This window comes from Arachis hypogaea, chromosome 11, assembly GCF_003086295.3.
Source record: "Arachis hypogaea cultivar Tifrunner chromosome 11, arahy.Tifrunner.gnm2.J5K5, whole genome shotgun sequence".
NCBI classification, from domain to species: Eukaryota; Viridiplantae; Streptophyta; class Magnoliopsida; order Fabales; family Fabaceae; genus Arachis; species Arachis hypogaea.
Window position 1 is genome coordinate 8,886,839 of NC_092046.1, and position 72,089 is coordinate 8,958,927.

Below are 72,089 nucleotides of genomic sequence, written 5' to 3' on the forward strand. Positions count from 1 at the left end.
AACATGGCGGAGGGCCTGAGGTTGAAGGTGCAGGAGAGTTATTCGAGCTTGTTCGAGGACCTCGTGGCGGTGAAAAAGGATTTGTTGAAAGCTCGGAATGCCTATACCGAGTTTGAGGACTCTATTGCTGACGGGGCCGAGGAAGCGTGGAGGATTTTTAAGGAACAGGTCGGAGTTCTCGCTCCCGACCTGGATCTCTCTCCCTTGGATCCGGACAAGGTTGTCATTGACGGGGCTATAGTCTCTCCTCCCTCTCCCCAATATGTCACCGAGTCAGATTTAAAGACTCGGGACAGAGGATAATGGAGTCTCCTCCCCGACCAAAGGATGTTCCGAGTTCCTCGAAGGCTCCCGGAACCTCCACTCCGTCTCCTATGGAAACTTCTCTCCCTGGTCCTGATGGCGCTCCGACTACTCTTCCTGACTCTGGTGCTGCTCCGACTACTCCTCTCGGCTCTGGTGGTAATGTTTTTTGAAAAAAAAATTGATTGTGGCTATATGGGGGCTCGGCCTGTGGGTCCCCTCTTTTTTAAACTATTTATTTTTCTAGTTTTGTGGTGGTATTCTGCTGACATTTCCTCGGCCTTTTATGGCCATTAACAAAAAATACCCTTTTTTGGATAAAGGTTTAAATTAACAAAAAAATACTCTTTTTTGGATAAGGGTTTAAGTTACCTCTGTCTGTTGTGTGCATGCTTTTCTGTCTTAGGCTTCGAAAAAGAACCTTTTTTTGATCTTTGTGTTTTAAAAACCTTTTCCTTGGCTGACTGCCCCTTCTCTTAAGTTTTCCTTTGGGACAGCCTTTGCCTTAGTGCTTTCGATAGGTTTTCTGGTCTCTTTTTGGTATTCCTTACACCCAATTTTTGGATTTATTGAGCCTTTATGAATTAGGTTATTTTTGCGATGCATTTTGTTGTTTCTCGATTTTTCGACTTGTAAGTCAGATACTTTCCGAATTCACCATGATCGACTTTTATAACCTCTTTACACCGACTTGTACCTCGTCGTTTTATCCTGACAACCATCTAGGTCGGTTCATGGGATTTTCACGCTTTGTCCAGCTTAAGTCGGCGCGTTTCGTAAAAGAAAAAAAGCAGGAAGGAATTTATAAGAGATATCGCAAAAGATCTTTATTTATTTGGGAAGGTACTTTACTGTTACTAAAGGTTTTTGATAGTCTATTTTCCCTTAGTCTCTACTGTGATACCTCGTTAAAAACCCTTCTTCAGAAAAAACCCTTTGATTTTTGGGAAAAAATCATGAAGTTGGGAAAAGAGTACACCAGGGAGTAGAGTTCGCTTTTAACTATAATACCTTTTCATATTACAAGCATGCCACGACCTCGGTAACTCGGTGCCGTTTAGGTCGGTCACCCTATAATAGCCTTTTCCTAAGACTTCCCTAATTTTGTATGGTCCTTTCTAATTAGCGGCGAGTTTTCCTTCCCCGGATTTGTTGACTCCAATGTCGTTCCTGATTAACACCAAGTCGTTTGAGGTGAAACTCCTTCGAATGACTTTCTTGTTATATCTGGCAGTCATTCTTTGCTTTAATGCCGCTTCTCTTATTTGGGCTTGCTGAGCAATTCAAGTTCCTCTTTGTGCCCCTGTATGTTACCGACTTCATCATGGAAGATCACCATTGGACTTTGTTCGTCGAATTCTACTGGTATCATGGCTTCTACACCATAGACAAGTCGGAAGGGTGTTTCCCCTGTGGCAGATTGTGGCATCGTCTGGTAAGCCCATAACACTTGTGGGAGCTCCTCCGCCCAAGCTCCCTTTGCATCCTGCAGCCTTTTCTTTAAACCTGCCAGTATGACTTTGTTAGCTGCATCGGCTTGTCCTTTTGCTTGTGGATGTTCTACCGAGGTGAACTGGTGTTTGATTTTCATACTGGTTACTAGGCTTTTGAAAGTAGAGTCGGTGAATTGGGTTCCATTATCTGTGGTGATGGAATGAGGTATCCCATATCTTGTGATAATATTTTTGTAGAGGAACCTCCGACTTTTCTGAGCCGTGATGGTGGCTAATGGCTCTGCTTCTATCCACTTTGTGAAGTAGTCTATTCCCACGATTAAATATTTGACTTGTCCTGGGGCCTGGAAAAAAGGTCCTAACAGATCCATCCCCCATTTTGCGAAGGGCCATGGAGAAGTTATACTGATTAGCTCTTCGGGAGGAGCCACGTGGAAATTTGCGTGCAGCTGGCATGGTTGGCACCTTTTCACGAATTCTGTGGCATCCTTCTGCAAGGTCGGCCAATAGAACCCAGCTCGGATTATCTTTCTGGCAAGTGACCTGGCTCTGAGGTGATTTCCGTAGATCCTATCATGAACCTCCTCTAGTACTTCAGTCGTCCTTGAGGTCGGTACGCACTTCAGCAATGGTGTTGATATTCCTCTTTTATAGAGGATATTTTTCACCAGAGTATAGTATTGTGCTTCCCTCCGGATTTTCTTGGCCTCTTTTTCCTCTTTAGGGAGGATGTCGAATTTTAGGTATTCTACCAAGGGATTCATCCATCCGAGGTTTAGCCCGGTTATCTCAAGGACATCTTGTTTGTCCTCTGTTTTTACCACAGAGGGTTCTTGGGGAGTTTCCTGGATCAAGCTTCTATTATTCCCTCCTGGTTTGGTGCTTGCTAACTTGGAGAGGGCGTCCGCTCTGCTATTGAGATCCCGAGTTATATGTTTGACCTCGGTTTCCGCAAAGCGCCCGAGGTACTCCAGATTTTTTTCCAAGTATCTCTTCATGTTTGGGTCTTTGGCCTGATACTCTCCATTTATTTGGGAGGTCACCACTTGAGAGTCACTGAATATCAGCACTTTGGTTGCACCGACCTCTTCTGTCAGTTTTAGTCCTGCAATCAGGGCTTCATATTCTGCCTGATTATTAGAAGCTGGAAATTCAAATTTGAGAAAAACCTCCATCTGTGTTCCCCTTTTATTAAATAGTATTATGCCTACACCGCTTCCTGTCTTGTTTGAGGATCCATCTACGTATAGCTCCCATGTAGTTGGTCTTTCCTCTTGTTCTCCCGCGTACTCTGCTATGAAGTCGGTGAGGCATTGAGCTTTGATTGTTGTCCGAGTTTCATACTTCAGGTCAAACTCAAAGAGCTCTATTGTCCATTGAACCATTCTCCCTGAAACATCCGTCTTTTGAAGGATTTGCTTCATGGGTTGGTTCGTTCGGACTCTTATTGTATGGGCTTGGAAGTAAGGTCGCAGCCTTCGAGAGGCTATAACTAAGGAGTAGGCAAACTTCTCGAGTTTGTGGTACCTCAGCTCAGGGCCTTGTAGAACCTTACTGGTGAAGTACACGGGATGTTGCCCGACCTCGTCTTCTCGTATCAGCGCTGATGCCACAGCTTTGTCTGCTACAGACAAGTATAGAACGAGCTCTTCCCAACTAGAGGTCGGGTTAGGACTGGAGGTTGGATCAAGAACCTTTTGAACTCTTGGAATGCTTCTTCGCATTCTGGAGTCCATTCAAACTGACATCCCTTTCTCAGTAGAGAGAATAGTGGAAGGGATCTTAGTGCTGATCCTGCCAGGAACCTGGAGAGGGCTGCAAGTCGGCCATTCAATTGTTGAACCTCTCTTAAGCAAGTCGGCCTTTTCATTTCCAGGATAGCTTTGCACTTGTCGGGATTTGCTTCGATCCCCCTTTGCGTCAGCATAAACCCCAGGAATTTTCCAGCCTCAACCGCGAAGGCACACTTTGCGGGATTTAGCCTCATCCCGTGTAACCTTATGGTGTCGAAGACTTGCGAGAGGTCTGTCAAGAGGTCGGCTTCTTCCCTGGTTTTTACTAGCATCTCGTCTACGTAGACTTCTATTAAGTTCCCGAGGTGGGGAGCGAACACCTTGTTCATCAGCCTTTGGTACGTGGCCCCTGCGTTTTTTAATCCAAAAGGCATGACCACGTAGCAGTAATTGGCTCTAGGCGTGATGAATGATGTTTTCTCTTGGTCCGACTTGTACATCGGGATTTGGTTGTATCCCGAGTAGGCATCCATGAACGACAAGTATTGATATCCCGAGCTAGAGTCCACTAGAGCATCAATACTTGGGAGTGGATAAGGGTCTTTGGGACACGCCTTATTCAGGTCGGTATAGTCGACGCACATCCTCCACTTGTCGTTTTGCTTTTTGACTAGCACTACGTTTGCTAACCATGTTGGATACTCAACTTCTCTAATGAAACCGGCTTCTCGGAGTGCTTGTACCTGCTCTTCCACCGCTTGAGCTCGTTCTAGGCCGAGCTTACGCCTTCGCTGTTGTACAGGTCGTGACCCCGGATATACTGAGAGCCTGTGGGACATGAGCTTGGGATCTATCCCTGGCATGCCGGAAGCTTTCCAGGCAAAGAGGTCAGAATTGTCTCTTAAGAGCTTGGTCAACCTTTGCTTTAAGACTTCCTCTAGGTTGGCCCCTATGTTGGTGTTTTTTCCTTCCTCTTTGCCGACCTGTATTTTCTCAGTTTTTCCTCCTGGCTGTGGTCTCAGCTCTTCTCTGGCTCTCGCACCACTGAGCTCTATGGTGTGGACTTCTTTGCCTTTTTCCCTCAGGTTCAGGCTTTTATTGTAGCATTTTCTTGCCAATTTCTGATCTCCCCGTACTGTTGCTATCCCCGCAGGTTTCGGGAATTTCATGCAAAGATGAGGGGTAGACACCACCACTTCGAGTCGATTTAGGGTAGCTCTGCCGATTAGGGCATTATATGCTGACCCCACGTCGATGACTATAAAGTCTATGCTCAGAGTTTTGGATTTTTCTCCTTTTCCGAAGGTAGTGTGGAGGGGTAGAAATCCTAGTGGTTTTATCGGCGTATCGCCTAGTTCGTACAAGGTATCGGGGTAGGTTCTTAACTCCCTTTCATCCAACCCTAGTTTGTCAAATGCGGGCTTGAAAAGGATGTCTGCTGAACTCCCTTGATCTACTAGAGTTCTGTGGAGGTGGGCATTCACCAGGATCATGGTGATCACCACTGGATCATCATGCCCAGGGATTTCTCCCTGCCCATCCTCCTTTGTAAACGAGATAGTCGGGAGATTGGGGGCTTCACTCCCGACCTGGTAAACTCGCTTGAGGTGTCTCTTGCGAGAGGACTTGGTAAGTCCCCCTCCCGCGAATCCGCCTGAGATCATATGTATATGTCTCTCAGGAGTTTGCGGTGGTGGGTCTCTTCTGTCCTCGTCGTTTCGCTTTCTTTTCCCATGACTTTCCGACCTTTCCATGAGATATCTGTCAAGTCGGCCTTCTCTGGCCAACTTTTCTATCACATTTTTTAGGTCGTAACAGTCGTTTGTTGAGTGGCCATATATCTTGTGGTACTCGCAGTAGTCACCGTGACTCCCTCCCTTTTTGTTTTTGATGGGTCTGGGAGGCGGCAGTCTTTCAGTGTTGCAGATTTCTCTGTATACATCCACTAAGGAGACTTTTAGAGGAGTATAGAAGTGATATCTCCTCGACCTATCGGGACCGACCTCCTCTTTTTTCTTGGGCTCCCTCTCCCTCTCTTTTATTGAGGGAGGGTGCCCAAGTCGCCAACTTGGCTCTCGTAATATGGCATTCTCCTCCATATTGATGTACTTTTCAGCTCTCTCTTGTACATCGCTTAAGGAGGTGGGGTGTCTTTTTGATATGGACTGCGAAAAGGGGCCTTCTCTAAGCCCATTTACTAGCCCCATAATGACTGCCTCAGTGGGCAGGTCTTGAATCTCCAAGCATGCTTTGTTGAACCTTTCCATATAGTCCCGTAGAGGTTCTCCGACCTCCTGCTTTATTCCCAGGAGGCTCGGTGCATGCTTTACTTTATCCTTCTGGATGGAGAACCTCATCAAGAACTTCCTCGAGAGGTCCTTAAAGCTGGTGACCGACCTTGGAGGGAGGCTATCAAACCACTTCATCGCCGCTTTCGATAGGGTGGTCGGAAAAGCTTTGCAGCGCGTTGCATCCGAAGCATCAGCCAGATACATCCGACTTTTGAAATTACTTAAATGATGCTTCGGATCCGTGGTTCCATCATAGAGGTTCATATCAGGACTTTTGAAGTTTCTTGAAACTTTTGCCCTCATTATGTCCTCACTAAATGGGTCCTCCCCTCCTAGGGGCGACTCTTCTCGATCGCCTCGGGAGTTCCGACCTCTGAGGGAGGATTCTAGTTTTAAGAGTTTTTCCTCTAACTCTTTTCGTCGCGCCATCTCCTCCCTTAGATTCCTTTCTGCCTTCCTTTGTCGTTCCAGCTCCTGTTCCAGCTGTTCCAAGCGACCTTGGTGGCCATGGACTAATCCCATTAGTTCGGTCGCATGGGGTGGTCTATCCTTTCCTGATTTGCGCCCTTCCGAGGAGTTCATCTTTGGATTTTTTAACCCGGAGGTGCCTTCCCTATGTTGGTCGTTGGTTCCCTGGTGATGGGTTAGATCTGCGTCATTGTTTCCGGTATCTAGATTTTCTTGTTCGGAATCTGACGCTACATGACCATCTTCAGGTGACATATCCGCCATTATTGGCTGATCTCTCGGGTCCCCGGCAACCGCGCCAATGTTACGATGGGTAACCGGAGATTATTGGGTTGGATTAGTTTGGTTGGCCCAATCATCTGAAGAAGAAAGCCTTTGATCAGGTTTGCGATCCAGGGTCTCCGTCCGACTTGTGTGTGAGAGAATGGGGGGTGGTACCTGCAAGGACACTTCGATGCTTAAGTTAGCATGGGAGCAAAACAGGTCTAAAAAGTATTGGGTTTAGTGATACCTGAGGAGTGTCAGAGTATTTATAGTGGTGAACCCATAACCACCGTTGGAGTAGTTCCACCATTTAAGGGGGGAATAACCGTCCCTTTATCTTAGGGAAGTTAGGATATGCCTCCTAGAAGTGGGTGGAGAGATTTTAGGGGCAGTTACTCATTCGAGTGAGTGTTTATCTGCCAACTGATCTTCGTTCCCGACTTCTTTAGAGCAAGTCGTGGCATGAACCGACTTCGCAGGACGAAGGTCGGCGTAGGGAGAGGCTCAATCCTTTGGACTGGGCCTTTCGTTTGGACTTGGGCTTTAGCGTTGGGTCAGGGTATGAACAATACTTATAATAACGTTAGCGATAATAACTAAAATTATATTTTGATTAATTTGATAAATTATAATAAATAAATTTGGTCGCATAAATAATTATATTTTTTGTCAATATATTATTGCTAACTTTTTTTTATTTTGTTTATTCGTCATATTAATTTTAATCTGAGGTGCTCTTTATTAATTTAACATATTTTGGGATATCAAATAGTTAGAATAAGTTAATAATTTTGATTTTTTTTTTCAATTAACAAATAATTTGAGATGAAGTTTGTTAATTTGACATTAATCCAAAGAGCTATTAAGTTTAGAGTTCAATCCAGTAAAATTATTCTAAACATTCAATTTTATTACTAATTATAATATCATTTGTTATTTGACTAGTTGTTCATCTATATAAATCAGTCACTAACTTTGACAAAAGGTATTTTAGTATTTAAAAATAATTACAAAAGTATTTAAGTATTTGATATGAATATAATTGGATTGACAAAAAAATTGTCAAAAGTTTAGGGTGATCTGACCTGATTATTCTTTGGGTCCAAAACCAATATAATCATATCGGATTGGTTTTAGACGGGTAATCAGGTTACCTATACCTGTGAACACCCTTAATTAGTGAATTAGAATTAAATTTCTAACAAAAAAAAAAACATCTACAACAAAAAAAAAATAAAAAAAAATAGGTGAATGATGGTTGAAGTGAGATTAGGATTAGAAAAAAATTATATAAATTTTATATTTTTATTTTTTAATATGTGAGGTCATTAGGTTAGTTTGGGTTTGCAGAATCTTAAATTTGATATTCAAACCAATTAAGGTGGGGTATAATTAGTAAAATTTCATTTGACATGATTACTCGTTGGGTACAAAATTTAATATAATTAGGTCAGATCGATTGGATTTTAACTTTATTGAATTTGGCATAGAAAATATCTAATTACAAGATAAATTTAAAATAGTGTAAGAAATCAATTGAAAACTTTTAAACTATAAATACTTAACTACAAATTTAGTGAAATTATAAAAGCTGACAAAATAATTTAATCTTAAAATGAATACTAAATAATGTATTTGGATCTATTAAAACCAAATACAAATTTCTTCTTTTAAATTAATAAAACAACTTTAATTGTATAACTAGTATTTTTGTCATTTTAAAATGATCTAAAAGTGTATCGTAATCTTTTTAAAATTAAATTTAAATTTTAACATTATAATTTAATTAAACAACAATAATCTTAAAAGGATATTTTAGTCTTTTCAAAATTAATCTTAAATAGTATATTTTTATTTTTTTTAATATCTAGGACAAATTTCTAATTTTTAAAGCATTTGAAAAGACCATTAATACTAAATAGATATTTTAGACTTTCAAATTTTAATGTTACTCTTTAAAAAGAGTATTTTTATCTTTTTAAATTCAATATAAATTTTTAATTTTAAAATAATTAAATAACTCTAATCTTAAAAGAGTATTTTACTATTTTTGTCTTTTTAAAATTTATTACAAACTTATTTTATTTTTTTTGAAATTAAATTAAATTTTTAGTTACTTTTAAATGATATTTTAATATTTTCATATTAATTCTAAAAGAATATTTTTGTCTTTTTATTTTTTAACATTTTATTTTATTTTTATAATTTTATGATAATCTAATATCAAATCAAAATAAAGTAATGTAATTTGATTTAGTAATGGCCTAGATTTTTTTTATCGCATAAAAACATGAAAAACCTTTAGCCCAAATTGATTTGTTTTTAGTATACTAGCCCAGTAGCCCAACAAAAAAATAAATGCAAATAATAATGATAAAAACAAATAAAATACAATTTTGTTACTTACTTTATTTGTTGAGTTTCAATACTCCAAAAGTTGTAAAGAGCATTTAAATTAGTTTAAATTTGATTCATTAATAGTTCGCCATAACCTCAGATCGTAAGTTTGTGAGCCGAACTTAAACTTAAACTTGAGCTCATAAATTAAATGAGTTGAGTTTGAACTTTGATAAGCTCAACTCATTAGTTCGTAAGCTAATTCAATTATATATAATATTATATAGAGAAAAACCTAAAATAGCCCCTGACAATTACTTCAAAAGACAACGAAACCCTTGACAAAAAAAAAATACCAACCCGGCCCCCGAGACAAAAAAAAATACCAACCCGGCCCCTGAGATTTATTTTTATAGGACTGATTAGCCCCTGTGCCAAAAAAAATTAATGTTGTTTTTTTGGCACAAGGGCTAATCAGTCCTAAAAAAAAAGATCAGGGGCCGAGTTGGGTGTTTTTCTTTTTTTTGGGACCTCGTTATCCTTTCGAGATAATTGTCAGGGACCGGATGGGATATTCACTCTATTATATATATTAAATTATTAATACACATATCTTATATGTATTTAATCTATATTTTTAACAGTATTGTTTTGGTCTCTAAAGTTTAGGGTCAAAATCAAATTCGTTCCAACGTTATTTTTTTATTTAAAATTGTCCCCAAGATTTTAATTGGTATCAAAATCGTTCTTTTGACTTTTTACGGACAAAAATACCCTTTACCATCACCACGACCTCCCTTACTCCCACCAAATACTAATAATCAGATTCAAGAACACCAACAATAACACATTATTCAAATTCAAAAACTAACAACATCATTCAACAACAAAATCAACACACAACAACAATAAAATCAGAAAAATAACAAATCAAAATTAGAATCAAAAGTAGAATCAGAATCAGAAGCAAAGCAAAAGTAGACACAGATGCAGAAGCAGACTCGGAAGCAGAAGCAGAAGCTAAAGCAAAAACAAAAGTAGACACAGGCACAAAAGCAGATGTAGATGCAGATGCAGAAGTAGAAGCCAAAGCCAAAGCAGAAGCAGAAGTCGAATCGGCGAGGTACAGCGGCAAGAACACGAAGTGACAGCGAGGACGCGAAGTGGTGGCGAGGTTGGTAGCAGCGGCGGCGATAGCGGAGCGCGACTCCTTGGCTCGTGTCTCCTCTCTCCCTCGCGAGCTCTTTCTCCTTCTGGTTCTGATGGGATGGCGGCTCCAAGCTTCGCTGACACCGTCCCCCTCTCCTCCCCTCCCCCTCTTTCTTTCCCCTTTTCCTCTCCCCGACGTCTTTTCCCCTTTTCCTTCCTCCCGCACGTTCTTTTTTTTTTAATTTTATAATTTTTTTTATTAGGATAAGGGTAATTTAATAATAAAATAAAAAATTTTATTAAAAATGATGATATTAATATTAAATAAAACGTTTGGGATGATTTTAAATAAAAAATAATATTGGAAACGAATTTGATTTTGACCCTAAATCTTAAGGATCAAATTAATACTTATCTCTTTTTAATATTATATATACGTATAAAATAATAATATATAATTTTACATATATATTTTGATTTGTGCATTAGTCAATAGAAAAAAAAAAAAGTGTGTTTCCAACGTAAATTCTTGTCAAGTTTCAATCCTAATTTCTATTTTCTAGTCAATAGAAAATATAATTAATTGATGTTGTTTACTCATTTAGGTTTTTAATATATAAAGTTGATCTTTTTAATATTTTTTAATATATATAAATTATAATTTATTGATATAGAACTATAGATTATGTTCCTGTTATTTAAGTCACACGAGCTTTCGGTGAGTTTAGCTTGAACTTAAGAACTAAGCTTAATTGTTAGTGAGTTGAGCCGTAAGCCAAGATCAATTTTTATAAGTCGAGCTTGAGTTTGATCTAATTTGTCTCAACTCGACTCACTTTTAGCCTTAGTTGTAGATCTCTATCTAATTCATTGGCCACTGAGATTGGACGCCTCACGCTTAAAACTTTGGTAGTATTGTTAGACTCACATGTATTTAATAGTTAATAATTAAATTAGTTACAGTTACAATTAATTATCGTTATAGTTATGCAGTTTTTAGAATTACTTAGAACTGTGAGTCCTCTTGTAAATAAACTAGCATGTATATATCTATTTTTAGTTTTTAAATCATTCATTTTTCTTATCACCAAATTTTTGAACTAACAAGTATATATCTTATGAAATTTTTTTTAAATAGATCGTTATATCAGTATTTTAGTAATCTTAATTATATATTATATCTATTTTTTATAATTAAAATCAATAATTAAAAATTACTGAACCACTGATATATTGATACACATGAAAGTTATATGGAGCAGTCTCCTGCATTTGTCGTACGGCGAAAATGCCATGTCCGTAGAACCATGGAATACCACATCTGATGCTAGAGAGTATAGCGTACACTAGGTGCAGAACCAACAAGGTTGAGCATGTTTCCTATGATAATTAGCTTCCATGGTGATGGGGGTATATCTGTGCTAAGTCTCTTAGTTTTTTATTAAGACAGTTTTTGTTAAAACAATAAAGTACAATATCAATAATACCTACAAATAAAAGATACAAAATCTAAAAAAGATCAAACTATGAAGACAGAGTCCTAAAAGGAAGAAAAAGAAAATTAAATCCAAGGGTCCTCGTAATTATCTGCATCACTCTTTTGGTCGTGGTACCGGTGTAGATTACGATGTGCCTCCTCTAGCAGTGCTGTCATTAGTGCGAATTTGGTCGCATGCAGTGCAAATGATAACTTTGAATTATTGTTCCATAAACATCGAATAGCCTAAGCATTGAAAAAAATAATAACTTATTAACTTTTTAAGAAAATTCGGTAGAATTTCTATTAGAATTAGAGGCTAAATATAATTTTCATATTTTACAAAGTAAACAATTTCATTAATAACAAAGACATCATTCAGTCCATATTTTTAAATTTTTCACGAAACAATCAGTAAAATTTTCCTTTAAATTACAGGCTTCTATCAAATAATATTATCATTTTTCTCAAATAAAACAATTGCATTACAATTTTAAGCAATAAAATTATCAATCAAACATCCAATCCTAACTGTTTCAATATATATTTCCTTATTATTCTGCAATTTCCAACCAATAAAGTATCGACAAAAATTATTAGACATTCTTCTCTCATTTTGATCCTACAAAATATATTCTAAAAAAATCTAAATTCATTTTAAAACTTAAAAAATTTAAATGAGAAAGTATAGAGATCAACATCTAAACGAGTCAACTTAAATAACTCCATTTAATAATATTTTTAAAAAATTTTAAGAATCAAAATTTGAATAATTAGAATTAATTAGGCAAATAACCTCCACACAAATCCTAATCCCTCTCTTCCAAGCCTCACCGTTGCTCTAACCACACACCGTGCTTCCACCGCGCTAATGCAGCACCGACTTAAGTTTGCGTGCCTCCCGTCGTTGTTGCAGACCGTCGCAGCCTCTGTCATTGACGCAGAACTCCCCACCAACTAAAGAAACATGCACTACCAAAAAAACATTGAGTACCGTTAGAATTACCGTCGAATTTAGCGTCAATCTTTACTGGTGGATTAAGTGTCGGATTTTTTGACAGAAAAGAGGAGAAATTTGTCGGCAGAAAAAATTATCGTCGGAACAGCTTTTTCGTCGCTAAAGCCGACGGTAAGTGTTGGCGCAAAAACGTAACTCACTAGCGTCAATTTTATCGCCAGTATCACGGTTTAGTGAAACGTGTCGTTTCGGTAATTTACCGGCGGATTATTAATTCGATAGTAAAATTGGGATAAAATTCAAACATGAAACCCTTCTCCTCTCTCTCTCTCTCTCTCTCTCTCTCTTCCTCCCTTGCCGTCAAATTTGTCACCGTCATGACCGTTGGGAGCACGTCATTGTCGCCACATCTTGGAGCACCCGCTGTCATCGCCGTTGCACGTCATCCTCAACTCTATTGTTGCTGTTGTCCCTGCCGCATCCTCCATTGCGATTGCTGTTCACATTGTAGTCACTGCCGCTTCTGTCACCCTATGTTAAAGAGACTCTACAACCACTATGATTAGATTTATTGTTAGTATGGTTGTTTTATTTTTCTAGATTATTTTGAGAGTTTAACATTTTGTTAGAATTTTTCTTAAATCAATCGTTAAATTTGTTTAATAAAGTGTTTCATTAGGAGTTGTTATGTTAAGAGTGCTTGAGTTGTTGGAAAATTTAATTGATTTTAGTGAATGAGTTTCGTTCAATTGCATTAAACTTATATTCGTTATTTTTGTGATGCTTATTGTTAGTTTGGTGAAATTAGAATTAGGTTTTAATTAATTGGAATAATGAGCTTTACATGTTCTTTCAATTAGTTTCAATTTGTGAATTTAATAAGTTGTCCTTTTTATTAGGACGATGCTATTTTCTCTGAGATCAGTTGGAGTTTGTTTTTTTATTGTTAATAAAGTAATATTCCAAATTGGTTTCTATCTCTAAATATAATGAATTATTTAAATTTTAATTTAGACTTACTTTTTCTAGAATAGAATTTTAGGACGTAAGCGAGAGAAGGTCACGTAGTGGCTTCTTCTCGAAACCCTTGTTTGCTAAAAACTTGTGGAGTTATAAGGAGTTACGCACTAGAACGGTTATGATTTGATGTTTTATTGAATGTGTGTATGTTATAATTTATGTCTGCAGTTATTTTTTCTGTGAAAACTGTTATATTTATTTGATGGATGTCTCTGAATTAAGGAGAAGTTCTGCCAAATTATTGTTTGAATTGTTTAAAACATATTTGGTTTGTCAGAAAATATATTGTATTTGGTGGGAGATTCTAATTATTAGGCACATATATTCTGCTGAATTTTCTAAAAATTTTAATAAGTTATGTTGTTGGTTGAATTCTTGGGCGTGTGTTGCAATATGATTTCAAGTCATCATATATGGATGTATGATAGGAATAACGGTGGACGAGGGGTGTTTAAAACCTGAATTCTTTGAGAGGGTTGAGGTGTTTGTTGCACATGTCTCAACATGGAACCGTTTAGATATGAAAGGGTATCTAGGTGTCCGTGTCATAAGCATCAACTGACAAAGTGGTTAGGACCTTCATATATAACACTTCACCTCTACCATAATGGGTTCAATGATGGGTATTGGATGTAGACGAAACTCGAAGAAGTGGATGAACAGGGAATTAATCTATCTACCTCGAATTTGAATAGGTCTGATGGTCGATTAACGAGGGTTCGGGTGGTGAGAGAACTAAACATGGAAGAAATGAATTGGTAGGGTAACCAAGAGAGATATAATGAGATGGTGTTTGATGCAATAGGTGTTACAGAGTTGGAAGAGGCTGAAGAAGAGCCTAACTCGGAGGCAAAGAGATCTTATCATCTATTAGAATCTGCCACAAAACCTTTGTTCGAGGAGTTCGTTCATTCAAAGTTGTCTGTATGTGTTAGAATGATGAGTATTAAGTCGAAGTCAAATCATACCTAAGAGTCTTTTGATAAGTGAGTCACCCTTTATAACGAACTGGTACCTGTCAGGACTATTGCCATCCCTTAGAGCCACTATGAAGCAAAGAAGTTAGTTTCGAAATTGGGTCTAAATTTGGTGAAAATTGATTGTTATTTGAATGGTTGTATACTATATTACAAGAGAAATACAGACCTAACTGAATGCATATTTTGTAGATCACCGAGGTTTCAAGCCGAGAGAGAACAGATTAGTAAACGGCGGTTAAAGAGACTTCTAATGAAATGGATGCACTACTTGCCTTTAATCCCTAGGATAAAACGATTGTATACATCGAATTTGATGGGACAGAGGGACATGAACCTTACCAGATTGATGACCCAACTCCTTCGAAAATAGTGGTTGATATTGGTGATCCGATCACCCTTAGGTCGACTGTTATGGATAATGACATCATTGACCTTGGAATAGATGATGACGTATTACCACCAGAGGATGATGATCTTCAAGAAGAAGACGGAGTCGATGGCGACAAAGAAGAAGAAGACGAGTTTGATGATCGAAAACTACCTCGGAAGAAGAGGATGGTGAACCAGAGAAAGAAGATGATGAATCTCAAGAGGGTTAATGTAAATATAGTTCTATCTTATGTATTTCTTTACCAAACATTGAGAAGAATGTAATATAATTAGCACTGTTTTAATTATTAATTATCGGGGTATATTATAGATGGATGAAAAAAAATATTAAAAAAAATCTACTGTCGAAATTACCATCGGAATATACCGATGGTAACATCCCAGCTATTTTTAAAGAAAAAATTACAAAAAATATTTATGTCGGATTAATCCGCTGGTAAGGTAGTGTGAAGCCGTAAACTCTGGCATTAATGTTACCATCGAAAAATTTTCGACGATAAGTTGCAATAGATTTCATTTCTTGATATCCATGTTTCGCCGCTATATCCGATGCAAATTATAGTCAAACACAAAAATTCAACTGTAATTTGTTATCGTCGAGGTTTATTCCGTTAGATAAATTCCGACACAAAATTCGATGGTAAAAAAGTGTATCGTCAGATTTTATTCATTTTTCTGACGATAAATCCGATTGACGACACTCAACGTTTTTCTTGTAATGATGCCATCGCGCTGCCGCTTCATCGCCATTTCTGCAAGGTTCAGCATTGAATCCTCATTGCCGTGATGCGTTGCTACCTAGGCAACGTCTCCCCTTACTGCTGTTCTTCTATGTAGCCACAAAAGAAACATCCGCCAAATGCAGAAAAGAAACATCCAAATGCCTAAGAAAATCATCCGCCATTGAAAAAAAAAAACATCCAAATGAGCACAAAAGAAAAATCTACTAAAACACAAAAAAAACATTCAAATGAGTCACAAAGAATGAAGAGAAACATCCATTAAACCGTAAACTCTAAACATTTACTAACCTTTTGGAGTGCAGTGGCGACACAGTGGATGCTCCACGAGGATGAATGAGGAGGCGCGGCGCAATAGAAGAAGAGGAGGAAGTGGACATGCGACAACGTGGCGTGAGGAGATCGGGAATGTTGTGCATAGGGGAGCAAAGGTAATGTGAATGACGACTGGCTGCGGTGCTTTGTTGGATGGCGTGACATAGTGGGGAGATAGGTGGCCTTCTTCCTCGTTAGGAACGCGTGGCGTAGGTGAACAGATGTGCAGCGCAGCTACAGGGAGTAGAGGTGGTGCAACATGTTGCTCAAACAATGCGAAACAGTGAGGCGATGGGCGCAGTACGATGCTTCTTTGTCGTTGAGAACAGACAACGTAGGAAGTAGAGGTGAGAAGGGGTAGGGGTGGCGAGGCGGCTGCAATGAAAAATTGGGGGAAGTGAAAGGTGAATTAGAGTAAAAGAAGGTAAATGATCCATTGGAATATTTTTTTGTTATAGTGAACTTTGGGGTACAACTCAATAAAAATTGACTAGAGTTGGTTGACCCTTGTTAATTACTTAAAGAAATTCAATTTAAATATAATTAGAAAAATCGACTACTAAACATTCTTCTCTCGTTTTGATCCTACAAATATAATTTAAGAAAATTAAATCCAATATAAAATAAAAAAAAAAATATAGTTGGAAATTAAAGGATCAACCTCAACTCCATTTTATATATATATATAAACAGTACAATCACCGCAGATATGCACCTAATCATTGAAAGAAGTGATAAGTTAATTTTAGAACATAAAATATAAAGCAAAATACGGAAATTTAATTATATCTCCATTGCCATTAATAACATAGACATAGACATCATTAATTAAGTCCATATCTTTAAAAAATCAGCAGAACTTTTCTTTAAATTAGAGGCCTCTATCAAATAATATTTTTATTTTCTCAAATTAAAGAATTACATTACAATTTTAAACAATCAAACAATCAATCAAATATCCAATTCTAATTGTTTCAATGTATATCAGTTTATTATTTTGCAATTTCCAACATTCAAAATGTCCACAAAAAATTACTAGACATTCTTCTCTCATTTTGATCCTACAAATGTATTTTAAAAAAGTCAAATCCATCTTAAAAACTTAAATAATTTAAGGTGAGTTCTATGGTACCTTTGTTATGGTGCTTAAATTGCCTAACTTTTCTTTTAAAGTAAAAAATAAAATATTTAAAATAAAAAGTAAATCATGTAATATTTATTAAATATTATTTATTTACCTTTTCTAGTAACTTAGGTAGAAAGTGATAGGCACCATAGCATTCACCATAATTTAAATGTAGTTAGAAAGAACCAACTTCAAATTCCAAACTGACAAACTACACAAAAGAAAACAGCACCATCAAGGTAAATATGCACCTAATCATAGAAAGGAGTTGATAAATTAATCTTATAACATAAAATATAAAGCAAACCATTGCCATTAATGATTTGCGGCATTTCATACATCCAAGGCTATTCAATAGTCATCATATGGAAACATATTGCTGGAAAATTCAAAGGTTACATTACATAATTTGTTGAGTATATGTTATTCATGATGCAATTAGATCACAGAACGAGAAACCACAGGAATCAAGAACAAGTCAGATTTTTTTACAACAGATGCTCCAAATAACTCAGACATATCCAAATCCTCACTTTTAATCCCACTGGGAAGCTTCCAATCAAAGTGATACAACAGCAATGCAAGAATTAACTCAACACTTGCAACACCATAGTTCATTCCGGGGCAAATTCTTCGTCCAGCACCAAACGGAATGAACTCAAAATTGTTTCCTTTGAAATCAATTGAGCTATCAATAAACCTCTCAGGAAAAAACCTCTCCGGTTCAGTCCAGTAGTTAGGATCTGTTGCAATCGCCCATGCATTGATTACCATCTTGCTTTTGGTTGGTATGTGATATCCATTGATTTCGCAAGCTTGTCCGCATTCCCGCGGAAGCAAAAGGGGACCGGCAGGGTGTAATCTCAAAGTCTCTTTGATAACTGCTTTCAAGTATTTCATTTCTTCAATGCAAGTTTCATCAATAAACTTCGCTCCTACTCTTGTATCTAATACCTCTCTCACTTCGGATTCTGCTTTCTTCAATATTTTTGGATTCTTCATCATCTCAGCCATCGCCCAGTTAATGGTAGTTGCTGCTGTGTCACTTCCGCCGGTGAAGACATCCTAGAAGGGGAGGGAGAAACATGTCATACCATTTAGTTGATTATCTATTTGGTTAAACCACTCCAAGAATGATAATGCATCTAAATTAAATATAATTCTTTCTTAAACATAATGTGAAAAGTTTAAAAGAAAACTGAATTTATATATATATTTTTTGGTAGTTCATTTTTTTTAATAATTTAATAATATATTTTTAATTTATATTTTTAAATAATATTAATTGATTACGAATAAAAAATAATAAATTTTGCTGGCTATTTAACATTCTTCAATTATAAAAGTATTGTCTACTTTCATTAGTAATTTACTTTTATTAAACCAAATTATCTTAATATTAAAAAATCACAAAATATATATTTTTTTTCATAGTTATTAGAATAAACGACGTCTAAAGATTCAAAATTTATTTATCCAACACACTTTAAAAATTTGATTAAAAGTAATAAAGGAGTCAATTTGTTGAATGAAAATAATTTTTAAGAACTTCTAAAGAATATAAATTTATTAGAGACCAAAATATTTAGTCTGTAATTTTTTAAAGACTAATTTAAATGTTTATTCTAAGATTTAGTTAATATATATCTTAAAAATATGAATTAAAATTATTATAAATAGAATGTTTTAAATTTTTTATTTTAATAATACACAATAATTATATTGAATATTAAACTTTACATATTTTTTCTATAATATTTTTTATTAGTAAATTTAATATATCCCCTAGCTAAACGCCTAAACCTTTTATTTTAGGACAAAAATATCTACTTTGTTTTTAGTTATTTGGATAACAACATATATCTAAAACAAACACTAAGTAAAAAAAAAAAAAAAAAGAAATAAACTAAAGACATTCTCTATATGCAAGAAAGTGAATATACTTACAAAGATTATAGCCTTGATATTGTTGTTGGTTAAGGGAAGATCCACATCACTACTATTCCCCTCAAATTTCAACAGAACATCAACAAGATCCTCCACTTCTTTATCAGTTCTTGATTGTCTATGATCATCGATGATGATCTGTAGTATCCTATCAACTCTCCTATGCAAATCCTCAAGCTTAGGCCTCATCCCAGTGAGGTTCTGAATCCATTTAGCCGATGGAAACAAGTCTCCAATGTAAAAACCTCCAGCCAGCTTCAAAACCTCTCTAACAACTTTAATGAACTCTTCTTGTTCATTGTACTTCTTGCCAAACGCGGCCATGGAAGTAATAGAAAACATCAATGATATAATTTTTTGACTAAGATTGATAACGGATCCTTCCTCGGAAGCAATCCCTTTGATGAGGTTGTTGACCTCTTTCTGCTTCATTGGCAACTGTGATTGAACGCGTTTCGCGCTTAAAATTTCGGTAGTACATATCTTACGTAGCAGTCTCCAGTATTCACCATATGGCGAAAATGCTATGTCCGTGGAACCATAGAACACCACATCTGATGCTAGAGAGTACGGCCGTGATGCGAAATTCGCATCATGGGTTTTCAGTATCTCTCTAGCATACGCTGGTGAAGAAACAACAATGAAAAAGATTTCACCAAGTTGAAGATGCATTAAAGGTCCATATTTTTGTGCTAAGTCTCTTAGTTTTCTATGTGGTGCAGAACCAACAAGGTTGAGCATGTTTCCTATGATAGGTAGCTTCCATGGTGATGGGGGTATATTTGGAATTTTGTGGGTTTTCTTGGCATTGTTTTGTTTGAGTGCGGCAATGATGAAGAGGAACAAAGAGAAAAGGGCTAGCAAGTGATAAATCTGAACTTCCATGGATGGATATGAAACAAAGGAGTAAATAAGGAGTGAAAAGTTTTTGAGGTTTGCTAACGCGGCAATTCCAAATCTATGTATATATAAGAAAAATTAGGTGTACACTAAAATTAGTAATTAGGATAAAATATACTAAAATATAAATATATATTAAAAATAATTGAAGTTGATTTTAATGTTAATTTTAGTGTATAACAAATATTTTTAAAAAATGTTAATCATCTAATATTTATAAATTATTTTTAATAAAATAATAAGATAAATATTTAAATTAATTAATTTTAAAAGAATTTAGATCGAATAATTTGTTTCAAAAATATTTATTCTTTGAATTTTTTGATATTTTTTTCTAATATTAGTCTTTCTCTCATTTTGAAGAAAGACTTGTTTTAATTATATTTTTGTAAAATGTAATCATCTACTTGTAATAATAACCTAGAGATTTATATGTCTTACGAAAGTAATTTTCAAAAATGTTAAGAATAATAAAAATTTGTTATAAAATAAAGTATTTAATCTTAGACCAAATTAGATATTTACTCAAAATTATCTTGTAGGTTTTTTAAAATATTACGAAATTAATTATTTCAAATATTTTTTATTATAAAATATTTGTCTTTTTTTTGGCTTCCTACTTTTTTTTTCTTTTTTTTTTGGTCTTAATAAAATTTAGAAGATCTCTATTTTAGTGTCCACTTTAATTTGTTCTTTAAATACCGGCATAGAGTATTAATGTTGATATTACAAACTAAAATACTTTTTTTTTTGGTGACTAACTAAAATACTAATTTGTTAGATCTAATTAATTTATCATTTTTATTAATTTTTCTAATTAAGTTGGTATCAAATCGAGAATAAGAACTCAAGCTAAGAAAACCAGCCTTTGAGTGGTTTAATATTATTGGTTCAACATCCAAATTGGTTTTTTTTTGGTGACTCATCCAAATTGGTTTTAAGATCATTTTAAATTAAATAATTTATTTTTAATAAATTTTTATTCTCTTGTTGTCTTCAAAAATTATTTTAATAAAAAAGATTTATCATTTTATCGTTTTAAAGAGAAACTAATTTGTCTTATAATGATATTTCGAAACACAAACGAAGGAGGCAAGACAGCGACTAGCAGTGAAAAGCGAGAAGATACGAGCGGCGACTGGTGGTGAGCAGCAAAAAGAGGTGACGGAGACAAAGCCAATAAGTAAGATGTTACTGCTATGTGTGTCTGTTCTTATGCTTGACCACAAGAAGGGAAGCGAGCCACCGTGAAACACATACAGACCGACGAGGTGATATATATTGAGAAAACAGCGAAAGTGCAGAGACGACGGATAGTGGGTTTAGGCAAGGCAACAGCGGTAAAGGTGCATGGACGATGCGACTCTGACGGAGGAGACAGACGAAAAAGGAGCTAACGGACGTAGAATACCCGGCGACGAGATAGCGACCGTGCGATGTCAATAACAGCGGCTCTGTGAGACTGAGAAAGTTAAGTTTTATTGCCGTTTTAGAGAGAGTGCGTTGAGAGTGTGAGAGAGTGCGTTGGGGTGGGGGATTAGGGTTTAGAAGGGGGCCGGGATTTTAGATTTTTCAAGTTGGACTGAATAATTAATTAAAAATTCTACTTGAATTTTTCGGTAGCCACCTCAGGGTCTCTCTCGTTGGAAATATGCTCTGACAAGTTCAGTGGCACGCTTATCACATTCTAAACTCATATAGAGACTATTTTTTGTTAATAACAAAAGTTAAGTACTATTTTATCAGCACCAGAATCTCTCAAATACTAATTTAGTATTTATCTCAAAATTAAATAAACATCTAAATTGAACCTCCAACGATTTTCAAATCAAATACTACTTTAATTTCTAATAAATTTTTATTAATTTTAAAATTTTCAAAAATTATTTCTGTCAATTAGATCTCTATTGCTTTTAATAAAATATTTTTATTATGCTTGTTGGATAAATAAAATCTTAAAAAAATTATTATAAAACTATTAGCTTCTCACCATCTCACTTTTAAGTTCTAACCATATCTGGAATGTACGTTGGATCGATCCACAAAATAAAAAATAAATTAAAGAAAATTATATATAGTGCATGAATATGAGATGTGTGATTCCATTTTCATGGATATATGAATAATGAGATATATAATTTCATATTTTAAGATATTATTTGTCATTCGGAAACTTTCTTTGACAACTACAAAGTAATAATATTTTAAGAATTATTTTACGAGTACACTAAAATCAACTACTAAAATAAGTTATTAGTATAAAATACATATTGAAATATAAATACACATTGAAAATAAATTAAACCACACATGTATTTATACATAAATACATTAATAACTTATTTTAGTAACTAATTTTGATGTACAAATAATATTTTTAATATTTTAATTGAATAAAATAATGTTATATAATTCTAAATTTTAAACTCTAAATTAAAATGGCTTTCTACAACCACCCCCTTTACAACTAGAACCAAATCTAAAATTCAAGTCGTCAAATAATTCTATATGTGATTTTACCTAGGTCGTGTCACGAAACCTAAATAATTGTTTGAATAGAAGTGGTTTCTAATAATTGTTGAAATATTAAAACTTCAAATATAATGATCCAAGAAGAGAAAAAAGATGAAAAATCCCCTGTTGAAACAACCAATGTTCGTTATGATTCTCTTCTTATCATTCTTGACACTTTCTAATAAGATTCGATCAACTCAAAGACAAGGATCAAAATTATGTCTATATTAATTTGTATTTTCTTATTGTTACTGTTTTATTTACTTGAATATCGATGCACTATAGTGTTTGTGTTGTAATGCATCATCAACAATGTTGTTAGTGTCTTCATCCCATGCTTTTAGAAGTATAAGACAAGATGGCATTATTATTGCATTGTAACATTTGGAAAGGATTTAACTTTATATATTGAAACAAACAGCAGTTGGGGATACAATCAATGTTATTATTATTTTGGCATTTCTCTCAACTTCAAAATACCGGCGCTGGTTTTGTCTACATATATAATTTTATTGTATATAGCTGCTGCTGCTTTGCTTTTATTTTTTCTTTCAATAATTAAATTAAGACTAAATTTTCAGCATTTTATTTTTAACATAAATTATTAAATTATCTGTGAAAAAATTATTTTTTATCTTATTTTTTAATCTTGTCTTCATATTTTCATTGTTGAAAATGATCGTTATATAATAATTATAAAAATTAATATAATTAATATAATTAATATCAGACGAATCAACTTATTGATCAAGTAATACATTTTTTACTTTGTTGATTTTGCTAAAAATCTACGTGGATTCATGAATGTTCTTTAATATTGGTGAACATTAAGAATAAAATATCCATGTTAAAAAAAATTAATTAATTTTCTCTTATTCAGTAAAATTTTTGAGATAGTAATTATTAACAAAAATAGAAATTTTAGCAATGTCAAAATTTTTGTAAGCATCCATAAATTATCGCAAAACTCAAACATAGTAAATTCATTACTTGATTATTGAAATCTTGGATAAAGTATACTTTTTGTCCCTAAAGTTTGGTAAAAATTTTAAAAATATCCCTAATTTTTATTTTATTTCAATTTTGTCTCAAAAGTTTTCAATTTGCATCAAATATATCATCGACGACTAAATTTTCAAAAAATTTAAAACCAATCTAACAATAATGCATGAAAATTATGCTTGATTTACTAATGTTGAGGGTTGTTCTTATGAAATTGTTGTTGAATTGGTCTTAAATTTTTTAAAAAATTAGCCGTCAATGGTATATTTGATGCAAATCGAAAACTTATAAGACAAAATTAAAACAAAATAAAACTTAGGGGTATTTTTATAACTTTTGTCAAACTTTAGAGACAAAAAGTATACTTTATCCTTGAATCTTTTATGCAACTCTTATAATTTCTTATAATTGTGACCAAAAAAATATTTTCACTCTGAAATAATACTCAATTATGATTTGTTCCTATACCTATTTTAAATTCATCAATCTCTAAATAAATGAGCAATTTCGTGTTTTGATATAGTATAACTCATCATGTGGCTTACTAGAGTAACAAATGATATTGACAATGAAAATTAATTTTGAGAAAAAGACATCAGATATAATAAGCATAACAACAATCCTTTAAAGTTCTTTAACATATGGTTTTCATGGTGAATGGATGTACAATAAGTGGAATAACAACCTCAGAGAACATTCCGTTTTGCTCTTTTTTCAACTGTTTCACAAGTAAAGTTCATAAAAATAACAGAATATAGAGGCAAAAGTTAAAACATGATGATGTGGCATAGATATAAGTATAAAGCGGCCAAAGAGCACCCATGCACATGTTTGTAATTAACATGGTTAGAGATTCATGCACTTGACAAGTCATGTTTGATAAGAAGGGCGATATATGTATGGACCTTACTCTCTATGCAATAGCTAGGTAGGAGTACCCTATATATAAAGCAAAATGGAATATTCAATAAAGCAATATAAAGAATAAGAAAATGGTGAGGAACGTGCAATAGGGGTGGAGATCCATGCCACAATTTGAAGCAAAAATACCCCTCAATTAATCATATTTAATCATGCTGTTACATTCTCAATTGTCTTCAACTTATCTTATTGCAAAATTTCAAAGTAGATCAGAGCTTATCTGCATTAAGCTTTTAGAGTTTTAAAGTTGATGAAATTGAATACATGCACTCTTCTGAATTAGCGCAACAATTATTTATCTATTTTTTTTTTAGGAGAAATTGGACGATCACAATTTTGGATCAGCCCCGTTTTTTGTGGTAACAAGAGCATCTGTGTTGTGAAATATCGGCTTTGTTGCTGAATTCAAAGCCCATATATGTTAGTTGGTTTATCTCCTTTTGTTGCACATTTCTTGGGCAGGCTGTTTATTCCTAATACATATCATGGATTTGGGTCTCTCGTTATTAGGGCTGTGCCAAAAATATTAAAATTTTGGATTTTAAACCTAATCTAAATTAGACGATTTTTAATAAAAATAATTCAAATCAAATTATATCTTTTAATTTTTTAATTTAAACCATTTAAATAATTTTAAATTATCCAGATCCATTTAAATAATAACTTTTCAGTTCACATACAATCAAATGCTATACGCATATCATGAAAATTGTTCTCAAGCAAAAAAATATCCCCTACACAACTATCTTAATTGAATAACTCTTATCACTCAATTATTTTTTGAATAAGTGCCGACATAATAACCTGACTACGCTTGGGGACTCACCATAACATTATTCACTTGTCTTTTAACCGAGTTATAACTCATTTTATTTTCTAAGCTTAGCCTGAATCATATGATCAGCAGACAAAGCTTGGGGGTTGTGATCCGTCATCCTATAGTTTGGTCTTTATTATGAATTATGAGTCATAACTCGACTTTATTTGCCTTCATTCTAAGTTTGTAACAGACGATTTTAATAACTATTATTCTAACTTAACGACCAACGGTCATAACATCAATTCTATTCATCAACCATATGCCTATAAAAGCACCAATTTCTATATTTCAGAAAAAACCATATGATAAGTTTTATTTCATGTCTAACATTCTATATTCATATAATTATTATATACACACACGATAAGTTCTATTTCATATCTAACATTCTATATTCATAGAATTATTATTATAGACAAGATAAGTTTTATTTCATATTTAACATTCTATAATCATAGAATTTTTATACATCTTAAATATTTACTGATTTGAGCATCGAAGTGTCTTTTGCAAGTATCCACTCTCTCTCTGTGTGTTCTTCTTGCCAAAGTATACATCAGAAAAACGAAAAGACAAGTTCAATTTTCTCTAAGACGAGATATACTTCGAAAGTTCGTCCACACAACAACAAATTTTATTCTTTAAAAAATACTATCTATTCTTTTATGAAACAAGTTGGGAATAGCCCCATTGACAAAGAAAAGATCCGCCACCAGGCGATAATTTATTTTGAACCATCAAACTCGTTCACAGCTATCCTGGGTTGTATGCTTTGCCACTCTATCCATGTTGAATGTTTGTGACTTTATTTTGATCATGTAAGACACAAGTCTTATTAATTACATAGCTCCAGCTTAGACATATTACTTTAGAAATATCTTTTTTTTTTGAAATAAGGAGCTCAACACAAGAAGTGGAGCAAGTACATAAACATTATAAAGAAGAAACAAAGAAGTAAATAAAATCAAACCAAACGACCTAGCCATAAAACCCTTCTGTCATCTTTGGCATTGCCATCAACAACTAAAGGGGTTAGCACCTAACCATTTAGTCTAGCTCTGAATAGATAAGTTTATATCTCCTCCGCTCCTTTTTCTATCCTCTGAAAAATTCTCCTGTTACGTTCCAACCAAATGTTCCACATAATGGCACAAAAGCTCACCATCCATCTCTTACGGCTCTCCTTGTTAATTGATACCTCTGTCCAACTGTGGAAGTGCTCCTTTACTGTACCCGGGCATATTCATAGTAGACCAACATGAGATATCCAAGTACACCACACCTGCCAAGAAAAATTACAGCCCAAAACAAGTGGTAATCATTTTCATCAACTACTTTACATAAAATGCATAGAGAATCTTCTTCGTTAATAACCCCTAATCGACGCAGTCTCTCCTTCGAGTTGACCCTGCCAATCAATCCAAACCAAACAAATAACTCGACCCTAGGAGGGACAAGTCCTTTCCAAATTGTCCTAGTAAAGCTGTAACTTGATATGTCCTCCGGAGCCATTTCTACCTGCAACACATGCACAAATGAGTTAGTTGAAAAAATACCTTGTTTATCATGTTTCCACACAACTCTATCCTCTCTCCCATGTGCGAGTTTGACTACTCTCAAAGTATTGTGGAGCTGGTTCACTAAATCCAACTCCCATTGGAATAGTTCTCGCCTCCATTGGAAGTTCCATATCCAAGTCAACCTGTCCCAAAACCCACAATCCCCTATCAGTGATCCTCTTTGGCTTGAAACAGAGAAGAGCCTTGGGAATCGATCTTTCAAAGACCCTCCACTAATCCAGATATCCTCCCAAAATCGAGTGCGTCCCCCATCACCCACCTCCAAAGCCAATCCAGTAATCATCTTATGTCTAACTTCTTGATTCTTAAACTGTAGTTGACAAATGTCCTTCCACGGACCCCCCCGATCAGGTAGCCTCTAAGAGGAAAGGAGCTCATTTGGGTTCAAGTTATTACAAGAGCAGACCACCTTCTTCCACAACAGACATTCTTCCTTGGAGAACCGCCACCACCACTTAAACAGAAGGGCAGTATTGCGTATCACAGCATCTCCAACTCCCAACCCGCCTAACCTCTTAGGAGCCTGCACCACTTCCCACTTCACCAAGGCCATACCAGTCCTCCCACCCTCCTTACTCCATAAAAATCTTCTTTGTAAGGAAATCGGTTTCTCTGCAACATCCTTCGGCATCTTGTATAGGCTCAAATAATAAACCGGTAGACTATTCAACACAGATTTGATAAGTACAAGCTTTCCAGCTTTATTGAGCGCCTTGGCTTTCCATAGGCTAAGCTTCTCCTCCACTTTATCTAGAATTGGCTTTCAAGTCTTGACCAACCTTGGGTTCGCGCCTAATGAGATACCCAGATATTTAACTGGAAGGGAGTCTTGCTTGCATCCTAACACACTACACATGCGTCGTACCCACTGCTCATCACAGTTGATAGGAATTAAACTCGACTTCTCGAAATTAATACTTAATCCTGACATCACCTCAAAGCACCGAAGCAACCTCTTGTAGTTCTTAATGGTCTCATCCTCGGGAGGGTAGAACAAAATAGTATCATCAGCGAACTGTAGATGCGACAACTCAATATGATCTCTTCCAACCAGCAATGGTGATAAGCGACCGTTTCTCACTGCTTCTTCAAGCATTCTATGTAAGACATCCACAACAAGTACAAAAAGGAACAGAGACAGAGGATCACCTTGTCGCAGGCCCCTTTTCATCTTGAACAGCTTAGAAGGCGAGCCGTTTATCAACACTGACATAGAGCACGAAGTCACACACTCCATAATCTACGCCCTCCATCTCTGTCCAAACTCAATCTTCTGCAGCACGAGGTCAACAAACTTCCACTTTACTCTGTCATATGCTTTTTGGAAATCTAACTTTATTATTGCCACTTCCAACTTCCTCAGTTCGATCCACGGAACCATTTCACATGCAATAAGCGCCCCATCATGAATCTTGCGACCCTTCACAAAAGCGCTCTGCGTCTCACCCACTAGTCCAGGCATAATAGCTCTCATCCTCCTTACTAACAACTTCGAGATAACCTTGTACACACACCCCACCATGCTGATTGGGCGCAAATCTTTGATTTCCTTAGCACCAGTATACTTCGGGGCCAGTGCCACCCATGTTACGTTAGCAACTGATGGCAGTCTTGACGATTGGAAGAAGCCCAGTACAGCTGTCGTGAATTCAGAGCCGATTTTTCCCCAACACTTCTTTATAAAATTCATGTTGTAGCCGTCACTTTCCGGAGCCTTGAATGATTCACAATCCCATACTGCCTCTCTAATCTCCTCACTAGTTGGTAATATCTCTAGTACCATAGCATCCTCCTCATTGATCCTCTCCACTAGTCCGTCTCTGAACCCCACCATCGGAGACTCCTCTTGACGATATAACTCCTTGTAGAAATCCCTTATGGCAATCTTAATCCTAGCTTGGTTCCTTATCAATCTCCCATTTATGACCAGAGCATCAATTCTATTATTCCTCCTTCTTGCTGAAGCTAAGTTATGGAAGTATCTCGTGTTCTTGTCCATTTGCCTCGCATACCTAGAACTCGACATCTGCTTTCAGTGTATTTCTTTTCGTACATACCACTTCTCACAGCAAGTAACTAAGGCCCTCCTTCTAGCTTCCACTGTTCCATCATAAGACCCATTTCCAACCATGTCATCAATTTTCTTTATTTCTTCCTCAAATTTCGTAATTCTCTTGTCCATGTCACCAAACTTGTCTCTGTGCCATCTTCTCAACGGACCCGTCAAAGCCTTCAATTTGTCAGTGAATTGCATAGCTCTCAACCCTCTCTATTCCTCCTTGACCATCCTTAGAAATCCTTCATGAGTAAACTACGAATCAAGGCTACAGAACGGTCTCGGACCATCCCTAATTCTCTGATCTTCCACTATAATAGGACAATGGTCTGACAAACCCCGTGGGCCACCCCCCAATTGGGTTCCTGGAAACACCTCAAGCCATTCCAGGTTAACCAGGGCTCTGTCAATGCGGCTACATGAACCTCCTCGAAACCAAGTAAACTTCCGATCAGTAATCGGCAAGTCCACCAGTCCCATATCATTTATCCAACCCTTAAACTCTTGCGCTGACAAAGACAAGCTATCAGTGCCACGCCTTTTCTCCACCTGTGTAATTTCATTAAAATCTCCCAAAAAACAAAAGGCCCCTGACATAACCCTGCCACATAGCATAACTCCTCCCACACAACCAGTTTCTCATCTCTAGCATGTGCACCATATACCAAGAAGAAAGCACAGTTAATAGAATTGTCTGACAGAACGCCTTCAACACACAGCCATCTCTCTCCTTTATAGCTATTTGTTATTTCAAAAAAACCCTCATCCCACATTAACAACAGCCCCCCAGAAGCACCATCTGATCCTATATACTCCCACCCCGCACAATCCTTACCCCAAATTTTCATAACATCAAATCTCGTCACTACCTGTCTTTTGGTTTCTATCAGTCCTAACATATTCAATCTATATTTGTTCTTAATATCTTTCATCATTCTCAACTTTCCGTCTCCTCTTAGCCCTCTAACATTCCAAGAACAGACAATCATTTTAAATTAACATTACACACCTTATTATGGTATTTAGGTCTGCTCCGCCTTGCTTTAGCTTTTTGTTTTGCCAGCTTTCTTTTCCGAGCAATTTCTTCATTATGTTCTTGGAGGATAGGCATTATGTCGTCCTCTTCGTTGCATAGCATTGCTTCTGACTCCTTTGCTAACTCCCAAGTCTTTTGGTTTTCCACCATTTGCTCATCCAAGCTTGCACACTCATTTCCCTCGCCCTCATCATCATTGTCCTGCCCTTCGTTTTTCATATGGTCTTCTGTGTCACCATAACCCTCTCCCTTATTCTGCCCCGTCAAGTTATTATCATCAAGCAAAGAAAGTCCTGGGCCTTCGTTGGCTTCCACCACGGTAGTAATTACCTCCTCTGGTAAAAGCCTTCTATTTGCAGCTTCCCCTGGTCGATCCCCTTCAAAAACCGTCCCTGCCTCTTCATCCTTCTTATCATTATTAGCACTACGAATCTCTTCAGAATTTTTCTTCGCTTGAGTTCCAATGAGTCCTTCAACTCCTTTTTCAATTTCACTAGCTTTCAACATGGTACACCTAGCTCCTCCTTGCTTTGTCCTCAATGCATGTATAGCCTCTTCTTCCAACCAGTAATCCCCGCCCATCACCCCATTAGCCCCTCTGACCGTCTTCATCGCACAACCGACAACGTTCATCTCCCGTCCACCACCAGCAATCCTACGGGAGGCTTCAACTTGGAGCAGCAGCCCCTTCAAATTTCCTCCGTCGCATACTCCATCTCGCACCCTAGCCTCTTGACTAGCACAGCCGCATTGCACCGTACCAATCCCCTCCTCTCGGCACAACCGACGCCGCAGACTCCCGTGTTCAAAGGGTTCATCGCCGTTGCCTTCATGGTTTCTGGCGTGCCCCCCGTATCCACTACCTCGCGCTATGTTCGCTGGAGCAGCGCTAGACCCAGAGCTAGTCACCGGACTAGTTACAGCCCGCCCCATGTGTCCTTGACCCAGCCCAGCTAAGTCCTTCTCTTCACAGCCCAAACCATGCGAAAATGATATAGGTTCCACTTGGCCCATGACTCTCTTGCTGAGATGATGATTATTGCTGGCCCAATAGTTGTCCCTCATGCCATTATGATTTTTTAAACCCCTTTCAAGCCCATTAAGCTCACCGTTATACATCCACGAAATAGTGAGCTCTGAGTCTGCTTCGTAGCTCTCCTCATATCCCCCATGTTCAGCCAGGCGTTCAGTATCCCCATTAATGGGTTGATACGTTATTAAATTAGATTGATTGGGTCTTAAATTGTCATAACTCTATTCGTTCAAAATTGATTCAGAAATTACCATTCTGCCCTCATCTTCAACCCCCATCGTTCGCATCTCCGTTGCCACTATCGCTGCTTGGTCTCCAGGATCTACCAGCTCAGATGATCTAGACAACCTCATAGCCACATCATCCGACGTCTTTGTTATTTCGTTATTTTGGAGACCGCTACCGTTACCTGCTTGCATCTTAATTTCCGGAGTACATTGCAAACTGTATACTTCTTGTCCCACCTCCTTTACCAGAACGTCAAAACCACTGGTACCTAATGTGATATGGATCCATTCGTTGATCACATCCATAACACAAGTATCAATTAGTACACGTCCAACACTAAAGGAGGACCAGGATTCCGTCACTTTATCGCATCTAACCACCTTTCCCCATTGACCTCCTATCATCTTCAACGTGTCCACAGACCAAGCATGCAATGGAACTCCGAAGTACTCTAGCCAAACTCTTCGAGATTCACTTCTCTCCGATTCGTCCCACCTCCAAACAGTATGGAAGATCTGAAGTAGGCTATTCATTTTGAATGTGTACGTCTCTTCAGCATTCAACAAGCTATCAAAAGTCAATAAAGCTTTATATGCTCCCATTTCGCAGACTTTGACAACTTGTGGGAAGTTCTTCGCCACCATATCCTTCAATGAGTCAAAGTCAATAGCCTTCGTCGTTCCACCTATCAGACTTTTCTGCAACCAGTCCAAGTTTTCTTTCGCTACAGCAACTTCCAACTTTTTCGTCCACCCATTCTCCTGTGAATCTTGGATCTCTTTATCCCTTCTATCATCCTTGGATCCACTAGCAGTGGGTAAAAGTGCATTTTGACATTCTCGAATCAGCTGGCGAACAATTCTGTTTTGCATGTCACCTTCAACCTGTACCCTTCGTGAGTCCTTTGCATCCGGTGCTCTTCTGTATTTTGCTTCACCAACAAACACGACCTTGCCTTTCAATCTCATGCGATTCATTTCAGTTATAGCCTTCAATGCCCCTCCCTTAGTAGTGTACCGTATGAACGCAAATATATATATTCTATCGCTCTTTTGCTTCCGTGATAGATAGATGTCATTTATGCGCCCAGTCCACTGAAAAAGTTGAAATAGTTCTCTCTTCGAAATGTCCTCCGGAAGATTATCTAAGAAGATCGAAAACGACTCATTCTCCAATCGGCGATACTCTTCTCGGTTCCAAACTTTGGGATCCTTGACTTGATTCCTAAAACTACCCCTCTCAGTATTTCCTACCCTCTCTCTCACCTCTCTCTCATAGTGGATTACTTTAGAAATATCTAAGTGTAACGCGTTCCTTGTCTTTAATTAATTCTTTGTATATCCACACACATTATCATAAAGTATATATTTTAATATAGAGTATATACTTAAATAGTTCTTTAACAAATTTTGTATAGTACATTTTTGTTTTTAAAAAAATTTATTATATTGAGATTTTTAAATTTTTACAAAAATAAGATATATAAGTTTTTACCTTAGTTAGATTTATTGTTTTCATTTGAACAAATAGATCTTCAAAAGTGACGTAAAGACCTATATATCTTATTTTTAAAAAATTTAAAAATATCGACGTAATAAAATTTTTTTAGAGACGAAAATATCCGATACAAAATTTTTCAGGAACCTATTTAAATGTATACTCTTTAATATATTTGAGGTGACTCCAACTTAATTTGTCCCCTCACAAACCAATTATATGTCACGTTTTCACTATGCATGTGCTTTTTCACTAATGAACCTTATCTTTCTTAAACCAATGGCCATTTTCTCTTCTCTTCCAACAATGGATTCTCCACTCCCTGCTATTAGCTTTACATCAATGATTATCTCCCTTCTCCTTTTCATGATCATGGCATACAAAATAATGATGAAAAACCCTAACAATAAATCTCTCAAGTTACCACCAGGGCCAAACAAGCTACCAATAATTGGGAACATACACAACCTTTTTGGCTCACCACTTCCCCACCATACATTGAGAGATTTATCCACAAAATATGGACCCTTGATGCATCTTAAGCTAGGTGAAGTTTCAACTATAGTGGTGTCTTCACCTGAATATGCCAAGGAGTTCTTGAAAACCCATGATCTAAATTTTTCATCAAGAACTCCTATTCTAGCTTCAAAGATAATGTCCTATGGTTCTAAGGGTTTATCTTTTTCACCATATGGTGATTATTATAGACACTTAAGAAAGATTTGTGTGTTGGAGCTTTTAAGCTCTAAACGTGTCCAATCTTTCCAACCAATCAGAGTTGAAGAGCTCAACAATCTCATCAAATTGATTGCTTCAAAAGAAGGGTCGCCTATCAATCTTTCCAAAGAAGTGTTCTCAACAATATCTACTATTGCTTCAAGGTCTGCTTATGGCACCAAGTGCAGGTACTGTTGAAATTTCAAGTGTGAGTTGTAAGTTATATATCCGTTAAATTTAGATTAATAAAGAATATATATTTGAGAAAATTCATAAAGATTTTGGGTTAAACAATAATGTCAAATTTGCTGTATTGTTTTTCATTTAACAGATTTAATTTAAAAAGATTTTTTTGTTTTTAATTCAAAAAATAAAAAGTAAATATCTAAATTGATTCCAAATAAATTTCAAATCAGACACTTAGTTTTTTTAAAAATTTGTTTTTTTAGAAATTCCTAAGAATTATTTTTGATAATAACTAGTCCTTTTGTGACTAATTTAATTTGTCTTATATTTAAGATCTAATTATCTTAAACTTAAATTTGTTAAAAACTTGTTTATCCAGTATATATATTAAGAATTTGATTGAAAGGGACGAAAAAATCAATCTATTTATAGCAGGAGTATAATTGAATTTTAGAATAATAAAAATTTATTAAAAATTGAAGTGTTTTTGTGGCGGACAGGTACCACAAGGAATTCATATCAGTTGTTAGAGAAGCTACATTGATTTCAGGAGGTTTTGAGATTGGAGATTTGTACCCTTCTATTACATGGCTTCAATATGTCTCTGGGTTGAAGCCCAAGCTTGAGAAATTGCACCGAGAAGCTGATCACATAATGCAAAACATTTTCAGTGACCATAGAGAGATGAAAGCATCAAGGAACACACAAGAACAGAGTGATGATGTAGAAGCAAATGAGTACCTCTTGGATGTGCTCTTCAAATTCCAGGATAGTAGTAATCAGCAAGAGTTTCAATTAACAGATGATAGTATCAAGGCTGTGATACTGGTAAGCAAGTCTATCCCACTTCAGCAATTAAAGTTTTCATCTTCTCCTTTATAAATTAGACTTACTTTGGGGTTTCTGTTTATGTTTTCGACTAGAAAAGATATAATCTATAAAATCAATAATGAAACTTTTGACAGACACAAGATGATATATTGTGATAGATAAACTTTAAAAGAATTGATTCTGAAAAGTTATGGCCAATGATTGCGACACATCAGCAATAGGGTTAACTAACTCCTAATTCCTCATCAGCTCACAACTTGCACTAATGACCCCTCTGATAACAGATTCTATATATGAATTGGATTTCTGTCGTATTTTGACATGTATGTTGAGTTGTGCCTGGGCCTTGATTGAGGATGTTTTATTTTCTAAAACATACAAAGGATACTAAGTCAAACAGATATCATTGATTTTAATATCTATAGTGTACTTGGTACGTACATAAAACATTTCAATGTAGTATTTATATCTTAGTATGTATGTAACTTGTGTGCCAAAGAATATAAATAGTTCACAAAGTTATGTTTATGCACAAGTTACATACATACAAAGAATATAAATAGTAAATCATTGTCAAAGAATATTAAATTCTAATAATTCTATAGGATTGCTTTGTTATTGTCTTTTGTGTCAGGTGCTTTGATATTTTATTTCTCCTTATGAATGAGGACCACAGTAGTGCCTAGTCCCAACTACTAAATTTTGTGATAAATTTGGACCACTGCCCCCAAAATGATGGAAGGGACCTCAACACAGCATTGAATATTTGATTCCAATTATAAGATAGATCGATCTAATATCTTTGCTTGTTTCTTTCAGCCAGGCTATGTCATTTTTATTTGGTGCTATGCAACATCAACTATATATTAAAATATAAATTAAATTTTTAATTATTTTTATTTTTTTAATTATATAAAATATTTAAAATATTTTTATTTTAATAAATATATATTATTTCTAAATTTATTTTAAGAATACATATTAAAAATAAAATTAAATACATGTCCAAACGTGTTTAAAAAAATTAATTTTTTATTAAGACATGCATGTCAAACGGATATCGTGTTTAAAATGTCTCATACATAAACATGACACTTCAGTAAAGTATTCATGAGATAAAAATAACAATGTAATAAATAGTTATAAATTAATTATGAGAAAGTATGGGGAGCCAATAGAATATTTGTACAATGCATACAATAAAGGTTTAGGGAGTATTAGAGATATAACCATTAGTGTTACCTTTTTCTATCAGCTTGACATAGTATTAGAGTTCTAGATTCGAAAGGTGGGGGTAAACCTCAAAATCAGCTTAAACTTTTGAGATAAGTAGTTTTATGATATAAGATGTTAATTATCCCTAGTACTCGGATGGTTATTCTGAATATTATGGGTGATATTTATTTTGTAACTCATATAATCCATTATACACATTGTATAAATAAGCCATTAGCTCCTCATTGAATATTTAGAAGTGACACACTAGTTTAGATAAAAATATTCTCTCTCTCAATTATAATAACATGAACCGAAAATTGTGTAACTCATTAAGAAATACAAGTTGTTAACCAGTGTTTAAAATTAAATTTGCTCTGTTATGAAAGTAGCAATGCTCCCTTGGAATTTTAAGTCAGTTGTAAGCGGTAAATTAGTCAATAATATATTAATATATATCGAGGACTGATTTGATAATTTAAATTTATTGAGGTCTAAAATGTCCGATTAAATTTCTTAGAAACTTAATTAGAATATTACTAATTAGTTTAACTTGATCTATGGTTGTAGGACATTTTTGCAGCCGGAACAGAGACATCAGCTACAACCGTATTGTGGGCAATGGCAGAGATGATTAAGAATCCATTGATAATGAAGAAGGCACAAGCTGAAGTAAGACAAGTACTTGACAAAGAAGGAATAAATGGCATTGAAAAACTAAAATACTTGAAATCAGTTGTGAAAGAGACACTGAGATTGCACCCTCCTGGTGCATTTTTACTTCCCAGAGAATGTGGACAAGATTGCGAGATCAATGGATATCACATACCTTCCAAAAGCAAAGTAATAATCAATGCTTGGGCGATTGGGAGAGACCCAAATCATTGGGTTGAGCCTGAAAGGTTCAACCCTGAAAGGTTCATGAATAGCACTATTGATTACATAGGAAACAACTTGGAATTCATTCCTTTTGGTGCCGGAAGAAGAATGTGCCCAGGAATCACGTTTGGGGTGGCGAGCACTGAGTCTACACTTGCAATGTTGTTGTATCATTTTGATTGGAAGCTTCCCGATGGAATGAAGATTCAGGACTTGGATATGTCGGAAATTTTTGGAGTGGCAGTAATGAGAAAAGAAAATCTATGCCTTGTTCCCATTACTTCTCGTCCTATATGCAACTGAAGGTTTATGACAACAAAAACTATGGCAAAGATAAAATCAAGTTGTTAATTGTAAGATCAAATAAGTGTGCGTTTGTTTGGTTGGTAGAGATGTATGTTCATCTTATTTCCATAACTGGTCTTGTATGTTGAATACATTATTTCTTATCCTATTTTCATTATTTATTTTTATTGAGAACTTTCAAGCAAAGTAAAGTAGTAAGACCATCTCCAGTAGGAACTCATCCTAATTCTTATTTATGTCATAAAAAGTAACTCCACATCAGCTTTTGCATCATAAACAGTAAATAGGAACTCAAAGCATCTCTCTTCTCCATTAGGAGGAACTAACTTTAGTCCCTGTTGTGATCCCACTTAATTAATTAATTAAAATACTTAAAATTAATGTAATTAATTTTTTTGAATAATGTAATTTAAATTTATAAATTTAAAAATAATTCACTATTAAAAGATATTAATATTAAATAAATTCATATGTAACAATAATACACAATATATAATTCGGGATTACACTAACTTGTAAAATTACTTAATACAAAGAAAAACATAATTAAGCTCTATAGTTGACGACAAACATTGTGAAATTGCCATATGTGTTCAATCAAGTCCTCTTTCAATTGTCTATGCTGCTGCCTATTTCGAAGTTGGGCATTTCTTTGGAGAAATTGATGGTATGATGCAAAATCTTCTTCTCCCAGCTGAGGTTGTGATAAGCCATTTTCGACATCATCATACTCTAAGCAAAATTTCCTGCATAAATGTCTCTTTCATCCTCAACAATCATATTATGCAATATAATACAAGCTTTCACTATGTTGGCAAGCTTCTTCTTTTTCCAAAAACGAGCTGGACCACGTATAATTGTAAAGCGTGCTTGCAACACTCCGAATGCTCGCTCCACATCTTTTCTTTGCCCTTTTTGGTATTGTGCAAATAACTTGCGTTTCTCCCCTTGTGGCTTTGAGATTGATTTGACAAATGTGGCCCATTCAGGATAAATACCATCTGCTAAATAGTATCCCATAGTATAATTATTACCATTAATAGTATAATTTACCTCCGGAGCACGGTCATTTAGAATATCATCGAACATTGGAGAACGATCTAACACATTGATATCGTTATTTGAACCAGAAACTCCAAAGAACGCATGCCATATCCAAAGGTCTGAAGATGCTACAGCCTCAAGTACTATGGTTGCAACCCCACGATAACCATTCATGTACATACCTTTCCACGCCTTTGGACAAATTTTCCATTGCCAATGCATGCAGTCAATGCTACCCAACATGCCAGGAAAGCCACGACCCTCCACCATTTGTAGCAGGCGTCGTACGTCATTTGGATTGGGTTTTCGCAAGTATTCATCCTCGAACACTGAAATGACACCTTCAACAAATTTTTCCTAACATTCAATTGTAGTGCTCTCGCCTATGCGCACATAATCATCAACAGCATCAGCTGCTACGCCATATGCTAACATTCGTATCGCAGCGGTACATTTTCGGAGTTGCGACAAGCCTCTTCTTCCAATTGCATCAACCCTCTGTTGGAAATACGGATAGACGTTTGAGAGAGCGTCTACTATCCGAAAGAACACATGTCTTTTCATTCGAAATCTCCGTCGAAAAATGTCAGCATTATACACCGGTTCATCTGTAAAGTAATTTTGGAAAAGGCGATCATGTCCTGCTTCTCGATCTCTGTTGATCCATCTACGAGTAGTTGGGATAGAGCTTCTATCGATATCTTCTTCTTCTGAATCTTCGAGTAAACACTCATCGATCCAATTATCTATGAGTGTGTTATCTTGCCGTCTTCTTTTGCCATACAAAACCTCATTAAAAATATCACCAAAATTTCTAGCCATATCTAGAAATGTAATTTTTAGTTCTCTTTCGAGGTGAGAAACAAGAGTTGAAGTGGAGTTGCGGAGTCATTGATAGTTGATATTTATAAGTGTGTCTGCAATAAGTACCTTAACGGCTAGTTTTGCAACGGCTACTTAACGATTAGTTTTGCAACGGTCACTTTCATGAACAATAAGGACACAATAATATTGACTAATTTAAAAAATTACATCAGAAATAAATAAAACAAACTACATCACATAACAGTAATACGCAATAAAAATAAAAAAAGACAAAAAGAAGAAGATTTAGTTACGATTAAAAAAAAACTTTCTATAGTTTTTCCCATGGATCCTTTATCCAATACTAAAAAAAAAAATTGGACTTTTGATCCAATTTAAAAAACATACTACATAACTCTACGAATACAAGGAACCATTAAGTAAACCACTTGGCGATTATTTTCTCACATGTAATCTCATGAAGAGCTCATCGTTTTTCACTCATTGTAGACGTGTCAGCATTAAGTATTTGCATATCCATTTACTTTTTCCTTTCCTTGGCCATCCTTTCCATTTTCCTTTCTTTTACTTTTATCTCCATTTCTTTAATATACCTCTGAGTTTGTAATTTTTGTTCTTTCATTGCTGCTTGAGCTTGTAATTCTTGTTCTTTCATTGCCGCTTGAATTTGTAGCTCCTTCTCTTTGATTGCCATAATCTTTGCTCTATGTTCCTTCTCCTCTTCTCTTTCCTTTTCCCTATCCATTAGTTCCTTTTCTCTGACATTCTTAATATCTTCCATGAGAGATAACTTTTTAACAACCGATGATTTTTTTTCACTAAAATCTTTAGACATCTATGCTTTTCCCTTACCTTTTCGCTTGCTCTTCTTTGATCCTTGTGGGCGAACGGGAGAGTCCACATCGGGTTCGTCAGCCAACGGTGTTTGTGTTTCTGGGTTTGATGAGGATGAGTATGCTCCAGTTGCACTAACCTTGGTTCTCTTTGAGCCGCCACTCTGTGTAGGTAGTTGGCTTCTCCATTTTTGCTCCAACCGAATCATGTTCTAATGCCTCTCAAAAGTGAATTTTTTACCATAATTTGTGGAATAAAGTTTATAAGCCAACTCCTTTATATCATCAGCGTTCGAACCACTCCTTATGTTTTGACTAGCTTGATCGTAGCAACCAGCAAATTGTGCAACAGCCTTGTTGATCTTATACCATCGTTTCTTACATGCAACTACCCCCTTGTCACGTCGGAGCAAAATTCTACACAGTAGCTATGAATTTGACTCCAAAATGTTTTTCCCTTTTGATCGGTACCAACTACAAGATCAGTTGAAACATTTAACTATGCACTGATTAGCATCTCATCCTCTTTCCAATGTCAGTGTTGAATACTATATTGCCTCCGATCTTCAATATCATCATCATTGAGGTCGATAGCATCTAATCCATGAGGGTTGGTAAAATCTGAATATTGCGAATTTGGACTAGATTGTATAGGAGTCTGAGAGGATGGGTTAGAAGAGCCACCAACACCAGATGAGTTATGTCTTGATGCACTGAATTGAGTTGGAAACGGTAAGGAAGTTGGAGAAACATTTCCGATAGAGAGGTTAAATATGGATGAAAATAGAAAATGTGGTGTTTGTGAATTTTAATTTTGCGGTTGGAATATAGGAAATTGATTATTATAAGGAGCTTGAAAATTGAAATTAGAAATATTTTGTGGATTTGGATTTTGAAATGTATTCAGTAGTGTGAAGTTTTGATTTGGAACTTGAGAGTTTGAGGTTTGAGATTGTTGGGTATTTGGAATTTGAGGAAAGTTTTGTAAGTAATTGAAGAAAGAGTTGAGTTGGTTTGGATCCATTCTTTCGAACAAAAAAATAATATTAGCAGAACTTTGATTTTGTAAACTTGGAAGAAGATGAAAAAGAGTAGTAGAAAGTGTGAGAATAGAAGTGTATCTAAGTGATTATATAGAGTAACAAAATATTAATTTGTTAATAATAACGGTAACATAGTAACGGCTAGTTTCTAACGGCTAATTTTGCAACGGCTAGTTTTACAACAGCTAATTTAATATAATAATATAATTAATATACAATATTAATTTAATTACTTATATTAATTATTATAATTATTAATAATCAAATATAATTTAATTATTTAATATAATTTTTCAAATAACTAAATTAAATACTTAAATCATATTTAATTTATAAATAATCGTAATATTTAATTATATACGTAAAGTTAAATAAGTTGGTATATAATAAGATGAAGACCAACCCTTTATTGATAACATATTATGTAACGTTATTAGTTATTATATTAATACCATATTATTTAATTTTTTTTAATTTAAGTGCCAGATGTTAAAATTTTATTGATTATAATGAAAACAAAGCAAGTCCCTCTGAGTAGGGCCTTCCTTGATTTGAAATATGTGTTGGGAATCATATTTATGTTGCTCCAATAGTTGGTTCAGTAGTTGGCTTAATTGTATAGGCATCTAATTAAAACAAAAGAAATTGGTACAGGGACCCAATGAGAAGGAAAACAAAGTATAGGGACCCAAATTAAAAATTAAATTGGTGCAAGGACTCAATTAAAAGGAAAAAAAAAGTATAGAGACCTAATTCAAAATTTTACGAAACGATAGAAACCAACAAAGTAATTAAACATCTTTTTAAGTATATATAAGTCGGTTTAGGTAAATACTGAATCAAGACCGGAAAGATTTTGCAACTGATAAAATAACACCAGACTGTTTTAATTGACAAAGTAGTCCTTACATGACTTTAAAACTTGAAAAACATATGCCTAGACTTGCCGGAGCATGTTTTCGATGAGAAGAATGCTGAAATGTCCACCCAAAAATGTTAGATGAAATTTGTAATTAATTCATTATCCAGAATATAAGCCCCAAATCCGACGAATCCTACTCCGTTCCCCCTTTAAACGCTAACCCCCTTCCTCAATGCACTCTGTCACCATCTGAACGCACTCTCCCCAAAAGAACAGTAGAGCTAAAGCTTCTCAGTCTGACACGGCTGATGCCACCGATACCGCATGGTCGCCATGTTGTATTAAGTTTGGTTGCGTCTACCAAATACTCTATCATTTTTCTTACAATTTAAATGAAATATTTTCTATAGAACTAAGGAAAATGATAAATAAATGTATTGATGCATCCACGGTTAATTTTGTGCCTCTGGAGCTTATATTTTTTTTTCCAGATTATCGATCTTGTTGTTATGTAGGGTATTTTGTTAATTATTTAACTTTGACCTCACAGCGGGACTACATTGAAGCTAAATGAAACATTTTTGGATTCAAATAGGACACTTTAAACTTTAAGGTTCAAAACAGAATTACACCCAAACGTAGGGGACTAATTTAGTACTTTACCCTACGAATTTTCCATCCCTAATGTCTCCCTGCAGGGAAGGTAGATTCCCCTTGTAACGAAAAACAAAAAATAAAGGGAAAGTATGGAGAGCCAATAGAATATTTGTACGATGCTTACAATGGAGGTTTAGGAAGTATTAGAGATATAACCATTAGTGTTACCTTTTTCCATCAGCGTAAGCTTCTGGGATGAGTGGTATCATGACATGGTATTAGAGTTCTAGATCCAAAAGGTCAAGAATTTGATCCTTGGTGAACCCCAAAATCAGCTTAAGCTTTTAGGATGAGTGGTTTTATGACATGAGATGTTTATTATCCCTAATACCCGGATGGTTATTATGGGTGATATTCATTTTGTAACTCATATAGTCCATTGTACAAATAAGCCATTGGCTCCCTAGCAGGACTCAAAAATAAATCCTTACTTTCCCAACATTAATATATTTTTTGGTTTGGGAAAAAATAAAATAATAAAAAATATTTTCTTTTGCTTAAATATTAAAGGTGAGTTCTATGGTGTCTAAATTGTCTAACTTTCCTTTTAAAGTAAAAAATAAAATATTTAAAATAAAAAGTAAATCATGTAAAATTTATTAAATATTATTTATTTACCTTTTTTAGTAACTTAGGTACAAAGTGATAGGCACCATGACATTTACCAATATTATAACAGAAAAATGAATTTTTTTTAGTCTCACCAAAAAAATGTTGTCTTTTATATAAAATATCACTCTTAGTTATATTATATTGTTATTATTAATTATAATAAAGTATTATTTTAATCTTTAATATTTGAATCAAGTCTTAATTCTTTTAAACATTCTATTTTAATCATAAAAAATTTTAAACGTTTTATTTTAACCGAAAATTTTTTTAAATGAGTTCAATGTTGTCCCACTGTTAAATTTGACACAAATAATTAGCATATTTAAAAATAATAACGTTTGATTTCAGTACATAAATAACATAAAATTTTAAGTGTTGATACTTGATTGATAGAATTTAGGAATTTTTTTTACAAGAAGATTGAGAAGACAAAGTGTTACGAGAAGGTTTTAATTATATTCTTCTAATACAATGAAAAAGATATGACCTACTTTTTTTTGGTGACTAAACAAGGAAAGAAACAAAGCAAAAACTATTCTAAATCCGAGCGGATGATTCGTTGGAGATCAACACTAGGCTCAGACCAAATAACATGATTAGAGTTACTCTTGGCACCATATTTAGCCATCCAATCCACAGCTCTATTTGCTTCTCGGGACACCCATTCAACGTAAACAAGCCAAGGACGAGATAAAAGCTCCTGAATCTTGTGAACCAAGTCTGTTACTTCAGAAGATATGACCTACTAATAATATTGTTAACGTCCACATTATTTATTCTGTTAACTATTCATATAAATTTAACAGTAAGACAACATTAAACCTATTTAAAACTTTTGAAACAGAAATAAAATGTTTAAAACGTTAATGGCTAAATTATAATTTAATCCAAAAGTTATGACTAAAATAATACTCTACTCTACTAATTATTAATATAAACTTGGTTTTAATAGTTCTAATATATTATTGTAATATAGATTCATATTTAAACATTATTTATTAGATAAATAATTTAAACCAAATATATAAAATTATAATTTTTGTAATATTTATAAAATACAATAAAAAAATAAATAAATAACAATATTTATATTTTATTTTATAACAAAAATAAATTTATTATTTTATACATTAATTTTTTTTCCATCCAAACAATAAAAAAAATTTTCCATTTATTTTCAATTTTTTTCATTTTCTTTCTTTCTATTTTCTTTACTCTTGTTTCCTCTTATTATCCAAACAAAACTAAATGTCCACATATACTTCAGTACCATAATCTGACATATCTAACCAAAAGCTATTCTTCCTTTCCAATCATGGAGTTTGTTCTCCACTATCTTTCTTCAAATTCCACCTTGTCCTTCTTTCTTTTCTTGTTCACGGTGGTGTTTATCATATTTTCAAGATCAAAACCGAAGCCACAAAACTCAAAATTGCCACCAGGACCATCTAAACTACCCTTCATAGGAAACATACACCAACTTAGTTCTATGCCTCACCGTGGCCTAACAAAATTAGCACAAGAATATGGCCCTCTTATGCACATAAAACTAGGCTCACTCTCAACCATAGTTGTTTCTTCACCTGAAATGGCCAAAGAAGTTATGAGAACACATGACATAATATTTGCAAATAGGCCTCACAATCTAGCTATTGATGTTATAACATATGGTTCTAAGGGAATGAGTTTTTCACCTTATGGAAGCTATTGGAGGCAGATGAGGAAGATTTGTACTTTTGAGCTATTAACACCGAAGCGAGTTGAATCGTTTCGATCAATCAGGGAACAAGAAGCATCGAATCTTGTTAAGGATTTAAGTTCCAATCATGGGTCTATCATTAATTTCAGCAACGTTATATATTCTGTGTCATATGGATTAACATCAAGAGTGGCCTTTGGGGAAAAGTCAACGGATCAAGAAGCGTTCATACAAGTTATGAAGGATGTGTTGAAAGTTGTTTCTGGTTTCTCTTTGGCTGATTTGTATCCTTCAATTGGAATGCTTAGTGTTGTGACAGGGTTAAGATCAAAAGCAGAGAGGATTCATCAAGAAGTGGATAGGATCCTTGAGAAGATTGTGAGAAATCACAAGGAAAGAAAGGAAATGAATGAAAAGTCAACGGAGGATATTGTTGATGTCTTATTAAAGCTTCAGAAGCATAGCAACCTTGAGCACCCTCTATCTGACAATGTTATCAAAGCAACAATTTTGGTTAGTATTTTGAGATAAGAATTTACATTATATTTATGTTTTAATTTTTTTTTATTAAAGATATTAATTTTTAAGAGTTAAAAAGAGTTGACACATCTGGTAAAGACTCGAAAATATCCTAAAAAGATCTAGATTTTAGTTAATTTTGGTCCTATAAAAGCTTCTCTTGATGTTTTAAATCTAAAGATAAAACTTTAGTGGATTGACTAACGTTAAATCCATCTAAAATTTTAAAATTAAGAATGGTTCTTACTTGCTAGAGAGTATTTATTAGAGGAATATTTGTGGAACTTCAGTGATCATGTTAGTTGAGTTAGTTAGAAAAGTTGTGCAATGAAAAAGTTGAATTTCTTTTTTTTTTTTTTTTCTTTTTCCAGGACATCTTTGCTGCCGGAAGCGGCACCTCAGCGAAAACATTAGAGTGGTCGATGTCAGAACTTATCAAGAACCCAAGCGTGATGGAAAGAGCACAAGCTGAGGTAAGAAGAGTCTTTGATTCAAGAGGGTGTGTCGACGAAGCCAACCTCCATGAACTCCACTACTTAAAATCAGTAATCAAAGAAACACTACGCCTCCATGCTCCTGTTCCTTTATTACTGCCAAGAGAATGCAGCGAGAGATGCGAAATCAATGGTTATGAAATCCCGGCTAAGAGCAGGGTCGTTGTTAATGCTTGGGGAATTGGGAGGGACCCAAGATACTGGAAGGAAGCTGAGAAGTTTGATCCAGAAAGGTTCATTGATGGTTCTGTTGATTTCAAAGGTGCAGATTTTGAGTTCATTCCATTTGGTGCTGGGAGAAGGATTTGTCCTGGAATCACATTTGGGGTTGCTAGTGTTGAACTCATACTTGCAAATTTGCTTTTTCATTTTGATTGGAAGCTTCCAAATGGCGAGAAGCATGAAGATCTTGACATGTCTGAATCATTTGGATTGTCCATCAGAAGAAAACATGATTTGTACCTGATTCCTTCTGTGTATCATTACTCTTCTGCTAATTAGGATCACAATGCAATGAAATCATATTCTTATGATTTATGTTAGTCACATCTTATAACATGGCTGGTCATATATGTACAGAGGCTTAGTATGTGTCTAATTTTATTTAAAAAGAATATATGAAAATTTTTAGTTCCTCACGTTCACTTTGATAGTCTTACAAAACACAGAAATAGTCATTATATTGGATTGGATTGGATGAAATTTAACTTAAGTTTAGTCTTTGATAAAATTTAGATCTTCTAAAACGAAGAAGTTGGTAAAGTGGTAAAATAAGAGATTAATCACCATTAATTTTATAATTTTTATAAAATATGTGCTCTATTATTTTAATTTAAGAGTGATTAATTCATTATTTTATTATTTTACTAATTTTTTTATTTTAGAAATCTTGATCTACTATGATAAATAATATTAAAAATAAAGAGATGGAAAAATATTAAATATAAATACTAGTAAATATATTTGAAAATCAATTATAGCATCAAATTAAGGTAAGTGATATTGAAAATAACGAAATAGAAAAATGTTAAATAGGATTACTCGGAAAGATACTTAAAAATTAATTTATATTTGATTTTACTTGCATAAAAATTTTGTTTATTAAGAGTTGTTTATTAATACATTTCTTTATATTTTTCTTAATTTTAAGTTCCTTCATAGTTTATGTTCAACAAATTGAAAGATATAAGTAGATAGTGTATATCATTATATCAATTATAATTTTAATTTATAAAAGAATAAAAATGTATTCTATTTTTTTTTATTCATTAACTATACGTTGTTTAATATACTGACTCTTCGGAATAAGGCTAAAAAGTTTAGATATGGAAGTAGGATGAGTCATATACTTTAATATTGTAGTTTTTTATATTTTTTAAAATTATGGGAGATACATAAATCGGACCTCCGATTTGTGTTTAAAAAATTAAAAAAATTTAGGGTACACAAATCGGACCCTCCAATTTGTGTTTAAAAAATAAAAAAAAATTGGAGTACACAAATCGGATTGTCCGATTTGTGTACTCCAAATTTTTTTAAGTTAGTGTGCAGAGAGGAGCCCTAGACTGAGTGTGAGAGAGGCACTAAGGCAGAGGCACGTTCTGGATCTGGATTCGATTCTAGAGTCTGGACGATGGAGTTTGGGTAGGGCTAGTTAGTGTGTAGCATAATGAAACGACAGCGTTTTGTTCCTTATAAAAAAATCAGCCGGTTCACGGTTCGATTCGACCGACCAGTTTCCGGCCAATTCGACGGTTCAATTGCGGTTTTTAAAATTGGTGGTGTTTTTTGCAGCGGTTTACGGTTTAACCGGTTCGATCGGCCGGTCCGAACCAGTTTTCAGAACGTTGATTAAAATAACTCTTTGTTTTTTTGAAGGAATAATAATTTTTTGCCTAACAAGATGCCCCCAAGATTTCTCACTTGAAGATATGCAATGATTGAAAGTGAGAAAACTTAGTTGTTTAGTGACATTTATCTTATTTTTGACACCGAGAATCAATTGACACTTTAGACACATATCTGCTTGACAAATTGAATGTCCATTAGTAATAAACTTAACAGAATTTTTAAGCCTATAAAGCTTTTACATTAATAATTAAACTGTCAATAGAGTTTATTCTTCTGTATAAAGTTTTTAAGTGTGTCAAATGGTATCTGTTCTAATTTCAGCATATTAAATGCGTGTCAATTGACCTTTGTCTTAACCTTTGACATTTTACTTGAGAGCTTTTGACACATACTCTTTCATTATTCCAATTGACATTATTAATTGACACAATTTTTCTAACTTCAGAAGTAACAGAATCTTAACTCCATGAAGTCATTTCTTTAATATGTTAAGTTCTAGGTGTCAATTAAATTTGATAAAATTTCTAATCCTATAAAATCTTTTCACTGACATTCTAATAGTTTTGACTCTAAGCGCTAATAAACTCAATAGAATTTCTATCAATTAGGCTTTGTACTTATTATATACCCAAATGTCAATGAGAGATTTTTTTTGTTCCATACTTTTAAACTTGATTTTTTTTTAATAAAACCATAACAAGATAAATAAAATAGTTAGAGCTAAAAGACAAGAAAGACATAGGAATTTAAAAGATAAGAAAAATGAGAAAGAAAAGACACAGAAGATTAGGATGAATAAGAAAGAGAAAAAATATAGAGAAACAGAGAAGGAAGAGAAAAAAGAGAAAAGAAAAAATAAAGATAAGAATGAGAAAAAAATGAAAGATGATAGAAAAACAAAGAAGATGAGATCATTCTTGTCATATATTTTTTTTTTTTATCAAAATTACCTCTTATTTGCAGAGAAGTCATATATCTTATACTTTAGAAATTTCGTTTCGATCATCCTCTATATGGCTTATTTAATGAGAGTTCTTTTATCATCTCTTTATACTTTGTTTCTTTCTCAACTTTTAACTGTTCAATTTGTCTAACATTTTCAGTAAGTTGAGTTAAGTCATGATAGTGTTGATTTATAAACTTTTTTCTAATTCCAAATTCTAATCCATTTATGGCCATTTTGATAACTTCAGAGTCTGGAACTGGAGTAAAACATCTATTTCTCATGTTTTTGAATCTAGCCAAATATTTATCAATTGATTCTCTTACATTGCGTTTGATGGAGAATAAATCACTTAAACTAATTCTTAATTCACTACGAAAAAATTATTTATGAAACTCTTTTTCTAATTGCATCCAAGAGTGAATTAAATTTGGCTTTAGGTTAGAAAATCATATAAATGTATTTTTTGCTAAAGAAGAAGAAAAATATCTCATCTTGAGATATTCATTAGAAACTGCTTCCCTAATTTTAACAGTATATCGAGCAATATGCTCTACTATTTCTTCTCCAGAAAATTTTATAAGGGATTTTAGAATTTTCCAACCCCTTGAAAGCTCTGCTTGTTGGACACATTCAGGAAAAGTGGACACGAAATATGGCCTATTTAAATAACCAACATTAAATTCCAAACGGTTTAAAACTTGTTCAACGTTCCTAGCTAGATGAAAATGCCTCCTAAGTTGTTTTGTCTAAGTCTTTCTAACATATCATCAGCATTTTGACCATGTCTAGGCATATGAACGTCGTAATTAAGAATTGCTCCACCATTTTGGTTGACATTATCAAGTCTTAAACCATGGTTATCATTTTCTTCTAAATTTACTACAGTAGCAATTCTATTAACTTGCCTATTTAATTGTTCAATTCTAGTGTTTGTATTTTTTAAAAGAGAATTTAAAATGGTCACCATTATTTGATGAATTAACATGTTTACTAAATCATGGTGGCTTTCATCCATCTGTTGCCTAATATATACTAAAAATTCAACGGTTTGACTAGGTTGATTAACAGGCATTGCTCTTGACATGTCAGGAAACACAGACCTAAAATTTTCTATCCTAGTAACAGTGGGTGTAGTAGAATTAGATGCACTGTTATTTTCTGTGTTAACAGCGTGTGAAAAATTTTGTTGTGATATATGTGAACCTGACACCTCATAAATAGGTACATTTGACATGTCATATGGATTCTGATAAAGAGGATTTTGAAAAGTTGAGTAGAGAGGCACATGCAATCCTTGTGTCACCATGGGGGGACATACCCCAGTGGCAAGCCTTAAGGCGGCCACCCCATGTTATTTATGTGAGTTGCATTTAACTTTGGATGGGCATGGCCAACGCCATCATGTCTCACTGACAGCAAGGTAGGCTCTACGTTTGAAATCACGGGAGAATTCTCGGACTCATTTCCTCTAGTCTCATCGCTAGAAGTAGAAGAAGATATTACAGATGTATTTGACATGTCAACTGACGCTGATTTCTTAGTATCTGGAAACACAATCTTCTCATTACGTAACCACATGCAAATTCAAAACTCCTGATTTTTTCTTTTGACAAATTACAATCTATTGACAATGTCCCACCGAGCGTTCCAATTTATTTTACTCAAATTTTGTTAATGTTTAAAATAAAACGTGGGTATCTCAGTGTCGCAATTGTATCGTGAATAAGAATAAAAAAGGATTAAAAGTAACAAATAAACGAAAAAAATGTGAGATGCCGGAGGCAAAGTAAATTACAAAAATTAAAACAAACAAAAAATTAAAGAGAAGATGAAGAGAGAAACATAAACGTAAAAGAGAGGAAGAAGTAAAAATATAGAAATTTTATTAATAAAAACTGGAAAGAAACAAATTACAAGTGTTTGAGTTCAGAAGAATTACTTAAGATTCCCAATTTTACTCTATGATGCCAAGGGGTTGAGAACGTTTTGAGTTTTCTAAATATTTTCTAAAAGAACTGAACTCCCTACAATGTTTGCTCAAAACTCTATTTATAGACAAATCTAATGTCAACTGACAGTTATTCCTATAATGATCTGCGTCAGTTTTTAAATTTGAATAATCATCCGCACTTGTTTCCTTGACGACCGTTTTGCACCCTACTTTGACGCTTTTTGTTGATAACTGTTTCTGCACATAGCACATCCTATAATTCAGGCTTAATTCAAATTTTAAATAAAAACTACTCCTTTGCTAGTGAATTAGAAGCCTCCCCTAATATACCAAATTTGGCTTAATAATAATATTATATTATATTTATTTATTTAAAATAGTTCTCTTTTTTTAAGGGATAATAATTTTTTAAGAGAAGAAGGTGACAGACGGCAATGAGAGAGGAGGAAGGTGACAGACGACAATGAAAAAGGAAGAAGGTGATAGACGGTAGTGAGAGAAAAGGTTGAGACATATTTTTCAGTTTAGTAAAAAATTAGGAATTTTTCATTTTTAAATTAATTATAAAGGACAATTTAATAATTACCTAAAGAGATATGTCATATCAATAAAATTTGATGGTCCTTCTCGTGAAGATATGCTTCAGTGAATTTGAGGGCGCGTTTGTTAAACTTTAAAATTATTCAAGAACTATTTTATTAATAACAAAAATTAAGTATTATTTTATCAGTGTCAGATTCTTTTCCACACTGAATTTATATTTACCTCTTATTAATTTATTTGAATATTTTTTAAAAAGTGAAGGAGAAGGTTTAATTTATTTTAAAATCATTCTTAATTTTAAGTTTTTTTAATAGTCGTTAATTACTGTGAAATAAATGGTTAATCAGCCGTTGTAAATTGGACTCAAAGCACAATATCCCTCCATCAAGAAAAGTTTCTACTCTGGTATAAGTATTATATTTTAAAAAATTATAATTGAATTTTTATAAGAGATTAAAATTTTTAATTAAATATTTTTAATTATTTTTTTAAAAATATAAATTTTTAAAAAATATTCGTTTATATATTTAATATAAGATAAATTATAAAATATTTTTAAAGTAAATAGTTTAAAATTAATGTATTTTATAAAAAAACTAATAACAATTTAATTATAAAATACATAATTGTTAGGTACCAGACAAATGACACAGCAAAATATAGAGATAAAAAATTAGAAATTTGTATAAAATATGAAAACAATTGAATAACTTTCTTTGAGAATTATAACTTCTTTCTATCACAAGGAGATTACAATAACACTGTCTCTTGATAAAAGAAGAACACACTTCTCTCTATATATAGGAGAAAACTACTCAAAGAAATATTATGTTATTCTATTTAAATGACTTGATTGAAATGAATTAAAGAAAAACTCAATTTATAGGTGAGTCTCTTCAACATGAACCATCTGTCAATTAGAGGTATATAATTCTTCTCTTTTTCAACCATTAAAATTCTAAGGTTATAAACTAAGATTGTTTATTATCTTTCATTTTATTTAGCTATTATTTATTTATTTATTTATTTTCTAAAATTAGCTTTACTAATTTTCACAATCTCCCACTTAAAGCTAATTTTAATAAATTTTCAAAATTCATGTTGCTCATGTATTCTATAGGCTGTTTGAGGATCTACACCATTCAAACTTTTCTGTGTTGATTGGTTTTGTCATGGCATCTGCTAGGTTATCTTTAGTGTGAATCTTCTGCATATCAACACTTCCTTCTTCTACTACTTTCCGAACAAAGTGATATTGTACTCCAATGTGTTTCGTTCTTGAATGAAAGGCAAGATTCTTTGCAATGTGCAAAGCACTCTGACTGTCACAATACACAGAAATCTTTCGTTGTTTGTGCCCGAGTTCTTCTATCAACCTTTGGATCCAAATAGCTTCCTTACATGCTTGTGTAGCTGCCATATATTCAGCTTTTGTAGTAGATAAAGCTACAATAGTCTGTGATTTAGATAGCCAGCTCACAGCTCCTCCTGCAAGTGTAAACACATAGCCTGTAGTAGATTTTCGTTTATCAAGATCACCTGCAAAGTTTGAGTCGACATATCCATTGACAATGAATTCCGATCCTCCAAAACATAATGCAACATTCGAGGTCCCTTTGATGTATCTCAAGATCCTCTTAATAACATTCCAATGCTCTTTACCTGGATCTGCTATAAATCGACTTACCACCGCAACAGATCATGGCATACATAAGGTTTCCCACTGCTGATGCATATGGCACTCGAGACATTTCCATCCTCTCTGCTTCACTACTAGGGCACATACTTGAGGATAATTTAAAATTCATAGGAAGTGGGGTTGAAATTGGCTTACATTCTTGCATGTTGAAGCGTTGCAAGATCTTCTTCAAATAATTCTTTTGCGATAGCCAAATCTTTCTATCCTTTTTGTCTCGGTAAATTTGCATCCCTAAAATCTTGTTTGCTGGTCCCAAGTCTTTCATATCAAACTGCCTAGCCAACCGTGCCTTCAATTCTTGGATTTGATCTTTGTTGGGACCTACCACCAACATGTCATCCACATACAACAGCAGAATGATGAAATCATTATCACCAGACCTCTTGTAATAGGTACAATGATATGAACTAAGTCTGTTATATCCAAGGTTAATAATGAAAGAATCAAATCTCTTGTACTAACACCTTGGCTCCTGCTTTAGACCGTACAGAGATTTAGTTAACCTGCAAACTAAGTTTTCTTTTCCTTGTTCTTCAAAACCTTCTGGTTGGAGCATATATATCTCTTCTTCAAGTTCTCCATGAAGAAAAGCAGTCTTTATATCTAATTTCTCTAGATGTAAATCAAATACAGCACACATAGCCAAAACTACTCTAATAGTAGTTAGTCTCACCACTGGAGAAAATATTTCATTGAAGTCAACACCTTCTTTCTGAGCATATCCCTTGACAACCAATCTTGCACGATATTGTTCCACCTGATGATTACTATCTTGTTTGATCTTGTAAACCCATTTGTTACTAATGGCTTTCCGACCTGCTGGAAGTTCAACAAGTTTCCAAGCATGATTTCTATGTAATGCCTCAATTTCTTCTTGCATTGCTATCATCCACATAGAAGCGTCTGGATTGCGAATAGCCTCCATAAAATTTGTTGGCTCTCCATCTTCTGTCAAAAGACAATATGCATCATGGTTTGTCAAAACATAATTTGAGTGCCATGATGGTGTTTTTCTTTGTCGAGTGGATCGACGAACTTTTATGTCATTGGCCTCTGCTTCTTGTTCTTTGTGCTGTGGTTCTGCTTCAGAAAGATCATCTTCTCTACATTTTTCATCTATTTGAACAGTGGTTATCTCTTTAACAGTGTTGTCATTTTCTTGTTCTTTTTACAATTCATCTTCTGCAAATATCACATCTCTACTGACAACTACCTTGCGGGCAGTGGGATCCCACAAGCGATACCCCTTAACTCTATCAGCATAACCCAAGAATATACATTTTCTAGATTTTGGGTCCAACTTTGTTCTTTCCTGGAAATTGTACACCACGTACATAGGACAACCAAATATATGTAAAGAAGAATAATTAGGTGGCTTACGTTGCTACATCTCCATTGGTGTCTTCAACCTAATTGCTGTTTATGGTGACCGATTTATCACATAACAGACGGTTTTAACAGCTTCTGCCCAAAAAGACTTGGCTAAACCTGCAGTTTGCAACATAGCTCGTGATCTTTCTAGGAGAGTCCTATTCATTCGCTCTGATACACCATTTTGCTGAGGCGTATATGCAACTGTGAATTGCCGTTGAATACCTGATTGCTTGCAAAATGTTAGAAAATCACCATCGACATATTCTCCTCCATTATCGGTCCTTAAACACTTGATCTTCTTTCCAGATTCAAGTTCTAACTTTGCTTTGAACATCGCAAACACGTCTGAATTCTTCTTGATCGGTACACCCATAGCCTCCTAGAGTAATCATCAATAAATGATACAAGATATTTTGCTCTTCCTAGGGACATCTTCGATGATTCCCACACATCAGAATGAATCAACTCCAATATGTGTTTACTCCGAGCAGTTGATCTACCAAACTTCAATCTATATTGCTTGCTTGTAACGCAGTGCTTACAAAACGGTAAGTTTACCAATTTGAACCCGGGAATAAGATTACGTTCTACAAGAATCTTCAAGTCTCGTTCTGACATGTGGCCTAGTTTGCAATGCCATATCATCGTCATTTCTTCTTGGTTTGATGAAGCAACTGATGCCTCTGCCTCTTGTAAAGTATCTCCCACAAGCATGTATAGATTTGCTTCAATCTATTCTGCTTTTATTACCACAAGAGCTCCTTTAACAACTTTTAAGATCCCACCTTTAATATGGGTCTTGCAACCAAGTTCATCCAATTGTCCAATCGACAACAAATTTTTCTTCAAGCCTTTTACGTATCTTACCCCTTGAAGTGAACGAATAGAACCATCAAACATTTTTATTTTGATAGTACCCATTCCAACAATTTCTAAGGCATGATCGTTTCCCATAAATACCGATCCTTTTAAGACAGGTTCATATGTACAAAACCAATCACGATGAGGAGTCATGTGCCATGTTGCTCCTGAATCAACAATCCAAACATCAGTGAGTTGTTTGCTGCCTTTAGAACCAATTGTTGCTTCGTCATACAGGATTTCTCCATCATCAGAGATGCTCGCAACACATCCTTGAGAACTTGATCCTTCTGGAATCTTCTCTATACTCTTATTATTCCAACAATCTTTCTTGAAGTGTCCTCTCTTACCACAATTGTAACATTTGACCTGCTTATTACTTCGTGACTTTTGTCTACTTTGACTCCCACTGGAACTGTTCATACCCTGGGTCGAGCTGTCCGACCCGGGATGTTTAGCGACATGACAACCGACCTCTTCAGGTCTGACTATCCGATCTCTTCTTAAAGAGATCGGCCAAATCAACAGGAAAGCCCAATAAAGGGCCCAAATAGAGGAACACGACCCAAATCCAAAGGCAATCCAAGCTTATAGAGATAAAGACGGTTCCCTCGAAGATAAAGCTGACTCAAAATAAGATAAGATAAGACCTGATAACTAACTTATCTTATCAGAAAGGTCAGCCCACACCACTATAAATACACTGGAGTACCCAGGTATAACTCATACTCTAATTCTACAAAAAACCTGCTTAATACCCATGCTAACTTAAGCATCGGAGTCTCTTGCAGGTACCTCCCACCCTTCGGTGACGAAGGAATCAGCAGTGCAGCCAGCCAACTAGTCGGACACCATCGCTCCGGCCGCCCCCCGCCGGCCGGACACGTCGGCACCGACCAGTACAGAAGATCTCGACCGAGATCGACCTCCAGTTTCAGGTAACCCTCGAAGCATTGGCGCCGTTGCCGGGGACCTGGAAGTCATCCCAACACCATGGCGGACGGCCATGACAATGACCACGACTCAGATCTGGAAAACAGAACACCGCACAAGAATGTGGACACTACATTGAAGGATACTCCGGAATCCAACGGAGACAAAAACTCACTAAATCTGGGAGCAATAGAAGCGCTTCAAGATCACTTAAAACAACTTGAGAAAGAAACCCAACAACAACGGGAGATCGGAAAGGATCTGCAAAGAGAGGTACGGCGACGTCGAGAATTGGAAGAAAAACTACAGCAATTAGAAGCTGATCTCAAATCGAAAGCTCCTCGGACCACTCCTGAGGAAAATTCATGCAAAGAACAAGATCCATTCACCAGGGAAATCATGAAAACCAAAATTCCAAAAGACTTCAAGCTCCCAGATATGATTTTGTATGATGGCACCACAGATCCCAACCATCATCTCAGCAATTTCAGAAGCAGAATGTACCTTACCGACGCCTCAGATGCCGTTCGCTGCAAAGCTTTTCCGACAACTCCCACGAAGACAGCAATCAGATGGTTCGACGACTTACCTCCAAAGTCCATCTCAAACTTTGACGACCTGGCCAAAAAGTTCCTGGCCAGATTCTCCAGCCAGAAAGATAAGGCCAAGCACGCCCCCAGTTTACTAGGGATCAAGCAAGGAGAATGAGAGAGCCTCCGCAACTACATGGAGAGATTCAACAAAACATGCATGGACATTCAAAGCTTACCAACAGAGGCCGCCATCATGGGACTCATCAACGGCCTACGGGAGGGACCTTTTAGCCAACCTATATCAAAGAAGTACCCTACCTCCTTAGACGAAGTACAGGAGCGAGCAGAAAAATACATCAACATGGAAGAAAATGCTCAATTGGGAGAAATCTCCAAATCTGGGGTCCCCTACTGAGATAAAGACAAGTAATCCAAAAGGAAAGAAGATCGGCAAGGGGAGAAAATAAAAAAATACCACAACTACACCCCTCTCAAGGTATCCCTAGTTGATGTATACAAAGAAGTCTGCCACACGGAGAAAATACCCCCAGCTCGGCCACTCAAAGGCAAAAGAGGGGGAGGAAATCGGAGTGAGTATTGTGAATACCATCGAGTACGAGGTCACTCCACCAATGAGTGCTTCGATTTAAAGAACATCATAGAAAAGTTGGTGAGAGAAGGAAAACTAGATCGGTTTCTAGCAACCCGAGATGATGATCAAAGAAAGAGACGAAGGGACGAAGATATCGGACGAACCGCGCTATCACCTCGTACACCAGAAAGACACGTCCACATGATACATGGCGGATTTGCAGGGGGAGGAATCTCCAAATCATCTCGTAAAAGATATCTCAAAGAAGTATATCATGTTGAAGGAAAGGAGGAAGCACCCGACATCCCTGCAATCACGTTCACTAAAAAGGACGCATCTGGAATCATCTCGGGACATAACGACCCCATGGTCATTACCATCATACTGGCAAACGCCAATCTCCATCGCACACTAATAGATCAAGGAAGCTCCGCCGACATCTTATTCAAAACAGCTTTCGACAAACTCGGTTTAGAAGACAAGGAGCTTAAGGCATACCCGAACAGTCTGTTCGGACTGGGAGATACTCAGGTACAACCATTAGGATACATATCACTATATACAACCTTCGGAAAAGGGAACCAATTCAGGACCCTCAAAATAGACTACATTGTGGTCGACGTAAGTTCAGCCTACAATGCCCTAATAGGACGGACAACACTCAATCAACTCGGCGCAATAGTCTCGACCCCACATCTATGCATAAAATTCCCAACTACAGAAGGGATAGCTACAATAAAAGCAGATCAAAAGATGGCGCGCCGCTGTTATAACGAAAGTCTAAACCTCAGAGGCAGAGGAGAATAGTTTCATACAATTGAGCTTGCAAGAGTGCAGCGACGAGAGGAACTCCGTCTGCAACCAGAAGGTGAGATAGAGAAGGTTCAGATCGGAGACACCTCGGACAAAACAACTAATATCGGAACAATCCTAAGAGGAGACTCAAAAGAATTACTGATACAATTCTTACGTGATAATGTCGATCTATTCGCATGGAAAGCCGCAGACATGTCAGGCATAGACCCCAAGCTAATATGCCACAAGTTGGCGGTCTATCCAGGATCTCGGCCGGTGCAGCAGAGACGAAGAAAACTTGGACCAGAGCGATCCCAAGCTGTGGAAGAACAGGTACAGGCACTACTGGAGGCAGGATTCATAAGAGAAGTCAAGTATCCACCATGGTTAGCCAACGTCGTCTTGGTGAAAAAATCAAATGGGAAGTGGCGAATGTGTACTGATTACACCGATCTCAACAAAGCCTGCCTAAAAGATCCTTACCCACTCCCAGGTATCGACACTCTGGTAGATGCCTCCTCCGGATATAGATACCTCTCGTTTATGGACGCATACTCAGGATGCAACCAAATCCCCATGTATCCACCAGATCAAGAAAAGACCTCGTTTTTAACACCGAAAGCAAATTACTGCTACATCATGATGCCCTTCGGTCTCAAGAACGCAGGTGCTACTTACCAAAGGCTGATGAACAAAGTCTTCTCAGACCACATCGGAAAAATCATGGAAGTCTATGTAGACGACATGTTGATAAAGACACAACGCGAAGACACATTACTGTCCGACCTGACTCAAGTGTTCGACACTATAAGGAAGCACGACATGCGACTCAATCCTGCAAAATGCACATTTGCGGTAGAAGCAGGCAAATTCTTAGGTTTCATGCTCACACAAAGAGGAATTGAAGCAAAGTCGGATAAATGCCAAGCCATACTCAACATGAAGAGCCCCACCTGTGTCAAAGAAGTGCAGCAACTCAACGGGAGATTGGCTGCCCTATCCAGATTCTTAGCAGGGGCATCAATAAGATCTCTCCCCTTCTATGCCACTTTAAGGAAAGGAAAGCAGTTCGAATGGACAACAGAATGTGAACAAGCCTTCCAAGACTTCAAGGAGTTCTTAGGACGGCCGCCTATCATATCTCGACTACGAGAAGGAGAACCGCTCATATTATATCTCGCAATAGGAAGCCAGGCAGTAGCCTCAGCACTAGTCAGAGAAGACGAAAGTGGGCAACAACCCGTCTACTTCATTAGCAAAGCACTACAGGGATCCGAATTGAACTACCAGAAGATAGAAAAGTTTGCCTATGCTCTCATTCTAACATCTCGATGACTTCGCCCGTACTTCCAAGCTCACACCATTAAGGTTCGAACCAACCAGCCCATAAAAGGAATACTGCAAAAAACAAATTGAGCAGGCAGAATTTTATAATGGGCAGTCGAGTTGTCAGAATTCGACCTCCAGTATGAAGCTCGGACGACCATTAAATCACAGTATCTGGCCGACTTTATCGCAGAATTCACATATGCCTTGGAAACCCCCCCCACAGAATGGAATCTCTACGTAGACGGTTCTTCAAATAAGACCGGAAGCGGTGCAGGCGTGATAATAGAAAGCAACCAAGGAACCCAAGTTGAGCTCTCCCTCAAGTTCGGGTTCCCAGCCTCAAACAACCAAGCGAAATATGAAGCGTTATTAGCCGGTTTGAAGCTGGCTACAGAGGTTGGAGCTCAAAAACTCAACATTTACAGCGATTCACAAGTAGTCACCTCGCAGATAACAGGGAGCTATCAAGCCAAAGATCCCACCATGAAAAAGTATTTGGATAAAACCAAGGAACAGCTCGGACAACTCGAGGAATATAAGATCTGCCACATACCCCGCGAACAAAACGTCCGAGCAGACGCACTCTCAAAACTAGCCAGCACCAAACCAGGGGGAAACAATAGAAGCCTCATCCAGGAAATGCTACAGAACCCGTCAATCTCGGAAGAGAAAAAAATCCTAGCCATAAAAAGTCAGGACCAAGGATGGATGACCCCCATAATTAACTACCTCAAAGCAGAGACACTCTCTACGGAGGAAAAAGAGGCGAAAAGATTAAAAAGGGAGGCACAGTACTACACTATTATAAACAACATCCTGTACAAAAGAGGGATCTCAATACCACTATTAAAATGTGTGCCGACCAACAACACAAAGGAAGTGCTAGAAGAAGTACACGGCGGCATGTGCGGCAACCATCTCGGAGCACGAGCTCTTGCCAAAAGAGTACTCCGAGCGGGATTTTATTGGCCAACCCTACAGAAAGAAGCTATAGAATTTGTAAAGACATGTCCACCATGTCAGAAACATGCCAACTTCCACATCGCCCCGCCAGAAGAGCTCATCAGTGTAACCTCCCCCTGGCCATTTGCAAAATGGGGACTTGATCTTCTCGGACCCTTCCCCCAGGGATCAGGACAAGTAAAATTCCTCATAGTCGGAGTAGACTATTTTACAAAATGGATTGAGGCAGAGCCCCTAGCCAACGCCACCGCTCAAAGAAGCCGGAAATTCCTATACAGGAACATTGTCATGAGGTTCGGGTTTCCATACTCCATCACCACAGACAATGGCACTCAATTTACAGACGCAGGCTTTAGGAAACTAGTAGCCGACTTGAATATAAAGCACCGGTTCACCTCTGTCGAACACCCTCAAGCCAATGGACAGGTCGAAGCGGCCAACAAAGTCATATTGGCTGGGTTAAAATGGAGACTGCAAGATGCAAAGGGGGCTTGGGCCGAAGAACTTCCGCAAGTCCTATGGGCATATCGAACAACGCCACACTCCACGATAAATGAATCACCCTTTCGACTAGCATACGGAGTGGAGGCAATGATCACAGTAGAGATCGAGGAAGGGTCACCCAGAGTAGTCCACTACAATGAAGAGGCCAACTCTCAACTTCAGAAGGAAGAGCTCGACCTACTACCTGAAATCCAGGAAAGAGCTCGGATCAGAGAAGAAGCACTAAAACGTCGAATGGCTTCCAGATATAATCAAAAGGTAGTGCCAAGAAGTTTCACGGAAAACGATCTCATCCTAATCCGAAATGATATTGGAACAACTCGACCAGGAGAAGGAAAGTTTGCAGCAAACTGGAAAGGACCCTACCGAGTTGTAAACGTACTCGGAAAGGGCTACTACAGACTGTCCGAACTCGATGGACGAGAGCTTCCCAGATCATGGCACGCCTGCAACCTAAGAAGGTACTACAGCTAGAAAAGTAAAAGATCTCACCATTAGATGCACTCTATTTCCTGAAAAGGTTTTTTAATGGTGCACCAAGTTGAGACTCAAACACTATTCGACATAAAGGGATGAAAAACTCCCACATGTATATATTTGCACTTTCCTTTGAATAAAATATATATTTTAGATATTTTACAAAGATTTCAAGACGCATTAATCTGAAGCATTCATCGTCCGATTATAAAGCAACAGATCGGCAGAAAGTGAAAAACAACTTCACTGCACGATCACGATAAAGATAACCATCCGATAAAGGTGAAAACGCGATTCACCCAAAAGACGATCTAGAGATGACAACCACCTTCTACAAATCGGCAAAGATGAACACAGAATAATGTAAGAAGTTATCGAAAGCGATCTAAAAAAGAACCTGACGAGGTCTTACGGATTGCTAAAATAATAACTTAAAGACTGGCCGACGTTAAGAAGTTAGACCAAATCAACCCAAGTTATAAGTAAACCCTGGAAAGAGGTCTGGCCAACCCTATTAAAGAGGATTACTTTAACTTAGAAGGGCCCGACATAACAAAGTCAGCCCAAAATGAAAAAGTTATACAAGTAGTCCCTGAAAGAGACCTGACAAAGGTCCAAAAAAGAGGACTACAAAAATAACTTAAAGGAGACCGACATAACGAAGTCGGACTCCTACTACTAAGAAGTTATAAAAGTAATCTCTGAAAGAGATCTGACAAAGATCCAAGAAAGAGGATTACAAAAATAACTTAAAGGAGACCGACATAACGAAGTCGGACTCCTACTACTAAAAAGTTATAAAAGTAATCCCTGAAAGAGACCTGACGAAGGTCCAAAAAAGAGGACTACAAAAATAACTTAAAGGAGACCGACATGACGAAGTCGGACTCCTACTACTAAAAAGTTATAGAAGTAATCCCTGAAAGAGACCTGACGAAGGTCCAAAAAAGAGGACTACAAAAATAACTTAAAGGAGACCGACATGACGAAGTCGGACTCCTACTACTAAAAAGTTATAGAAGTAATCCCTGAAAGAGACCTGACGAAAGTCCAAAAAGAGGACTACAAAAATAACTTAAAGGAGACCGACATAACGAAGTCGGACTCCTACTACTAAGAAGTTATAAAAGTAATCCCTGAAAGAGATCTGACAAAGATCCAAGAAAGAGGATTACAAAAATAACTTAAAGGAGACCGACATAACGAAGTCGGACTCCTAAAAAATTATAAAAGTAAATCCTGAAAGAGATCGGACGAAGATCCAGGAAAGAGGATTACAAAACGACTTGGAGGACCAACTTGAAGAAATCGGTTATAAATCGTCAGAAATACGAGCAAGAGCGAGAAAACCAAAAAACAAGTCGGACCCACATAGCCATAACCTCAAAAGACCCAAGTTACAAACAATAAAGTAAATCCGAAGAGGACGAGCAGCAGGGTTCCAACATCCTCAGAAAACAAAAAGATACCAAGTTAAGTGCAAAAGCATGATATAATCTACAAAGTTATAAAGCTTCAGAGGCCACCAAAATCTACCTCAAAAGCTGAAAAGTTACTTTTGTTGGTTAAAACAAAAAGTTGCTAGGCAAGCAACAAGAAAGTACCAGCAGTTAACAAAACATAAAGAGTTTAAAAAAGCCCACAAGCCGGGCCAACTACGTAAATATCCAGAATAAATGGGCTAAGGGTCAGAAGACTTTCTAGCAGCATCAGTCCGAGGAGACGGAGGACGAGTCTGGAGAGGAACAGCATCTACAGTACCATCATCCCGGTTTAAGATCTGACAGTCAGGATCGGAAGCGGGAGGGTCGACCGCGGCAGGAACAGCAGGAATTGACACCTTGGCAGAGGACACAGGGGGAGGTTCAACATCATCATCATCCTCTTCATCAGGGACAATCTTGCCATCCCTGATGACGTTATCTAGGCTAAAGAGGGTTAGGTCGGCCTCGGGAGCAATAACCCGAACTTGTTCCTTCAGGTTCTCATAGGCAACAGTTATACTACCAACAAGATGACCTTGGAGTTCGGAGTAATTAGCTCGGGCATTCTCCAACTCCTCCCTCAGGCGCAACACCTCCCGGTAAGATGTCACATAACTATCCTTATGTCTCATAGCCGTGTCCTCGGCCAGCCTCACAGAAGCCGCCAAAGAGATGGAACTCGCCTTCTCATTCTCCAAATCTTTTTCCAACTTGGCCACCTTCACCTCAAGCTCCTCCTTCAAGCTTTTCATCCGATCAAACTCCTGTTTGGCCTCCTCCATAAAAGCTTTAGTGGCATGGAGAGGAAGACTTTGAACAGTTCGATATAAGGCCGCTCCCATGTGGGCCATCTTGATACTACTCCGAGTTATATAATCAAAATGATGAAGAAGCGACACGTCGTCCATAGGGAGGACACCATAAGGGCCGATTTGTTGATCTACAAACTCGACCGCATCAAAGTTAGGAGCATCAATGTTGAAAGGCTCAATTATTTTTTGCTTTTTACTAGGAGGAGCACCAGAGGCTGCAGCAGAAGATTGTGGAGGATCGACCAGACGAACCCGAGGAATAGGAATTGCTTTCCTCGGTCCGGGAGAACTCAGCACAGGAGGTATCACTGGAACCTGAGAAGATCCCTCTCCAGCCGCCTTGGCCAAAATGTTTAGAGTAGCAGTTGCCTTCTTTTTGGAGGAACCTCCGGGAATGGCCGAGACGAAAAGATAAAGGAAAAGAGTTTTAGAAGGTGCTATGCCTAACTCTTGGCAAAGTAGTTGAAATATTTTGATAAAACCCCAAGAATTCGGGTGAAGCTGGGACGGAGCAATGTTACATGACCACAACAGGTCGGTTTCAAAAGCAGTAAAAGGAAAAGTAACATTTAATTGGCTAAAAAAGTATTTATAAGCATAGAAGAAGGGACGCTCCCCCTCGATGGAAGTCGGAAAACAAACTCTCTCATCAGAATTAGGGGCAACAAGCTCATAATCCCCCTCACGAGCACTGTTACCACAAATCCTATGGCGCTTCCTCAGCTCTGTGCAAAATTCAGCATCCACAACAGAAATACACAACAAGACAAGGGAGTCCAGCCAATCGGACATCCCCTCGGAAACTCTGGAAGACATCTCTACAATGTTATTGCGAGAAGACATGAGGCCAACTAATCCTACAAGTAAGAAAAGAAGATGGGATTACTAAAAACATCTCGGACAAGGGAGAAAACAAACTCAATACGATAGAGGCGAACACACAGAAAAGGAAAACCCCAAGACTCAAACCAAAGTCCTGGGGCATCCTTTGGAGGCAATAATAAAGCAAGGTTTCTAATAAAAATCTACTTCTCGCACCCCAGCATCTCTCAAAACAAGAAAAGAAGGCTTCAAACAGCAAGCATTTTCCATCAGAATAAAACACAAAAGTCTTCAAAAATATTGCCTTACAGAACCATCCCCAAACATCAAGTACACCAAGAAGAAACCATCAAAAATACAAACTTTTTTGAAATCAGGCAAAGCAACCGTCAGATAAAGCAAGAAACAGAAAGATCCAAACTTTTCTCTAAAGGAAAATCAAAATCAAAACCTCATCACAGAGACAAAAGCAAAGCACGAAACGGGACTAACCTGGAGGCGAAAGAAGCTTCGAGGAGAAAAACGGAGGTGCAGAAACGGAAGCTGCCCAGAAAACCGCCGAGCGACGCCGCAACGCAAGAAAAGCAGAAATATGGGCGAAAAGCAGAGAGCGAGAGAACAAAGGAAGAAATTACGGAGAAGTTATGAAAAGAGTGAAGGAGAGAAACCGTTTCTGGGTTTTCAAAAATCCAAATAAAGAGCCAAAGGGAAAACGGGGCAATTAATGTTAAAATTAATGAAAACATTAAATCCTCGCACGTTCCCAAAGCGCCGATATAAAAGCGCGCGCTTTTAGAGGAAAAACGTTCTACATTCAAAAAGCTCTACAAAAAAAAGGAATCGACAAAAGTGCTCGAGTTCGGCTTCGCAGTAAGGAGTTCGAAGTCAAAAAACTCGACCTCAAAGCAGAAGACCGAGCTCAAGCAAGGGCACTGTTCATACACTGGGTCAAGCTGTCCGACCCGGGATGTTTAGCGACATGACAACCGACCTCTTCAGGTCCGACTATCCGATCTCTTCTTAAAGAGATCGGCCAAATCAATAGGAAAGCCCAATAAAGGGCCCAAATAGAGGAACACAACCCAAATCCAAAGGCAATCCAAGCCTATAGAGATAAAGGCGGTTCCCTCGAAGATAAAGCTGACTTCACTCAAAATAAGATAAGATAAGACCTGATAACTAACTTATCTTATCAGAAAGGTCAGCCCACACCACTATAAATACACTGGAGCACCCAAGTATAACTCATACTCTGATTCTACAAAAAATCTGCTTAATACCCATGCTAACTTAAGCATCGGAGTCTCTTGCAGGTACCCCCACCCTCTGGTGACGAAAGAATCAGCAGTGCAGCCAGCCAACTAGTCGGACACCATCGCTCCGGCCGCCCCCGCCGGCCGGACACGTCGGCACCGACCAGTACAGAAGATCTCGACCGAGATCGACCTCCAGATTCAGGTAACCCTCAGAATAGGAACCACGCTCCATTGATTTTCCTCTTGTCATCAACAAAGCCTCTGCTTGTTTTGAGTTCTCTAATCTATCTTCTTTATTCTTGCGCCTAGATTCTTCTTTAAGAACCGCAGCAGCCATGTCATCAAAAGAAAGATAATCAGTCAAAACATTATTAGTTAAGTTAATGATAAGCTGATCATATGAATCTGGTAGACTTTGAAGTAAGAGCTCTGCACATTCGTTTTCTGCTATGGTATATTCCAACGATGAGAGTTGAGAAAATAACGTATTTAGATTGTTGATGTGATCCGTTGCCGAAGTGGACTCACTCATTCGAAGAGTATAAAGTCTTCTTTTCAAGAATATCTTGTTGTGAAGTGACTTGACTTCATATAATTTGGTGAGAGCATCCCAAATTTTTTTTGCTGTCTTTTTCTCTGCTACACTTGATAAAACTGAGTCAGCTAGTGCCAAGTGTAAGTTTGCAACAGCATTGTTGTCCATCTCCTTCCATTTTTCATTTGTAATTTCAGTGGGTCTACCTTCAATTGCTGTATCGCAATTGTCTTTTCTCATAATGGCTTTTATCTTCAATTTCCATACGGAAAAATTACTCCCACTTAATTTTGGAATTTCATACTTTGCTGCCATTTTTTTAGACGGTAACTCGGAGCAAAAAAAAATATTAATCAGCAACCTTTGGCTCTGATACCACTGTTAGGTACCAGACAAATGACACAGCAAAATATAGAGATAAAAAATTAGAAATTTGTATAAAATATGGAAACAATTGAATAATTTTTTTTGAAAATTACAACTTCTCTCTATCACAAGGAGATTACAATAACACTCTCTCTTGACAAAATGAGAACACACTTCTCTCCATATATAAGAGAAAACTACTCAAAGAAATATTATGTTATTCTATTTGAATGACTTGATTGAAATGAATTAAAGAAAAACTCAATTTATAGGTGAGTCTCTTCAACATAAATTATCCGATAATTAGATGTATATAATTCTTCTCTTTTTTAACCATTAAAATTCTAAAATTATAAACTAAGATTGTTTATTACCTTTTATTTTATTTAGTTATTATTTATTTATTTATTTTCTAAAATTAGCTTTACTAATTTTCAAAATAATTACTTGAAAAGCATAATTCGTGCTCCCAGCGAATTATAGCGAGTGTCTTCAGGGCATCCCAAGTAATTCGCTGCAACTTCCACCAGACCATGAAAAGCATAATTTGTGCTCCTAGCGAATTATAGCGAGTGTCTTCAGGGCATCCCAAATAATTCGCTGCAACTTCCACCAGACCAGATTATCAACTCCATAGTTGATAATTTACTTTAGTCTAGCAAATTACGAAGAAATTCTACATTTTAATAATCCGTTTCAATTAAGATCGAAATGTAACATTTATTCAAAATCTACATTTAGTAATATTCGTTACAAATAATTTTATTTATGTAATTTTTTCTAATTATAACATTTTAAATTATAAAAAATTAATTAAGAATTTGATAAAATTATATTAACGATTTTGTTAGATAAATAATAACTTTTTTTAAACAATGTGAATAATAGGCTCTAGAATTGATCCAATAAACTCCATCTCCAAATTACTTCCTAAACCTTAACATTAGATAACCATCCGCACACCTAAGGAATTGAATATCCAACCATTGTTAACTATACATGAATAAATCGAATAAAAAAAATAACCATAGTTGTCAGAACCGAATCGGTGATCGAACCGATAAAATTATTAGGTTACTGAATTACTGGTTCAACCGGTAGATCACTGATCAAACCGGTTAATCCGGTATAATTAAATAATTATATAAAATTTAATTATTTTTTCTTTATTATAAGTACATTTATTTTGTTTTTATAAATAATTATCATTTCAAATTTTAATACTTTATTAATTAATTTATATTTATTGTATTATTATATTATTATAAATAAAAACTTACATACAGTTAATTTTCATGTGAAGTTGATATTTAAAAATAGTTAGATGATTTGACACGTTTAACTAAATATTATCTAACGATTTTCAACTATCAACTTCATATGAAGACAACTGCATGTGAGTCTTTACCTATTATTATATACTACAAGTATTTATTGAAAAAATAATATTAATAGATATCATATAATCATAAAAAGAAAAAATAAATTATGATTAATAATTAATAATTTTTTTGTTTATCTTTTTAATATATATATATATATATATATATATATATATATATATATATATTCGTTCCGGTTCTCTACCTTGAACCGTCTTAATCTTGGACCGGACCGGTATAGAGTTCGATTTATTGGTTTTTTGGTCGAACCGGTCAGTCCAATCCGGTTTTAATAACTATAAAAATAACCATAGTTGTTAGAACCGAATCGGTGATCGAACCGGTCAAGTTACTGGGTCACTGGATCACTGATTCAACCGGTGGATTATTGAACCAGCCAGTCCGATCTGGTTTTAATAACTATAAAAATAACCATAGTTGTTAGAACCGAACTGGTGATCGAACTGGTCAAGTTACTGGGTCACTGGGTCATTGGGTCACTGATTCAACCGGTGGATCATTGGTTGAACCGGTTGACTCGGTACTATGTAAATAAAAAATAAAAATAATAAAAAATTTAAAAATATAATTTAAAATACATATTTTTACTAATATTTTAAAAATATCAAACTATTCTAAAATAATATGGACCAGAAACAATAAGTATTTTATTATTTTTACTCTACCATAAATATTTTTATTTTGTTTTTATATTAAAATAAATATTATTTTTAAATTTTAATAATTTATTAATTAGTTTATATCTATTATATTATTATATATTACAAGTATTTATTAAAAAATAATACTAATAGATATTATATAATTAATATAATAATATAATAAATATAAACTAATTAATAAATTTAAAATATATATATATATATATATATAAATTATTATTTACATGAGTGTTAACAAAATCATTAGAGCCTGATGGTTGTGAATAGTCATAATTTTCCAAGAAGGAAGGGGTTAGAACTTCATATCAAATATTTTGTTAAAAATTTAACTCTTAACCGGTTCGGTTGGATAGATCCGATCTGATTTTAATAACACTGAAAATAATTATCTGTATATCTAAATTGAACATCTAATATATCTATTATGTTTAATATTTTATTGTCTCCCTGTATTTTTCTTTATATTAAACCTCCTTAATATTAGTAAAAACAAAAAGGTGAGAACTTTATCCCCAACGTAACTGCGTCGTTTAGCATGCAATTAGCAAATAGCAATCAGCAATTCACCTTCCCACTATTTCCGATTTCCCAGTCGCGGAGTCGCCTCTTCCCAGTGCCACTTCCCTTTCAGAAGCGTCTCTTTGAGCGCCATCAAATACAATTGAAAACAACATGTCCCTCCGACCCCAAACTCCCAAAACCGTTTTGGTAGGAACTTCGGCTGCCCACACCAACCAAAACGACACTCACACCCAGCAAAACGACACCAGCATCCCCAGCCTCGTGTCCGAGTTGCGAGCCACCACTCGCGATTTTGACCGAGTTGAACGCGCCTTGCTCGAAAGGGAATCACGCCTCATCGCGGCGATTCAAGAGAAGGATAACGAAATCGCGTCCCTCAAAGTGAAAGACAGTATCCATAGCTTGGATAAGTTGAACCTCGAATCGCAGCTCAAGGAGTTCAGAAATGGAGGATCAAAGGTCTTCGTTGAGGTTAAGAAGGAGGAGAATGTTGATTCTGATTCGACCGATGCTGGAAAGTGCATGCATTGTTTGGAGATGAAGAACGAATTGGAAAAAGAGAAGGATTTGAGTGAGTCTCTTAGGGATAGGAACATGCAGTTGGAGTTTGAAAAGTCCAAGCTCTTGGAAGAGAAGAAGAAATGGGATGATCAGAGAGGTGTTATTGAGGATCTTGTGAAGAAGAGCATTGAATTGGAAGCTGAGAAGTGTGGGTTGAAAAAGAAATGTGATGCTGCCAAGAGAGGGATTGATGGATCGAGGAAAGGGGACAGCCGTGGGGCCGATGAGGCGTCGTTTGAGTGTAGGAAGAGGAAGTTCATTGAATTTAGTGAGAGGGTTTCGAGGTTGGAGAGAGAGACTGCCAAGAATGATAAACTGATATCTTTGGATGACAATGAAGGTGGTGGTGGTGGTGGCAGTGGTGGTGATGGTGATGATGACGGTGATGGCAGCAACACTGAGGAGAATAAAAAGATTCAGATTGATGATAGTGTTGAGAAAGATGCTGTGCAAAGGAATGAAAATGTTGGTCATTCTTCAAGAGATTCAACTATACTGATCATACCAAGCAAAGATGGTGTTGGTGTAACTGCTGCTTCAGGTAATTGGATATATATACGCCTTGATTTTAGTTGCAAATTTACTCAATTGGTTGGAATGAATGTAATTTGCAAAAGCTTTGTGGATAGTAGATGCCATAATTTATAGGAAGAGTCTATCTGTATCTCCTCTTTTTGGTTCATTTTTTTTCTCTTAAAAAAGAGGTTACAAAATTCTGCGTAAAAGCTAAAACTCGATTTTGTACAGTAGTGCTGCTAAAACGTGAGTGAAAATTCAAAAACCATTTTATTGAACCAGGTTGCTAAAACAAGGCAATTTTTTAATTTTGTTTTCACGCTCAACCCCTGCGAAAACGGCACGAAAAGATTTCTATATAAATGCTCCCCATTTCTGCGAAAATGCGTTCAATTCCAATCTAATTTCCTCTTGTAAAATTTCTTTTTCCCCTCCTCCTCAAGTACCAGAGATTTCTCCTCCTCCTCCTGCACCAGAATTCCAAGCAGGGTCGAGTCAACCTCAAGCTCAAGAGGTTGACGTGCAACAATTCTATAAAAAGTTCTAACAGTTTCAGTTAGACACCCAACAATGTCACGAGAAAATAATGTTTAAGCTGAACTATCTCTGCATGATAGCTCGAGCTAGAGCGGAACAATATGACAGGAAGAAGAAGCTAGAAAAAAAGAGACAGGAAGAGCTTCAAAGACAACAAGTGTGGCGTGTCCGAACAGAGGAGGTGACAGTTGAAACTGAGGATGAGGAAAGCAGTGAGAATGAGTAAGTGGTTTTTCATATAGTCCATTGTACACATTGTACAAATATTTCATTGGCTCCCTATCAGGATTCTTTGGTGAATTATCTTTTTTGGCGGTTTTTTTTTGTTCGTTTTCGTTTTTTGTCTTTCTTTGTTTTCCTTTTCTTTTGTTACATGCATAATATAGTCTGTTTACTTTTTCTTTGTATGCTTGTACTTTCAGTGATTCCTTTGTATCAGAGGATATCTTAATAAAAATCATTAAAAAATAAATTTAAAACAAATGTGGTAGTGCTTAAGAATATGTGGTTACATTTAATGAATTTAAGATATTTGAATCTTGAGGAAACGGAAGGATAATCTTCAAAAACAAATATTTGAAGAAGTATTATGAAAATTTAAATCAACCCCTTCCTCTTCTTCCCTTTCTCCCATTTCCCTTTCTTCTTTCTCTTTGTCCCATTTCCTTTCCCCTTTCTTGTACCATTTTTGCGTCAATGTAGTTTCACCGCCAGCGACCACCATTTTTGGGTGTATTTTGTTTATGAAGTTGGGTGTATGTTGTTTATTAAGTTGGGTGTATTTTGTTTGTTGTGTTAGGTGTATATTGTCCATTTAGTTGGTTATATCTTGTGTATTCATTTGGGTGTATTTTATATCTTTAGTATGTTCTAAATAATGATTGTTTGCCTTCTAGAATGGACTCCAAAAAAAGAAAGAAGAGTCAAGAGGATTCTAATTCAGAATCTGAATCAACTGATGAGTAATGTTCTGAAATTATTACTCCTTTCTTTTGGCTTAATTATCAAGATCTCATGTATTAACTGAAGTGTCTCTTATTAACTTATAGAAGCGAAGAATCATCACCGGTGAAGAAGCAAAAAAAAAAAAAAAGACACAAAGAACACCAAAAAAGTAAGCACTTCTTTAGATAATATTCTGTGATAAAATTAATTTTTTATTTCTGATTCATACTTGTTTTTTTCACCCAGAACACAATTCAAAAATAAAAAGGTTGTTGTTGAGCATTCATCTCCTGAAAAAGATTAATCATATGATAGGTACAGTACTTCATAAGCTATATTACCGTCTATCATCATAATTATTTTTGTAAACATCTTCTTTTATGAATGTAGTGACAGATATGAAATAGGAAGTGAAGATCTAGATGAATTGTTAAAGGAAAACAATGAAAAATCTGCTGCAGAGGGGTATGTCTTGTTGGGGTGTATATTTCAGATTTTAGTGTGTTTTCTTTGCTAATAATTGTTTTTTGTTTCGCAGGGAGAAGGAAGTTGACCTGCGATCGACAGAAGGTCGCTATGTCTCCTCTGAAACGTAAGAAGCATTATTTAATAAAATCTTGTTATCATGATTTACCTGTATCATATTTTGTCTGAATAACATGAAATCTGTTTAGAATACCGGACGTGAACTTGGGAAGTGATGATCCTTCCTCTCAAGGACACACAGAACAAAGTAGTGTAAACAGGCCGGCAGAGAGCATGTAATTTCTCTTTCAAATAACCGTTACTTTTGTTCTTTTATTACCTTCTACTTCTAATTCTGTATATATTTTTTTTAGAAAAAAAAAGTCCTTTATTATTTTATTCGAGAAAAAAAAGGTAGGAAAAAAAAGCAAAAGCTGCTAATATGTAAGTTCTCAAAAAACAAAGCCTGTCTTTCTTTTGACTTGTTCGGGTGTATTTTTTGACTTTCTTTGGGTGTATTTTAGGTTGAGTCTGGTTCAAGAGTCAGCCAGTGAGCCGGCTGATTCGAATATAACGGTTGTGAGGGAAGAG

General features: G+C 35.8%; 5 protein-coding genes across 14 annotated transcripts in view; 3 read left to right on the plus strand and 2 right to left on the minus strand.

Moving 5' to 3' along the window:
- Nucleotides 1–17,392: 17,392 nt before the first annotated feature.
- LOC112723781 (cytochrome P450 71D11-like) lies at nucleotides 17,393–19,837 on the minus strand. Its single transcript, XM_025775207.2, has 2 exons — nucleotides 18,953–19,837; nucleotides 17,393–18,070 (listed from the first exon to the last, which is right to left on the minus strand). Exons 1-2 carry the CDS (start codon nucleotides 19,835–19,837, stop codon nucleotides 17,444–17,446), a joined length of 1,512 nt encoding a protein of 503 aa, XP_025630992.1. The 3' UTR covers nucleotides 17,393–17,443.
- Nucleotides 19,838–26,333: 6,496 nt separating this feature from the next.
- On the minus strand, nucleotides 26,334–27,926 carry LOC140176011 (uncharacterized). Its single transcript, XM_072205853.1, has 4 exons — nucleotides 27,469–27,926; nucleotides 27,096–27,351; nucleotides 26,536–26,627; nucleotides 26,334–26,391 (listed from the first exon to the last, which is right to left on the minus strand). The coding sequence occupies exons 1-4, from the start codon at nucleotides 27,924–27,926 to the stop codon at nucleotides 26,334–26,336; spliced, it is 864 nt and encodes a 287-aa protein (XP_072061954.1).
- Nucleotides 27,927–32,721: 4,795 nt separating this feature from the next.
- Nucleotides 32,722–36,859, plus strand: LOC112720154 (cytochrome P450 71D9). Its single transcript, XM_025770996.3, has 3 exons — nucleotides 32,722–33,444; nucleotides 33,943–34,270; nucleotides 36,059–36,859. Exons 1-3 carry the CDS (start codon nucleotides 32,759–32,761, stop codon nucleotides 36,668–36,670), a joined length of 1,626 nt encoding a protein of 541 aa, XP_025626781.2. The 5' UTR covers nucleotides 32,722–32,758; the 3' UTR covers nucleotides 36,671–36,859.
- Nucleotides 36,860–43,753: 6,894 nt separating this feature from the next.
- On the plus strand, nucleotides 43,754–45,899 carry LOC112720155 (cytochrome P450 71D10). The gene is made up of 2 exons (XM_025770997.3): nucleotides 43,754–44,761; nucleotides 45,139–45,899. Exons 1-2 carry the CDS (start codon nucleotides 43,865–43,867, stop codon nucleotides 45,760–45,762), a joined length of 1,521 nt encoding a protein of 506 aa, XP_025626782.1. The 5' UTR covers nucleotides 43,754–43,864; the 3' UTR covers nucleotides 45,763–45,899.
- A 22,540-nt stretch (nucleotides 45,900–68,439) lies between these two features.
- The window catches only part of LOC112720156 (uncharacterized), a 6,126-nt gene continuing 2,476 nt past the window's right edge, over nucleotides 68,440–72,089 (plus strand). For 5 of the 10 annotated variants that reach the window (XM_072206424.1, XM_072206425.1, XM_072206426.1 and 2 more), the window contains exons 1-9: nucleotides 68,441–69,576; nucleotides 70,169–70,310; nucleotides 70,985–71,050; nucleotides 71,138–71,202; nucleotides 71,280–71,348; nucleotides 71,424–71,498; nucleotides 71,572–71,625; nucleotides 71,708–71,794; nucleotides 72,023–72,089. The exon at nucleotides 72,023–72,089 is cut by the window's right edge and continues 23 nt beyond it. In XM_072206424.1, the coding sequence (XP_072062525.1) occupies nucleotides 68,625–69,576; nucleotides 70,169–70,310; nucleotides 70,985–71,050; nucleotides 71,138–71,202; nucleotides 71,280–71,348; nucleotides 71,424–71,440 (1,311 nt within the window). In that variant the 5' untranslated portion in view covers nucleotides 68,441–68,624 and the 3' untranslated portion in view covers nucleotides 71,441–71,498; nucleotides 71,572–71,625; nucleotides 71,708–71,794; nucleotides 72,023–72,089. Of the gene's footprint in view, nucleotides 69,577–69,994; nucleotides 70,311–70,984; nucleotides 71,051–71,137; nucleotides 71,203–71,279; nucleotides 71,349–71,423; nucleotides 71,499–71,571; nucleotides 71,626–71,707; nucleotides 71,795–72,022 lie in introns of those variants that run through there. The other 5 variants (XM_072206429.1, XM_072206432.1, XM_072206433.1 and 2 more) reach the window with 5 other exon arrangements.

Bases quoted from the DNA above. Each gene is read 5' to 3' on its own strand.
- LOC112723781 (XM_025775207.2), bottom strand. From the start codon at position 19,837: ATGGAAGTTCAGATTTATCACTTGCTAGCCCTTTTCTCTTTGTTCCTC. The intron at 18,071-18,952 runs GTAAGTATATTC...CTCCCCTTCTAG, and splicing joins ATATCAAGGCTATAATCTTT to GATGTCTTCACCGGCGGAAG.
- LOC140176011 (XM_072205853.1), bottom strand. From the start codon at position 27,926: ATGGAGTGTGTGACTTCGTGCTCTATGTCAGTGTTGATAAACGGCTCG. The intron at 27,352-27,468 runs GTTGGTCAAGAC...TGTGTTGAATAG, and splicing joins TCATTAGGCGCGAACCCAAG to TCTACCGGTTTATTATTTGA. The intron at 26,392-26,535 runs GTTTGGATTGAT...TTTTCTTGGCAG, and splicing joins AGGGTCGAGTTATTTGTTTG to GTGTGGTGTACTTGGATATC.
- LOC112720154 (XM_025770996.3), top strand. From the start codon at position 32,759: ATGTCACGTTTTCACTATGCATGTGCTTTTTCACTAATGAACCTTATC. The intron at 33,445-33,942 runs GTACTGTTGAAA...TGTGGCGGACAG, and splicing joins GCTTATGGCACCAAGTGCAG to GTACCACAAGGAATTCATAT. The intron at 34,271-36,058 runs GTAAGCAAGTCT...CTATGGTTGTAG, and splicing joins GTATCAAGGCTGTGATACTG to GACATTTTTGCAGCCGGAAC.
- LOC112720155 (XM_025770997.3), top strand. From the start codon at position 43,865: ATGGAGTTTGTTCTCCACTATCTTTCTTCAAATTCCACCTTGTCCTTC. The intron at 44,762-45,138 runs GTTAGTATTTTG...TTCTTTTTCCAG, and splicing joins TTATCAAAGCAACAATTTTG to GACATCTTTGCTGCCGGAAG.